This window comes from Crassostrea angulata, chromosome 8, assembly GCF_025612915.1.
Source record: "Crassostrea angulata isolate pt1a10 chromosome 8, ASM2561291v2, whole genome shotgun sequence".
NCBI classification, from domain to species: Eukaryota; Metazoa; Mollusca; class Bivalvia; order Ostreida; family Ostreidae; genus Magallana; species Magallana angulata.
The window spans coordinates 41474988-41547076 of record NC_069118.1 but is presented as its reverse complement, the minus strand read 5'-3'; the positions used below and the strand labels follow the sequence as shown (position 1 = coordinate 41547076).

The window sequence follows — 72089 nt, the reverse complement described above, 5'->3', positions numbered from 1 at the left end:
GTTTCTATCATATGCGTCAAAATCTTTGCATCCGAATTCTTAGAGTCAGCCAGGTATGGACCCAGTACGGAAACAATGTACCCCGATGTTGTGACCACTATCATGGGTTTAACAAACGGCCTATGTTTATGAGTACTGTATGATCTTCTTGAGAATGTAAAATTGCCACTTTTCTGCAGGTAAATATACGTCCCATCAAGTACTAGTATTACTGGATTTTCAGCTACATTGCAGAGTAGTTCTTTAGCTAATGGACGTGTGTGGTTTTCTTTAACGTCTTCCCTAGCAATGTGGGGAAATCCCAAATGATGGGGAACAAAGTTTGACATTAGAGCATGTTTTGCTGTCAGTACCGCACGCCTTACCTATGAAAGATAATACAGTAATATATGGTCGTTCTTTAACAAAATATCTTAGTTAACAATGGATATTTTATGTAAAAGAACTTACCTGCCATTTCTGCAAGCCAAAGAGGGTTCCGAGTAAGTGATTACTCATTCCACAACGCAGTTTTGTCAAAAGAATCGCAATACAAGTCCTTGCACTTCTGGTCTTCGATGCTCTGATGTCAACATCTTTCAGGTATGAGAGTAATTCTTCAAACTTGTCCTTCGTCAACCCAGTAAGGTTATAATAGTCTTCATTATCCATGCTATTTGGGTTGTCAAAGTTAAATCTAGTATTTTCATTCCGTATAGCAAAGTCTCTGGTTTGTTGAAGCAATTCCACAGTCGCTGTTCTGTTGATATTTGTGTCAGGGTTAGTTTGCTGCATCTTTTGTAGAGCATCGACAGTAAACTCATTGTCTGCAATATGTTTTGGGCAACACCGCGAACCGGCAGGAACAAACATTTCTTTCCGTATGAAGGCTCTGACGCGGGCATACTGAGTCACAACAATGAGCTTTGGACCAGGTTTTTTGCATATAACACAGTTTGCATGACTCTTCGACGTACTAGGAATGCTTAGTGTAATAGAGGGTGGACTAGCACAGCCGGATGTTTTCATTCTCTTGCATGGTTCACTTGGACCTGAAGTATCAGATTTACTTTCTTGCGTTGCAAATGATTGAGTTTCACAGATATATCTGCATTTCCTGCAAAGAACATCTTCATTTGTTGTCTTCTGTAAAAACTTTTTTTCTATAATTGTAGCATGCTGACTTTTAATTTTGTATCTGTCATTTGGTGTTGTCCTTTTGTTACATAGAACACATGGATATGATTTTGGTCCTGTTCCTGGCATGCTGCATATATCAGACAAAAACACTTTAAATTTCAAAAGAAAACATTTTAAATAAATTATATATATATAATGCAGTAACCACAATAACTTAAAACCGATAACCACCACCACCACCAGAAAATATTGTTTCACCCCATCACATGTACACCGACCGTATGTACAGTTTAAATAAGTGCGTGCATGTGTAAGATATGAGATGTTTTGCCACCCTCCCCCCCCCCCTCCCACCCCTTTTCCCAGTAAACAATTTTAATCGGCTGCTTTACTTTTCATTTTTTTATCAAATTATTCATTCTCTCTCTCTCTCTCTCTCTCTCTCTCTCTCCCTCTCTCTCTCTCTCTCTCTCTCTCTCTCTCTCTCTCTCTCTCTCTCTCTCTCTCTCTCTCTCTCTCTCTCTCTCTCTCTCTCTCTCTCTTTTTACATTGTTGCTGTCTCTCTGAATTTTTTGAGCACTGACACATAAATATATAAGAAAGTCGTATATAAATATTAAAGATACATTAATATAAATACTAATGATATATTATTACGATCTTGAATTAACAAAAAAAAATGACGAAAATTGAAAAAAAAAACTGTAGGAAAGGAGCTTTAAAAAAAAGTCATATCTAAATATAGACACATTACGTAGGTGACTATATTTACTTGGTGGGCATGTTCCGTATGTAGACAAAACACACACATATTACGCGAATTTCTATCAAACACGGCAACCAACAAAAACAGTTCTGAAGATGGCCATATATTCTGTATTTTGATGTTAACGATTTCTACTGTCCGGCGTGTTTGAAATATCATTCTTTGGAGCTACATGAAAAAATCCGATCCCGGGGTCTTCAATTGAGTTGTAATTATGATTATCCCATGTTTCTTTAGTATCTAAATAAACGCCTAATCTGGATTAAAAGGTGGAATAAATGTATCTGTACATATTTTCATTAACCTATTGCTTCATCGCCGATTCATACCGGCATACCCGCTTACTAGTATTTCATAAAAAGAGGGAAAAATCAATTTTCTACATTGATGCGCAAATTGTTTTAAAATCCCTTGTTCAAAAGAAAATGTTAATTATTCAAGTTTATAACGGAGAGATCACACAGTAAGTACTTTTGAAAAAGAATTAAGCACGCATGCAAATTTTTACATTAACAAGCGTTTAAATAACTTTTATCTGCCAATTTAAATTTATCTTTATACAGTACATTATCATGCGATTAAAGATATATGTACTAAAAAAATCAAACTTTTCGGGATTCGAACCCAATCGAAAAATCCAGACACGGATAGAATCTATTCTAACTGCAATACCACTTGACTTATCTAGATATGGCTTTAAAAAGGGGGGGGGGGGATTCAACACAGCGTTCTTAGATTACAAAGATATATTTACATCTACCAAGTATTATTCCCCCTATATCTTACGAAAACTTATAGTTAATGCATAGCTATATAGAAACAGCCAGACTGAAATATACATGCCCCGTTTATCGATTGGTCAGTCTAAAGTTATAAAATTTGCTCTTAGTTTGTAAACTCTACAAAATCGGGTCACTTGTTTTGTAATTTTTGTATGTGTCTTAATTAATTAGTCAAAAACTTCATTATTACACTTATGCTAATTCATCATAAAGAATACCTGCATTATATCAATGTAGATAAATAAATAAAAATGCGCATTACAGAGAAGATTTTAGAGTTACCTCTCTTGTCCCTTTTGTAAACAAAAGGGGAAATAATTTTAACTCAAATCCCTGTTGTAAACACTGGAGTTACTGTGCAAAGTGAATTGTTTCCAATGGTCAATTAAGGTAATGATGAATGATTTAATGTATTTTATTGTATGCTATTATAGATAATCAAATGTGAGATGGCACTTTGATGACACTGGTTTAATTTTGGACTTTAAGTTTTATGATGATTAAATTTAATCCAATTTTCCTCTGTTAGTTCATAACACTTTTCATTTTCATGAAAATTATATAGTATTATGCCAATAAAAGTTTACATCAAAGTGAATAAGGGTATATGCAGTGTAAGTGGATTAGTATTACCATAGAAGTATGTTGCTTAGAATATTATGCAACAGAAACAAAGCATCTTGCTTAGCTCAGAAAATTAAGCACATTCTGTAGAAAATTCTTAAAATTTTAATTCATACGACTCCAGCACATTGCACGGACATGACATCGCTAACCACTCAGCTATCGAGTCACTTACTACACACTGTATAAATATAATTTTACAGTCAATTATGATAACCAATGAAATTAAGTTTATTTCACTCTATATAGGCCTACCTAAATTCTCTTAACATATCTGTGAACAAATAATAAAGTTACGGTCAATGTTTAGTTTAACTTATTTTGAATATCACTGTTCCCCGTACGTGACTCTCACATCCAATGACGTCATATGATACATATTATGTACAATTGTCAGACTTATCAGACGACAAAAAATGTTACTATAAAGAAATCTTAGCAGCATGAACAAAAGAATAGCTATATTAAGGGCTTTATATGTATTTATGTAATTATTAATTAAATAGTTACCTAAAGTGCAGCTTGCAGACAATCCATCATCTGTTGTCACGGACGCATTTGTATATAGCAAAACAAACCAATCTGGTGTTATTGAAAAACCCGTAAAAGAAATTAAATTTTCAAGAGCAACGAGGTTCTTGTTGTAATGGAATGTATTTTGATAAATTCAAATTTTACAAATTATTTGTATATTTATTAATTTTTAAAACTATAAGGACGATAAAACTCTCGAAATAAGAACAACATACGCGTTATAGTGTATTCCGGAATAATCAAAACTTGATTTTTAACGATGGCCGCAGCAAACGCGATTGACGGGATGGTTATAAATCAAAACATTATAGTTGAATGAATAACATATATAAGTTTCATGAATCGCGTTCGATGCGACCATAGTAAAAACTGTGATCAAATTCCGAAAAACTGCGATATTTAGAAAAAATATTGGTACATGGTAAGGTTTTGGAATCTACGTAGTATATGTGTGACGTTTTGGCGCCATTTTAATACCGTATTTTGATAGACCCAAAGGTGTAGAAAATAAACGAGCACTATAGAGCTGCTGATGTCGGCGTTTATTTTTTTCATATTTACTAGGCCGATATAGGTAACAACCGTACTTTGTTCTTTCGATTATAGAATTACACGTACATTAAATATTTATTCATACGTATTAATTAATGAAGAAAAATTTAAAAAATGAAAAAAAACATACTTTTTTGGTTTTGGTAGGTATTATATTCAATTGCCCTTCCATATGTTAATATCAGACAGATCAATAGAAATTAGGATGATTTAATGACAAAATAAAAGGGAAAAAAAGCCAATAACGATAATTGAGTTACATTCTACATTCTCTAAACAAACATTCCTTAACTTAATTTAGACACTTAGTAAACTTTTACATTATTTCGGAAAGAGAAAATAAAATTATAAGAAATAGTCAAATGTTTTTGGAGGTAAAGATAAATTTAGATCAAAGAACTAGGTACAATTTCAGACATATTTTGCCCTGTTTTAGAGTGATATTTAAAAATATCAAAAAAATGTAACATTTATTTACACAATAATACCCATGAATGAAGAAGCTATTAATAGTTACGTGATTAGACTTTCACAATGTTTATTGTGACGTCATTAACAGTGCATTTTCCCGTAATTTTCATAAAACTGAGTAAAAGGCACAAGCTCCCTAGTGGTTTTTTGAATAGAAAAATATGTCTGCAGCTGTCGCCAACGATGTCGTTGCTGGCGAAAATGCCAAAATGTCCATGTCATAATTTTTGTTTTTGGGAAACAAGTTTTTAACCTGGTACTTTATATACACATATGTTCAAGATGGTATATGTGTATTGTTATGAGATATAACAACTTATGAATTTTAGGGCAAATATTGAAAGAAACTGTACCTTCTTCTTTAGAAGTTTGATAACACCAATAAGGTTGCTTTGAACTTCAAAAATATAAAATGTTTACTTCAACTAGCTTTCATAAAGTAAGGTATCTAAGTTATACCACATGGTGCGAATACATAAGTATGTTTTGAGATAAACTAGGTAAGATTCCCTCAGATCACAGGAGTCAGCATAATCATGATAATATTGAGATACCATCTCACAGATCAATATAATATTTTGTGATAGCTTTCGCTTTAGATTAAGAAAATAGACAAATGTTAGCCTTACCAAACGTTTGCACTCATTTCTCTATATCCCTTTCGATAATAGCTGACGAACAGATGTCCATTTGAAAAATCAGATGATACTGTTTATATCATATTACAAAAGTCTTAGTTTTATAAATCAAAGTAAAACGTGTATTCAACATATTGCAAACATGATGAAGTATTACATACATTGGAAGTTTTTTTTTTTTAAAAATGCACATCATGTGGAGCAAATAACAGCAGAAAAAGATGGATTTTGTGAAATTTAATATGCTTGTAAACATGCTGTAACATTGTGTCAGAAAAACGATATGCATTTGGTTATGTATAATTTTAGCTTTTTGCATTAAGCTGCTCAATGAATTTTGATCGCAGGAATAATATAAATTGAATTGAAAGTGACCATAATAAGAGCGAAGTGAAAGAATCTAATTTCTATAGATTCGGACCACTCGTCAACGATGACAAAATAAAACAATCTTACTGAAGGTCAGGAAAATCAAAACAATTAAAATAATACAAAATGGGCATTGGATGTGTTTGAAAAATGGTGCGAGCAGAGGACCTCTACTTATAAATGCTACAACCATGAAACATTGGATCCGCCTATATCAACATCGGAGGAATTGCTGGAACCGTCTTCAACAACGCACGAGTTACTGGAACGCAGGAATCCCTCGGGTGCAGAAACTGGCCCGTGTCTTCAGTAGGTGATAATAATTCTGCAGAAGACGCGAAAAGGTTTTGCCCAGAAAGCTAAGACATTATCAAGGATTTATTCAATACTACGTTTTTGAGAACTTTCAGTTTTCATTTTCGTTTCGTTTCGTTTTATGTCCATGATGCCTTTTACCAAAATTATAAATTCTTTGTTCCTTGGTCTGGGTTAGGTAAATCAAATATGACCTTACATGAGAGTCTTCAATCTTAAGAAAGTATTCTCTTCTCTCAATAAACCATGTGAAAACTGATTGCATATCTTGCACGTAAATAAAACTTTCTATCTATAGCTGTTATGGCTGGGTTTTTTTTTGTTAATTGATCTTTTTTCGCTTTTATAAAAATCATCTTTCATCTCTCACAATCCAAACAATTGTGTAACGTCTATAACTTGTTAATCTTTCCAGGATATATAGTTTACGGAATCTTGATTTTCAGGGCTTGTTTTTTTTTTTTTAAGATTGAAAAGACTGAACTAATATGTACACATCAATCAATAACAATTTTCATAAAGATAAAATATTTACGTATTTAACAATTAATGTTTTATATTTACAGAGAATTGATCTTAAGATTCATGTGAGGTCACATTGATGACGTTTTCTTTTAAAAGTGTTTTGAGTGGTCACTGAACGAAACAATGAAACAATAAAATCAAGTTTCTACTTTTTTAGATGCTGTATACCTTTTCAGTGTTAATAAATGCAAAACAGTACTCTAGTAAAGTCAATCACTAAAATGGCATATGCGGTTTCTCTTGAGACTTGTACGCGACGTTTTTAGTCGCCTGAGCTCGAGAGTCTTCATCACTGCGCTTGAATGGCCGACGCAAGCTGTCCTTGCACAACGTCACACCAAATCCGGGACGATCTGGAAGGTCTATGAAACCATTTGCAGGCAAGGGTTCGTCGGGAAACAATCCGCCAAAGTACGGAACTATTTTGTCTGCTTTTGGACTCAGGTTGATAAATTCTGCCAGTGGACAATTCCGGAAGGCGTATTGAAGGTGATAGGAATAAATGCTGGATCCGTGTGGAATTACTAAGACGTCGTGAGCGGAAGCCATGGCAACAATTCTGCGCGCCTCTGTAACGCCACCCAGCCATGTAATGTCTGGTTGGAGTATATCCACGCATTTAGAATTGAGGAGCAACTGGTAACCATAGCGACTGTATTCATGTTCAGCCGTGGTTAGTAAAACCGTTGAACTTCTCAATGCTTCGCGCACTTCTTTGTAGCCATCGTAGTTATCTGGAGGCAAAAACTCCTCAATCCATTTTAGTCCCAGAGGTTCTAATGCTTTTGCCAATTTGATAGTATATGGGACAGTTAGTGCCATGTAGCAATCTAGCATCAACGGAAAATCAGGACCCACCGTCTCGCGCCATTGTTTGAATATTTCCACATTTTTCTTTAGACCTTCATCCCCATTGGCAGGCCCAAAGGCACAAGGGAGTTTTGAACCAACAAATCCTAATTGTTTAGCAATGTCTGGACGAGAGGTAGTGCAATACACTGGCAGACGTTGCTTGGTTTTCCCGCCAAGTAATGCATACACCGGCTCATTTCTCAACTTTCCCAGCAGATCCCACAAGGCTAGATCGATGGCACTGATGCACTGAATTGGCAGCCCCTTGCGTCCGTAGTTGAGAGTCGCTCGGAACATCTGGTCCCACATGAGTTCCACATCGCGAGGATCTTGTCCTTCCACGAATCTGCTGAGGTGTTTCTCCACGATGTAACAGCCTGGTACTCCGCCAATGGTCACGCCGACTCCACACGTCCCGTTTTCTGCTTCCACCTCTACAACCAATGTACCGAGAGCGTTGATGCCCCAGGACTTCCGAGTGGAGGCGTACTGCTCGTACCCAGACATCGGGTTGGCGATTGGGGTGGGGTATCCATTGATCCAATGAGTGTCTTCCACATTGGTACAGTCTGCTCCATGGTCCTCGGCCTTTGACTCAGAGACATACGCTCGTACACACTTGATTCTAGGAAATATTTTAGTTCTTCTATCTGCCGCGGCCATCGTATGGGTTTATTCTATGTTGGTTCGTTATCGTTTCTGGCTGTGACTACATTTAGGGACAATTATTTATCTCATGATATTTTGTACAATTGCACGGAGACCCAACTTCAAGGTTATGCATAAAGATAAGAGCATATAAATGCTCTCAAATGTTTACCAGTACATCTATAACAGAATGTCCCAAATTTGCAATGTTATTATGATGGTTTAATTTTCGTATCTGTAAAATTATTAATGATAAATCGTTGTCAGTATTAGTTTTCTATCTGATGTGATGATAATTCTTTTATTGTATATGCTGATAGAAAGCGTGACATTTTTCAACGAATTGATAATGTTTTTAAAAAAACATATTCGATTGCAAACAATGCAATTCTAAAAATTAGTGGTAGCTTTAAAATTTTATGTAAGCTTGAATCATTGTTGCGCATATTCAAATTTCACATTATGTATGCAACTAACCTTACATCCATCCAATAAAATCAAACTATTTGTAATAGAACTTTGATTTTATTAAAAAAATGTTTTCATTGATGGGTTTGAAATACCTTTATATCATATTTAGATTAATGGAATTTTTTCTTTCGATTTCATATTGAGTCGATTTATTGTCCTATCATATACTTAATTTTATTCTATTTTTTATATATAATTTTTCAAAGAGGTACATGTATATTCCTTTTTTACATTTTGAAAGAGTTTGTCGAATCTCCGATTTTATTTTTGGCGCAAATGGTGTTGCCTTACTTTGCGTGCACATTGAGCATGAATGCTGTTTATCTATCATTTTGCTGATCCCGGTCCTACCGGTATATCAACCACAGTAAATTACCAATGAAGCGTTGTCATTTATATCAGTTTCAACAAAAAACTCCATTTTCTGAAGAGCGTGCATGACGTTGCCTTATCAGGAACTATAAATGTAAAGTGTATTGTTTGCGAATATGCAGTGACATAACTGAAGTAAAACGTCCTACGGTTTTGAAATTTGTTTGTCTGGAATTTAATCTGCTTTCATTTTACATTATTTTACATTATTAACTAATGCAGTGTTCCTTTGCTTTTTTCAAAACAAGTATTTCCAAATTTTTGTATTTATTTTCTTCTTAGAGTAGTCTGTCTCTTTTCATAATCATTGTTGATCACAAACATCTCGATAGATCAAAGCATGCGGAAAAATAACGAGCTAATTTATTATTATTTATACAGAAGTTATAGTAAAGGGAAGATTTGTTTTGACTGTATCGCAAGTATTTATTTGATCATTAACGAAGTAAAGAAATTGATATTATAATAGTTTTATGTTGACTTGTTATGTGCTTCTCGATAAATGTTAAATATAGTTAAATATACTGAGGGATATAGCATCGATACTTTCTTTGTGATATATACGAGAAATTTTCTCGGTCTTCAAATGTTAGCCGCGATCCCTTGATTGATACACGTAGTTACTAGTGTTTAAGATATAGAAATAATAAATGTAGTTACTGTCAATATTTTCAATATTTTATATCCATCCTTGTATGTGACGTATTTTTCTAAATAGAAGTGTAATTTTAGCTAGTTTTCCATGAATGATCTTGTTATCAATAATAAGAAATATATTTATTTCGACAATGTTTGGTCAAACTTTGAAATGACGTATAATCCCAAACACCTAATTATTAGGGGTTTAGGCCTACGTAGTTTGAAGAATTTTACAATTAAGATGAGTTGCTAGCTCCGGTTGAAAAAAATAGGGATTATAGAATATGAATGGAGGTGATGATTTTGTTTTTGAGAGGGTTTAATTACAGTACCCGCAACGTTATTTTTTACAATCCTATTCTATCGTATCGTGTATCAATCCTATCGTATCGTGCGTGTATACTGTTCTATCGTGCGTTAATTCTATACTATCGTGCGTGTATACTGTTCTATCGTGCGTTAATCCTATCCTATCGTGCGTTAATCCTATCATGTTTATCGTTTAAAGCTGAACACCGCTCGTAAATAGGCACCGTCACACAGATACCTGCTATATAAACCCTTCGATTTCGTTACACCCGATTGCACACCTGAACCTCGTGGCCGACATGTAGTATTCCTTTCGTGGTTTTTAAATTTTATGCATTTTTTCCTTATCTTATGTTCATTTTCTGTTCGTAAATAATGCATTGACCAATTTACTTGATGTTAGTATTCTCCTGGCTTCAAAAAGTGCGTAAAATTTGATAATTTCATCGCGACCGGGTAACACGGCGAGGCAAAATGTACGACCACACAGGTGAGACCTCTACAGCGAAGTACTTTGAACTGTTTAGAGGTCTGTCCCTTATATAAGGGTTGCAGGGACAGCAGTGATTAAAGAGAAATTTGGCGGACAGTGCCTATTTACGAGCGGTGTTCAGCTTTCATTTCAAAAATTCTTCCGTTTATCCTATCATCTTAATCGTTTCGTGCTTTTTCATAAGCAAGTTAATTTATTACTAAGTTGCAACTCGTTCGGTGCGCCGTATAGGAATATTTATCGAACAAGAATTGTAAAATCCTATCCAACATTCCGTCAAGATACTAATTTTTAAATTTTTTAGATCAAAATTAACCAATATTATATGTAAATCATATCTGTTAACATTGAAAATGAAAATCGAAGTTCTTAGGAACAAGGTAACATATTTACCGGTATCGGGTTCGTTCGCCCTATCCACCTGTTCGCCTTAGTCCGTTCGCTCTAGGTCCGTTCGCTCTAATTATCGTTCGCCCAAATTATCGTTCGCCCTAAACCTCGTTCGCCCCTTGTTTATTAATAAACCACATTATAAGTTATTTCATTTACCTTAATAACTAAAACTCATTAACTTTTATTTATTCGTATGTTCTATGTTTTTCCTTCATCAAAAAAGACGTATACATTACATACATTGTCATAGCATAGGAAAACTACACCTGTATATCGAATATATTAAATCGTACGCAGAGTGTATACCTGCGTAAACATTAACTTTTATGCAATTTAATTTTGTTGCATCATATTTTACAGAAACAAAACTATTTATGATATAATTTATATTTAATCAAAACCCGAGTTGTAATTTGAACCCGTTATTTTTCGTGTGATATTTGATTTCAGGCTGAAATGTTCTCGGCGATCAGCTAGGGTGTGTGGTAATGAAAACAATGTGCGGAATGTGTATATGTGTAAATATTCATTTAACTTGTCTGTAATTATTTGTTTTTAATGCATCATTTTCTTATACAGAAAGAAATGTTCTTATGATAGATTTTATATTTACTTTATACAAGAGTTGGATTTACGAGGGTCAATCAAAAAATACGAAGACTTTTGTCATAGCTATGTTACTTAACGTCATATCATTACTAAATTTAGTAGACATAATTTAGCAATAGTTTCAAACAATTTGCAAGAAAAAAGTTCATAAATTTGTTTATTTCTAAGAATTATTTAGAATCTAATCCTGCAAAAATGAGGTCACGGCGCACGGTCAAAATTTGTCTTATGTCAACAATAAACCATATAATGTTGAAAGTAATATCTCTATAAATTGGGCTTAAAGCCACATAATATGGAAACTTCAAATTTGATATAGTCATGGTATTATATGTACCAAATAATGACAGGATATATTGTTTTGTCGAACAAATATTAGTAATTAAAGACAGATAGTCCTCTTTAGAATTGACTAAAAACATCGACGTCGCCGGACGTCACGGCGCAACGAAAAGTACAAACAAAATGGATTTAACTCAGGAAAAAACCGATACAAGCTGTGAAAATGCTCAATGGTGCATAAAAAGGGTCAACAATAATTTGCAAGTTTGTGTTTAACTGTAATAAATTTTGTGGGGGTGGTGGTCATTGCATTCTGAATATAAAACAGTCCGAAAAAGAGTAGAATATCTGTAAATATTTGGTCAAAAAAGAAGTCACGTCAACCGACGTTCAGGGTTATCCTTACTGTAAACTAAGAGATACACGGTTAGAAAATGAAAACTTCGAAGAACTAACTTATGATTCTAGAACACATGTGTGCAAATAAGATGTCAAGTGGTTCAGTGTCATTTTAAATTGTAAGGAGCAAGGCACAAGATACTAAGCATGATATAAAGATGGGGTACTAGTATATCTATAAACTGACTGAGTGTGCGTGTTTAATCTTGACGTCATGTTTTGAACGTTACCGTGCGCCGTGGTAACAAAACATGTTGTTTTTAAAAAGGGGTAACAAAAATACCGTTTCATCTAATGGACTAAAACTTCGCATATCAATAACGTAAGTGTTGGTGCACAGATTAATCTGTCAAGTATGACTTTCATGAAAAATATATGATAGACAGCCACATTGTCTTCGTATTTTTTGATTGACCCTCGTATATAATTTAACCCGCTATTTTCCGAGCGATTTAATCTCGGGCTGAAATATTCGCGGCGATCGGCTAAGGTGTTCGGTAATGAAACCAATTTTAACAATACATAAAATTTATTGATCATTAAAGCTAATAATTTTAGTTTAAAAAAAACTAACTGGTCATTTTTATACATTCTATAGATGATGCAGCGATGATTTACAACTCGGCAATTGTTACTAAAAAGAAATTCCACGTAAATCTTCTCTCTAAAATTCTGTCATTATCAGTTTGTTCGTAAATATCGTTTAAAGCGATCATACGTTTATCATGAACATCGTTTATCCTTTCCTATCGTGTATCAATCCTATCATATCGTGCGTGTAGACTGTTCTATCGTGCGTTAATCCTATCCTTTCTTGCGTGTATACTGTTCTTTCGTGCGTTAACCCTATCATATCGTGCGTGAATCCTATCCTATCGTTTATCTTGTAAAAATAACGTTGCGGGTACTGTAATAATAATGTGCCTGATGTACTTTCGCAAGAAAACGTTCCACAATGAAGAAAGATTCTTGAATTACGATATAAGTTCGTTTTGTTTCGTTTTCTTGTGATATTCCTGGAATTATTATTGATGATGGTGGTTCTTTTATCTTCAAATATTCCTTGGTCCAATGTAGCATGTTTGGGTTACTGGGTGTTCTGAATCTCATTATGGGGATGTGTAGTAATAAAGGTACATTGCAACTATAGATTCATTTACCAAAAAATAATATGACAGAAGTCCTAGATGAAAAACATATTCGCGTATTCATAAATTTGTGTCAGATTTAAACTGACCACTATGTTTGACCGGTAGTTTGTTAGATAAATCAAAAGGATGTATATGATGGAGATTTTTTACTGTCAAATAATCATGACAATTTTATTTGAATGTTTACAACTGAATTTTTCACTCTTTTTGAAATTTTCTTAAAGGTTATTTGTATAAACGACACTCGCAAGTTTAAACTGAAAATTTGAATTAAATGATAAAAATATGTTACATTAAAGCGAAATATATCATTAACAATTTGATTTCAGAACCTAGCAGCACAAATAATTAAAGTTTAAACAAAGCAAAAACACAAATAGAGTTGAGGCGACAAAAAAATACAATCAAAATAAAATTTGATTCAGAAACCATCAACTTTAAAAATTTACTACTTAAAAAACCTGAATATCCTATTTGCAAAAATGAAATGTATTCAAAGAGTTGTCCTAAAGATTGTTCGTTTTGCAATATAATACATTAGGAAACAAAATGTTTAGTTCCATTCGAATCTCGAATTCAAATAAAAAAGACAATAGTTTTACAAAGCAGCCATTCAATATTTGTATTTTAAAAATAATATTACTAAAACTATCAAATAACGCTGATGTTAAATATTTAGGGTTAAAATGCAAAAAGGGACAGGACTGCAGTATTTTTGGTCAGTGACAGGCCGTCCACCGTGTCTAAAGTTGACTAAAACGTTGTTTGGTTTGAACACAATAGTGTAGGTAATTCAAATCGCGTAACACTTCAATATACATTATTTAAAAAGTTAAATGTACTATTTCATGTTCCAATTTTGTTTATTTAAATAAAAAAAAAACGTTCATCTTTTGTTCTTTGGAAAGGTGTAAGCTTCTTTATACATGTATCAGAAGAAGTTCGGTTATCATATTATCCAGCTATGCATTCAAAACCAAAGGAAAAAATCTAATTCATGTTTTATTTTACATTAAAATGCAAGGTATTTTTGCTCAATCCAAAAACAAAGTTGCTGCTTGGTGGTCTTCTTTTCCTAAGCCATACCTGGGTCATAAATCAAAAGAAAATTTATACACATTTTATTTATTTTCTACATTAACAAAATTTTTAATTTTTATTTATATTAAATATTTATTAAATATTTATTTTCTACATTAACAATATTTTTTTTATTTATATTAAATTTCGTATATTGCAGTGAACCTTTGCAATTCAAGTAAATTTTTACCTTGTTATTTTCGTCAGCAATCCGACGATGAAGTGTTCTGAATTGTTCATTTTCAATACCGAGTCGTTCGTCTTCATTTGTGTACGCTTTTAATAATAGAGAACGCTATAGATATCATACTCAACACCATCAACATCAATCGTTTTACACCTAGGCAATTGATTGAAATTGGTATCAGGTTGAAGAATTCATAGATGATAGAAATGTCAGTGAAGATGAGCTCCTAATGAAGGAAATGATAATCACTGGAAACAAATTAAAAGTTGGGGAATAGGGAATAGGATATCTTGAAATTTTAAAACCAGGTAAAATTTCTAACCTGTGAATAACTTGGGGATGGTCTGTTTGCGGTGCATTGTGATTGTTAAAATTAGATTAGAATGTTCCAGCTCTGGTTAATTTTCTTAGGGATAAAAACGCTTACAAAATAAAAAAAAAAAAACTATATTACTATTTTCACTTTTTGCGCTAGCCCCCCCCCCCCACCCCCACTAGGATCCGACGCCCATGGGTTAGGGGTTTCTAGACAGAATAGAGGTAATTTAACATTAAGAACAAGAGTCCTACGGTCAAATTGTAAAACATCATAGTTTAATAGGAATAATAGAAATATGACCTGATCTACAAAGCTGATTATTTGTAATGAAATCAAACACAATTTGTTTTTCAACATTCTTAAGAACCCAAATCAAGGTTATCGTTTTAATGTGTATATAACTATATTATAAAACAAATGAAAAGCTGTCAATGTGACAGCAAACTGTGTTTTTTTTAATGTGAACTGTATCCATAATCCATGTCCTGAATTGATAAACACAATCTACCGTATTCAGGAAATTGGAGTATCAAGTTCAACAGCCAGTATTTTTTCATAAATTAACAAAATTCAAAATCAAGTAATATGCACACCTCTGATATATGTACAATTGATCTGCAAGAAAACAATTTCCTATCTTTGAAACTGTAGAAGGAGTTATCCGTACAATAGGGTACCCTATATGCAATATTTTTGCCAAAAAATGACTAAGTTCGGCAGCTGATATTTTTTTCATGAATTATTAGAAATCAAAATCCTAGCAATATGCCCATTTCTGCTATATGTTAATTGATCTGCAAAACTACAATCTTCTATCCTCAAAACTGTAAAAGGAGTTATCCGTATAATAGGCATACCCTTTTGGTAGCCGCCCGCCCGCCATTTCCTTAACCGGATTTTCCGTTGGTAAACCCGGTTAATAAATGTGCAATTTTTAACCAAAAAACATGTAGCTCAAATTACAACAATGTATCCTCACTTACAAAACATCATCTTGTAATGACGACTTACGATTTTGTGTTAACGACCTCATGTTTCTTTGTTCAGTTAATTTGGATATTTTTTAAGATATGTATTTTTGGAGGTTTTTTGTTTTGTTAATATTTAATATTATGTTATTTAAAAAAAAGATATAAACATAATACCTCTTTGGTTTTGATTGTTGTTAGATTCCACCGTTATTCCACATGTTATCAGACAGATAAATAGATAAAAGGTGATCTAATAACAAAATAAAAGATAAAAGAAGAAATAAAGGGTGATAAACGAATCACAAACATTCTCTAAACAGAGTTGAAGAGAGATAGGTATTTTGTCATATACATTGATGAACTTTATTCCTCTAGTTTTGAGTTTTTAACTTAATAAAAACACTAATTCATCCTTTTCTCAACAATGATAACACTATTTTGGAAAGGTTAAAAGTGATGAGAAATTAAACAGAGGGTATTGAAGATACATATTAATTTAAACAGAAAATATGGCGTCATTCTGAGCACAGTCTGGATCTTAGTTTACATCAAACTCTTATATAAACAGTTATTGCAGATTTTGAGATTTGTCCCGATGTCTTTCTGAAAACTAAATTTGGCTCATGTTTTCTTCATTAAATCTTTAAAGTACGAGAACTAATCATCAATTTCGCAAAAAAATAAGAAAACAAAGCTTTTTTATGATATGATAGACAAATATTTCGTTTAAATTGATCGTTTAATTTTATCATTAAAACAAACTGGTTAAAAAATAGTAACACATAGTAACTTAGTCATATCGACCAAAACTTTGGTGACCCCAATCCGATTGCTTTGAATATTAACAACATAAAATGTATGCCTCACTATCGTTTACATAGTTAGGAATCTTAACACATTTTGCGATAACATAGGTATGTATTAAAATTATTTCGAGAGGATCGAGAATGCCCATCATCATTTATTATAATATATTGCTAAACAAATGCAACTTACCAAACTTTTGAAACTCATGATGCTTATTTCCCTTTTGATATGAAAATTCACATGATACTGTATTAAATATAATAGAAAAGTTTCTGTTTTGTATCTCGAATTTCAATTTGTATGCACCATATATCATATCTAAAGAAGTATTACGTAAAGTAAAATGTCATTTTGAGAACTTGAGAACTTGCACAAGATTTGGAGGATGCTCATTCATGAACTCGATACATGAATTTTGCGAAATTTTATATCCTAATAAAAATTTTGGAACTTCATGTACGAAAAATGATATGCATCTCTTAAGAATGTCAAGGTTTGAACAGTTTTGAAATACAAACTGTGCATGTCACGATATACATAGCTATATCTAAGTTTTTGTTTTATGGCGCGACCTTTAGTGTGAACGTAACCGGAAGTAAACATATCTATTGACCTGTCCAACCCGAACACAATCCTTTACACTTTGAGATAATTTGGTCAGTGAAATTTGTTAACAATTATTTGTTTGTCAACATAAGTTTTATTTTTTTCACCTGGTTATAAATTTTCTTTAGAATTTGTTCATTTTAAATTTGTATTTTTAAATATATGTTGAAGGTATATGTCCGATTTTTTTAAAATCCGTAATTGCCCATTCCCATTAAATATTTAACCATAAGCAAGTCTACGTAGAATTTAAACTGTTCATTTTTTTTCATTATAACATGATTAAGCGGTAATTCTAAAAAAGTTTTTTTTTTTTCATTTTGATCTAACTATTTGATCAGTATTACAGTACATTATCCCCTTTCTTAAGCGCTATAAAAATAAGATAAAAACTAATCAGGTAAGGAATGCACTTTATACAGAGAGAACAAGTGTTCATTACACGTACTAATCATTAGTGTTGTTTGATCCACATCTACATATATAGGGGAAAATTATAGCAAGTTCACCTTGACGACATATTAAGTAAACTTTCTTTTGTATCAATTGGTTTTTTTTCTCAGCAGAATGCAATGTAATTGAGGCGTGTAATTTCTATCTTCTTGACTCTTACAAACGCTTATGAGATACGCAGAACAAGTCTTTAATCCTCACTTGACTGTACTATAAATTTTACGAGTAATGTTGGGATGCTGCCCGAAACAGCTCTTGATGAATATGTTGATATAACTCGTTTTTTTTCCTGTAAACTGGTTCTTAAGGTCACAGGAATAACACATTTTTGAGAAATGGCTGACGTCTGATCGAAACAACATTTCGTTTTATTAAAAGGAATTTATAGACGGTAACATGAAACTTACTTCATAGCCTAGGAGATAAAGTATCGTTGTCTCTACATCCTGATTTTAAATCCAGTAAGGGCTACTTACTAAATAGAATTATTTAAATATTCATTATTTTTTATCCCAATCTGTAATGTTTTCGCTTGTTTGACATATGTACAATTTATTTATCATTTTATCTTTCATAAAAAATGTTATTGTAAAATGGAATGACTTTTTCCAGGTGTGTTATTCCATCTTAACGTTTGCTTAATTTGCATGCTTTTAAGTTAGGCATAAAGCGGAATTCCCTTTTAACCAGGCGAATTCGTGCATATCTGTATACAGTAAAAGTTAAAATGTAATAAATGCCCTGGCTACATAAGAAGACAAATATCAATCATATTTACTTTAAATGATTTTTATAATTAAAATGAGCATGGTAATTACAAAAATTGTCCACAGATTTCTTTGGCGTCACAGTCTGGAAGAAAGGACGTAAATGTATCAAATCTACGTTGTTGCATAGGACACAATTTTTACTGGATTATACATTATCTTTTTTTAATCTTGTGTTTAAATCAAACAGGCATTGTCCTGGACTACACCACATTCTTGTAGAATTGACCTATGTTTTATAAGATTTTCACCCGTTTTACAACAGAATGATGTTTAAATTATACTGAAGATCGTGACAAGGTTTGTAGTCAGAGATAAGGTTGTGCTCCGCGCCCCGCATTTGGTATCTTAGTTTACTGAAATGAAGCATGATTAGCCAACTGTTTGCTATTTATTAGGTTATCATAACACAGTCGATAATTATTGAAATATATTTCTAAACCATATCATTCATGTCCTGATTTATGGTACTGTAATCAAGTCTAAGTACATGTACAAAGTACAAAGTTACTAGAAGATTTGATAATATTCCAATTTTTTTCCCTTCAAATTCGGTTGACATATTATCAAGACTTTTATTCAGCAGATTGCCATTTACATGTACTTTAAGAAGGTAAGAATAATATATTTGTCAACTGCCAATAAACTTGGATCACTTTTTAGGCTGTTACATGAACACTCAAGTAATATAGAAATGAAAAAAAAATTGTCACGAGTATTCTTGTTTTTATTTTTTTATTACTGCAATGAATTTTATATGCTTATAAGAAACTTTTCTTATTAAAACTTGACACTGCATTCGTCATTCTGCTCTTTAAAAAAAAAAACACGTACACAAGTAGTCATAAGAAATTCTATATACAAAGAATACCTGTTAAAATACAATATATCATCAAAAGAAATGCGACGTCGAGCGAGGCGAGGTCAGCTGGGTTTTTTTTTTTGTTTTTGTTTTTTTTTTTTTTAGTTTTTTTTTTTGTTGGAAATGTGACAATTTTTAACCTTTCACTAACTTATCTACAAAATGTTTCTTTTTATTTGAAATATTGATTTCATTCACATTATACTAAACCCAAAAATAATGTTTTAACATGTAGAAAAAAAGTCCAACTATACATGTAAAGCCAGAGGATTTTGATGTGCATTGAATCTACTCACACACATAGGAGGCAACCATGCTAAGATATGGGTCTATGGTTTGATACAGCTTTTTACCGATAGATGGGGCAACACTCAATCCATACTTAACAGCCTGTTTTGAAATCAAACTTTCAACAAAGCTGTTTTTCGTTATTATGTAACCCTTTGCGTTGATTAAAGCGATGTAAACTTTATCAGCAATAGATCCAGGAACTATTCCCGAAGATGTAATGCCAAGCATTGGTAAAATTACCACTTTGAAGAACATAAACCCAGCAATTAGAATCCCGCCCTTGACCACATAGTGACATACTGACGTCTCTGCAACTTTCAACTCTGTTCCATCTGAGTGAGCTACAAGAAGAAGTGCATGTTCACATGAAAGAACCCAATCAAACGCGTATATATGAATAAATTAAGTTGTCAATGTTGAGCTGTAATTTTCAAGCAAGATGTGTACGTAAATATACAAATCAATTTGCTTTAATTTTAAAAAAAAGTATGAGATTACTTTAATTACATAAACAACAATTTACAATTAAATGAAAGCCATAGGTCGATTAGGATCGATGATTTAGGAATGGTGAAACGTGTTCTTTCCCTAATTTAATATGGTATTATATCATACCTTTTAGAACTGGTATTGAACAAATCAGGATCATGTGAATGAATGTTATAGCTCTGAGATGCATCCTCCTGTTTAAAAGAATATTTTACTTAACGAAGATCGATTAACTAATTAAACCATACCACCTTTTTTGCTCAAGTCAAAAAAAAAATATATACACAAATTAATATAAATCCAGTTAAAAGTTATTTACTTCAATAATTGACAACTGTGGTATGCATTTGTTCCTTTAAACGATTTTTGTTTTCAAAGTACAGTCATATCAAATTGGTAAGAGTTTAACATTCACTTGGCTTCATTCTTTCTACAAGGTTCAATCAATTAAACTAGAATGATTTATTTTTAGATATGTGGGAAAATGCATGATCTAGCTGTTAGGTGTCTCTATAAATAGATAAGGGGAATTGGTTCTATATTTTTAGTCCTTTGAATTGTGATAAACAGACGGCAGACACGGTGCTTTTTAAAAACAAAGCAAACATTACATGGTAGCTTATATCTAATTGTCTATAAACATGAATTAAATGGAAAATATTTATCAATGACTTGGGCTGTCAAATTCTCCTTAAGAGATAAAAGGGTCGCAATATAAGTATGCGAAGTCAATATTTTCCTCTTTTTTTACGCACTGTCAAACAAGACTTAATGACACTATGCAATAATAAATCAGTTGATAAGTCGTTCAACAGAGTGCACATTATTTTACAAAATTAGTTTACGTTAAGATAAATAAAATGGAATATTCATAAAACCTCCTTTAACCCCCCCCCCCCCAAAAAAAAATACATTACGAAGTCTACTCTAATAGGTTAATTTTCTTTGTTTTTTTTTTTTTTTTTAATTCTTACCAGTCTTTTATTACTTTAAAAATAAAACATAAAAAAAAAACATCTGCTGTAGTTCTTAAAAAATATAACTTATTACTGGTAATAACTAAATGAATAAATAAATGAATGCACTATAATAGAAAATAATTACGACTTAACATCGCTAAAATATCTGAACAAACTCTAATTATATAGACGTTAAATAACAAAATGAATTTTTACAACAATCAAAAGGTGAAACCTACCTTAAGTTATTTTGTTTTCTTCTTGTTGCCTTTTAAACTGCAGTATGTGAATAAAATGCATAAAGCCTAATAGATTGTTATATCTTTTTATTTAACTCTATTGATTGATGATTAATTTTAACACACGTAATACAACGAGTTCTAAAGCGATAATAATGAGCTTAAATCGTTTTAATAAGTTTAGCATAAGTAATAGAACGAATTTAAAAGCAGTACTAACGAACAGATACTAATCGTTTGATTGTTCTGTGCAATTGTTTTAATTAGGCATATAAAAATATTTAAAAAAAACAACCAACATACCTCTGTTAGATACCAATAGCGAACAGATATGTAGGTCATGGGTTCGGAGCATGTCTTAATCTTTAAAAAGTAGGAAACGTGACTATATTTTATTGGCTGTTTATTTTAGTGAATTAAACTAAATATAACACATTGGTATTTCCTTAAACAATAAAATGGATTCAGGGAATCGAAAGTGTAAAACTTCGTATACTGGTTCTTTAGAATGCATCATAGTGATAGTGTAACACCGTGTAACTTCGAGAGTTCTTTTTTTTTAAATGTGATATTTTCAAGTTCGACATATCGTACACATAATTATCCTTTACATTACAAATCTAAAAGAGTTTTTATATAGTGTGTTGTCACGTTGAGTTTCTTAAAGGATATATGTTTTACATCATTTTTTAAACAAGTAGATATAAATGCATCTACCATTATCATGTTCTATCATTAAGATTTCATGCGATTTGGAGCGAACTTATTTGTTTAACCCGTCCTTCTGTCAGCCAGTCTGTCAATCTTAGTGAGTTTTTTTTTTTTGTCATTGCATTTCCTTTGAAACAACTAAACAATAATCTTAAAACACTTTGTAGGAAATTTTTGTTCCTTTATGTTTTAAGAGTTAAGTGGAAATTGTTCCACTTTTATCTTAGAAACAGCCTTGAAACTACTTAGTAACAAAATATTAATGTTATTAAACTCTTAAGTTTACCTGCAAATAATCTGTGAATAGCATTTTTGAATAAACATTTGATTCCATAATCGTATAAAGATTTGCATCGGTTGAACTAGAATTATATGCTATGATGAATGCACACAATATATATAAACAGTATAGCAGCTTAACTCCACTAAAACCGTTGAAAAAGGCCCATTACTTTTATAGTAAATACACAAAAACTATATTGAAGAGAATATTTACAAGAAATTTAAATTGGTTTGTTAAATTTTATTTTGTTAGTTTTAATAGAGAAGCTTTGCAATAATTCAATAAAAAAACTGAAACATGAAAACAGTTTGTCAGCAAAATTCTTTGATACAATTTATCTAGAGGCAGTCATGATTACAAGGTAATTGTATAGCTCTTAAACCCTAAATGTAGAAGCGTAAAGTATGTATATAGCTTGCTGACTTTTGCTTCATTTTATGTAATGGCCTTTCGAATATTAAATGCCGCTACAATTTGACATAGGAAACAACTATTGTCCTATTTGGTTGTTCTTTATATATTTAACTTTATGTCTTATATGCGTTAGAAATAATATATTCAAATTGCGTAATTTAATGGTTTTACAAAAGCTTGATTTGCTTCCAAGACAAATTCTTGCAAACAATTGCGTTTCCTTAAGATTGTACCTTATTAATGGGCGTTTCGTATTAATTTGTTGGGTATCATTACGTGGCAAATGGTTCCTGCTAGGCCTCATGTTTCTTAACTCCAGATCGTTTTTTTTTTTTGTTTTTTTTTTTTGGGGGGGGGACACTTTGTCCGTTCTGTTCTGGAGCGCCTTACCACGAACTGATATAATTATGTTAAATCTAAGTGTGTTGCGTTGCGCGTATGATATGCTCTATTTAAGTTAATCTAACAAAGAAGATACTTATTTTTACGACTTTATGTATATCATTCCTAACAAAGGATTATGCTACTGTAATTTTTTTTTTGTTTAACATATCTTGTTATTACGACTTTTATATATTATGCATGTGTGTAAGAAAAATATTCAAGAAAAACAGCATAGAGGAGGAGGAGGAAATACTTTTATAACATTGACAAAAAGTTAATCCTCTAGAACTTTTCTTGCAAATGAGTGAATGATTAAGATTTTAACTATTTCACACATGGTCAGACAATTTAGGATATCTGAAAAAATGAAAGATTTTCAGAGGCCTTTCCACTCAAAACATTTCACATTTTGAGAATTCAACTGATATCTACAATGTATATAGCTGTCAGTGTATACTTTTAAGAACATACATATATAAACCCCATTTTTATCACTCTAATAAGGAATAAGGAATCATTATTTTGAATGTTATTAAATCCAATAAAGCTCAAAGGACTTTATTATAGATTTGATCCCGCCCGTTCGTATTTGATCAACTCAAAATATTCAAAAAATGATTCCTTATGACTTATAACATAATACTTTTCAGTAATAGTGTACGATTATTAGTAAATGATATAAAATAGTTCTTGATGAAATGTATTGAAACATACATAAGGTAAGCGTTTCGTAGTGTTTTCACAGACGAATACACTATATAGTAAATGTAAATGTCATTAGATGTTATTTGATCAACTCAAAATATTCAAAAAATGATTCCTTATGACTTATAACATAATACTTTTCAGTAATCGTGTACGATTATTAGTAAATGATATAAAATAGTTCTTGATGAAATGTATTGAAACATACATAAGGTAAGCGTTTCGTAGTGTTTTCACAGACGAATACACTATATAGTAAATGTAAATGTCATTAGTAAATTCCTTATTGTACAAACAAACTAATTGTCGTACGTGTATTATATGGACTGACTTGTCTATTAAGTTGTTTGCGCACATGGTTTAACACCTCTTTTTCACGATTCCATTGCTTGAAGAATTTCCAAATAACAATTTCCCTTTTATACCAATCCATATCTCACATTCCTTTTGTTTCTTTTGTCTCTGATTACGTTATCGAAAAAACAAAATGCCGACCAGGCTTTTGCGTCAAAATCATTTACACGTACGTACATAAAGTTTTTGAACACGATATAAGTGGGTTTTATATGCGTTTGAGTTATAATTCTAATATTGTATTTTTTTAAGAAAGTTTTAAATTCTAAAAACTTGATAAAAAAAACACAAACAATTCTTTCTTTAAAACTATTAATTTCATACCGCTAGGGCAAATATTGCGTTTACAGTTGTTGTCATTTTCCCTTTCTTTAGATTTCGATTGATAGTGAAATCGCAATAAATCAAGAAAAAAATGTTTGCTTTCGCTCGAATTGATTCACGACAGTGTTCTACACCCAGGTATTTTATAAATACGAACCAAAATTATCCAATTATCCGTTATTGGAGTCGTTAAAATTTTGATATGGCTTATGATTAACTTGATAACACGTTATGTCAGGGTTCAATGATAATCGGGTACGATCATCTAAAACGAAGGGGAACTCAAGGTACGCTAACTGAACAGGGCCCCCATATCATAATTTGTCCCGTTTTTAAATACAAATACTGTCATTTCATTATTGTGAGAAACTGTCGACTCAAAGACTTGCTCCTAATAACGGGTCATGTGTTTCATTACTTTTAAAAAGGGAGGGGGCACATAATCAACCACATTTAAAGAGTTGGTTTATTGAAGAATTATTCTGAATAAGAAGGAGTCACTTCAGAGCTTAACAACACTTATTATTGAAGTCATGCAGTGGACAGAGGGATCTATACTCTCCGTTTTTCTTTTTATTTTGTTCGGTAAGTTCAACACTTTTTTATTTAAATATTGAAGTTTGATTTGGTAAAAAGCTGTTTGTCATGTTTGAATAACCATTTCTGTTTTATACTTTATGCTACAATAATAGTTACTGTATTGAAATCGAACATGTATTCTGAAGTTGTGTAAATAGTATCATCAGGGGTTTTTGTTAATAATATATCGCTTAAAAGAATACATGTAACAAGCCAACATTAACGTACCCTCCCCCTCCCCCGGAATATTTTATTTTCAAAAAAATCTAAAATAATGTATAACTTTATAGGTTATGGTAGAGAATGGTAGAGAATGTAAATGTTAAATCATGAAACTATACTATTCTTATACTCTCAATATCAATCAGCTAAATAATATTAGTGTGTATACATACCTTTAAATATTTATTTGCTGGCATTTTTCCATAAAAGGAGAACAGATAAGAAAAGTACCAAAGCCAGTATACATGAATGCCATCACGAGGTGTTCTAAATTGAACTTCATCTTTTGTAGTATTTGACCAGGCAGCTGCATCTGATATGGACGGCTGTGACACCGGCGTCCAGTGGAAAGGTACCTCTCTCTCTCTCTCTCTCTCTCTCTCTCTCTCTCTCTCTTCCATATAGGCCTACCTGTTAAACCGTGCTGATGTACATAGTACGAGTCTACAAGTCTATCGACCTTTATTGTAAACTATAAAAGGACTTAAAAATGCTATATAGAAGAATAATTTCTGTTCAAAGTTTTATATTCTGGCAAATATAGTATAATACTTTGTATCGTTTTATTCACACACCTGTAATCAATATCTTCATTTTTGCTCTGTCTGCCATTAATGAAACTCACGATTTCAGTTCACAAATAATTAAATTACTTTGAATTAATATCATAAATGTTCTACAACAAGTTAAATACACTATTGTACAAGTAATTGAAAATACAGATTTTTTTTTTATTCAATAGGAAATTGGATACTTATGACCAGTCTGATGCTGGTGTCACTACTCATTAGAAGAACTCTTACATAAGACAGGAAACCGTCCATTGAACAGGTCATCACCAATATTCAAGTGAAGATGGTCCAAAAGAAGCAGTTATTATCTACCAAAAAATATCTATTAGTTTCCTTAAATAAATTATGCAGTCTTTTTATTTGTTTCTCCATTATTAGTTTTCGAAGTTATCGGGTTTTTTTCTTCAAAATTTACCAAGCTTGAGATAATTCTTTGAGAAGCAATATTATTTTGACTGTAACTCGTAAATTACCTATTGTCAATTTATCATACCGGTGTATATCTATCCAATCATAAATCAAGAAGAAGGCCATTTAGAGTTTTTCTGAAAGTTATTTTAATAAGGACAATCTATACAGGTACCAAAACTGTACGTTAATAATACGATTTTCAATAAGTATTATTACACACCGATATTATTCACTCAAACATGATATTTCTTGGGGTGACCACACCTTCCCGTCGCGAGATGTCACTTCTTTCTCTCCGACCACCCGGATGAAACAGTTTGGGCGGGACTGAGACAAAAACAAACAAAAGAAAAGCGATACTGTTTAAGATTAGTCTCATAAATAAAAGTTCGCAATGCTAGTATATCGATTAAATTACAGCAGATTCTTCAAAACATTAACAGGAAGCACTTTCTTTTTAATAATAAAAATGCATATTTTCATATAAGCACTAAAACTATAATATATACATGTATTAAGACGGTAACATTAAGCTTGATAACATTAATCGTGAATCAAGATATATGAAATTGTTATATACGAAACAAACGTTTTTGACATAAAAGAGTATAATTACGTCTCAAATGGGACTTTCAATGTGTATCTGATCTTAGTTAGGCTAGAAAAATATACGTAAATAAAAATCGCTGATAATTAGAGGCTGTCAAAATATTTGTAATAGAATAACCGTATCAATGTTATTCATCAATTTGTACACAGTGACAAAGAAAACACACAAAGCGTGCAGATACTGATCAACAGTCGGTGATTTCTAAGCGTGCGTGTTCTTTTGACATCGGAAGGGTGCAAGTGAGGCGGAATAATGGTCTGCGCATGCTCAGATGGTGCCATTAAGTGAAATTGTTATCCCAAAATTTAAAGACCCCTGTCAAGCAAAAATCAAATCATTTTATTGAAATGAATACGCCTGTCTACTAAATAAATGATAAATTTATAAGCATTTAAAAGTGCAATATTTATCTGAATAACTAAATAACTCAAATTGGAAGTAAAAAGAAATACAAAGCTTATTGCCCTGTCAACATGACATGTAATTATCTAGCAACCATTTAAAGGAAAGAAATAAACTTCAATTATCCTTTTACGTAATAATCCATGATCAAACGATTTCAAAAACCTTCACAAAGATACATGATTTTGCATTTCAAAACCAATTCTAATAATTTCTACCAATTGACCCCCAATTGCAAAAAACAAAAACAAATATTATCAAAAGCATACACTAGTTTCATAGATTTCACAAAAGTGTAATGGAAAAAAAAAATTCATATCAAGCCAAATCAATTGCTAATCAAAATCTTTATAAAAAGTGTCTTGTATATTCAGTTTTAATTATATATTTACCATCGTCTGTCATGGTTGAATGGTTAAATTCCGTCACAGACACATGCTTGCTTGTTTTCCGAACCGGAACTTCGTTGTTCTTCGAATCTAAACGGTATTAGAACCGCTTTAACAAGAGCTTGGATTTATGTGGGATGTTACTAATTAGTTTGCTTATCAAATCAAGCTGTCATAATATATTATATTGACCTCCTCTTCTAATTCGCTAACAGATACTCATTAATGTTCATAGACTGTCAAAACCGGAAAGTTGTTTGCCAAGATTTGCTCTACTTTGTGAAATTGACGCTGTTTCGCGAAATGTACATCCCTGTGTCAAGTCGGGCGATTGTCATTGCGTTCAATGTATTCATATCTATTAGCCCATGACTGGGCAGTTAACCCTGAGAAGACCAGCCTTTTATCAAATCGGAGTTTGCCATGTACTGTACAAAGTCCAAGCTCTTGTTAAAACGCTATTTATAAAGCTAAATATTACTCTTACAAATACAAGCACAAACAAATAAATACATGTAGAAGACATATAAGAATTGTTAGCTGTTTCTAATTAAGGAATACAGATGCGTTTGGGGTAGGATCAAATCTAATAAAGCCCAATGGCCTTTATGGTAAAGTTCATCCAGCCCGACCGTTACTTGTCACTTCATAATACTCCAAAAAGGATTGATTCCTAATTACCTACCTTTGTATAGCGTTGATTTTCACAAATTATTCAATTGGATATTAAATAATTGACATTTTCTACGGTACTTTTATTTCGTGTATTTATGCAATCCCCAATTGCAACCCACAATACAAATTGTACATTTGTTGCGTCATTGATTTGACAAAATTACAAATTTGATTCGTTGCATTATCACAGACAAAGACACTGGAAAATTTAAGTATAATGTAAATAAAAAAAACCATCTTCAAAACGTCTAATTATTTAAAGGCATCAATAATATTTTTTCCGATCTTGACAATATTATTTATTGATAATATAAAATTGATATTTTAAAGTATATTGTGTAGCAATAATAAATAGTTGCGAACTCTATAAGTTATTGAGAAAGTTGAATGTCCTGAAAATTTGTTACTTTTTCTCGGATTGTAGACTTGGTGTTGGAGGGACTCTCGATAGGTCGGAATGACTGGCAATGCTTCCGGAGGGATATCCTAAAACATAATTTAAGGTCAAACAAACACGCAGTCTTTTTCATACATTATATACCAATGATTCCAAAACTCCATATTCTTCAAAAATAAAATATTATAAATAACACACATAAATACATAGACGGAGTAAACAGAATAAAAAAAATCCCTTTTCAGAATATTGTTAAAATCACGCACATTTTAGACAAACGTATTATTGTAACTCACATTAATTATAAATGATTCCTGTGTTGAATGTTTCTTTTCAGGCCGAACTTTGGCTGTAGCTAAGGATAGATCACAAATAAAATCAGTTTCATACCACTTCGAAAAAAAAATTGCAATCGTATTAAGCCAAATTTCACAACATTGTACATTTGAATTCAATGTAAAATGAAATGTCACATAATAATATTACATTTAGTAGCTTCTTCATTTTCTTCCTTTAACCTAGAGAAAGAAAAAATTCAGAATATATCAAATAAGATAGTTTTTTTCTATATCAAAATCATTGAACTGATTAAATCACATATCATTAACTATATGGACTAGATTTTATATCAATATAATTGATTTTAAGAGAGTTGGATGGTTGTGCCCATGTTTAGACTATATCAATATACTAAAGAAGAAGAGTTTTGTCACAGTGTTGAATATAGGAAATAATTCAAAATCAAAAGCTATAATACACTAAATATTTCTTCATCAAATTAATACACAGTCAAAATTCGCAATCTCGAACTAGATGGGGTTGGTTTAAAACTTCGAGATATCCGAGTATTCGAGATATCCATGGTAAAATACTTTAAGTTTAGGTGTTTGGGACTTAAAAATCACTTCCACATATCCATTGTATTCGAGATATTGGTGTTTGTGATACCGAAGTTCAACTGTATGTAGTTTAAAAATTACAAAAATCGCATTTGAAAATTTAAGGTAGATCTGAAGCCTACCACCCAACCTTCTTAAAAAACACAATTTTATCAAAGCAGATATTTCATACTTGTATTTCCGTCCCCTGTACGAGCAGACGCAATAAATCACAGTGAACAACACAGCAATAAGGATGGTCAATCCAATAGTCGTCAATACAGCGATCCCTTCGGTAGTTTCCGGCCAAGACTCGGTGTCCGAGATGACAAACTCAGTCGATGGGTCGACTGACGTCACAGGAAACGTCGCAAAAGTGGGCGTGGTTAGCACGGAGGAGGGCGTGCCGTCGGGAGACTCGCGCAGCACGTTGAGGATGTTATCTTGAGACATGAAAGGTTTGTTTCCATCGATACCAGACTGAGTGTCAGCGGACACGCTATTGACGACATACATAGTGGACTGTGAACTAATGAAGGAGAAAATGGTTCAAAATACTGTATTCACCTGACATGGACGCAAACATTTGTTGAAAACCCCCCATTTTTCCAAATTAAATCGTACTTTTCCCAATATCCGATAATTTGAAGTATTGATCCAAAATTCTAATTAGAAAAATGGATTGATACTTTTTAAATTCAAGTTGAATTAAAATGAAAATGATATAACGTGATAACAAGTACTACTTTGTAAACATACGTTGACGCCAACAGACGACGTCTTGCTGTGGTCGTGGTTTCTGTAATTCTCCAAATACCGACCCTTGTATTGGCGGGAAACAAGTTTTGAAGAGATGCAAGAAGCAGATGCCTGTGAATAAATTCATAAATGTCTATGATTTTTCTCGATACAAGTACAAATATCCATTGGATATAATTGTTACAGTTACCGAAAATGCCATGCAGTTACTAACATTTGTAAATCATGTGCCTAAAAACGATATAAAGTGTATAAGATTATGGTGGCTTACTTCTGTGATTCCACGGTTGCTTTTGAAATACTGTGGGTAAGCACGACCATATGTTCTGTTGGTGTCATTGTATCCACTCGGAACAGAGCGGACGTCGCCGTTACGTTGTTCCCGGATGTTTGGATTCTAACGGCCATTGAAAAGAAATACCGCGTGCCATCAAACAATTTACTGTGGTCTTTGACGTATAAATCTCCCGAGGTGGACCCGACATTAAACAGCGTAGTTCCTCCAATCAAACTGTACCTTACAGAATCACTTGGTCCAATCGTGAACCCGAAATCGGCTACTTTTACTTTCACTATCACATCACCATTCTTTGCCGTTGTTGGACATTCCAGGGAATAAAAAGGAGACTGTCCGTTAGTTGAAGTCGAACGGGGATTATCGTAAACATCAACTACATCAATCACAACATTAACACTTCCTGTTAAAGACGGAGTGCCTTGGTCTTTTGCATAAACGATAAAAGCTATTCTTGGAGAGGATTCGTAGTCCGGAGAAATCGACAGTGTCAGATGACCTGACGAAGTAATACTTAATGCGGTCAAGGCCGCTGTATCAGAGGGGTCTATCTCATACGTTACTTGTCCATTCAAGTCACTATCAGCGTCCGTAGCAGGAACTTGGCCAATAGTCAACCCAACAGGTGAATTTTCAACAACAGCAGCGAATGTGATAGTTGAAGACTGAAATGTTGGCGTGTTGTCATTAAGATCATTAACCTTCACGTTAACGTTTTTGTTGTATACAAGACCAGTGTTTACAGTATCCTGAATTTGTACGGTGAGAAAATAGTTGATCCGTTCCTCGTGATCTATAGCACGAGCTACCTTCACGACGCCGTTGTTCGCGCCAATTTTGAAGTTGTTATTGAAGTTTCCAGATATAATCGTATATTCGATCGTTGTGCCCGGGTTATGTATTGGGTCAGGTATCACTGTGCCTACAGACGTATCTATAGCCACGTTTTCGTCAATACTATAAGAGAAGTCGCTTGAGGTCGGCGAGTATGGAGGATCTATCCTAACACTCAGTGTGGTGGTAGAGGTTTTCTTCGGAACTCCTTTATCTATTGCATGAATAACCAAGGAATACGTATCCGGAGATGAAACTAATGACGTCACTGTCGATACCCGTCCACTGTCTTTGTTTAAGAAGAAAGTGTTTGTGACGTCACCACCAGCTATGAAATATTCAATGACAGCATTATCCATTATATCGGTGTCGTTACCAGTAATCGTAGTTAGATATGTTCCTACTGAGCTAGCTCGCCCAAGAGTAATAGAATAGGGCTCTCCAATGAAATACGGAGAGTTATCGTTGGCGTCCATGACTTCTATACTTAAGGTCAGGCTCCCCGTTTTTGCTGGACTTCCCGCATCAACAGCTATGATGATAAGACTGTACAATCCTACAGCTTCACGATCAAGCAAGTTTCGAAGAAGGATTTTTCCATTATTAGGATCTACGGAAAACCGAAGGTCGCCATTTCCAGAAAGAATGGAATACGTCAATCGAGCATTTGCTCCAGCGTCGGCGTCGGTCGCGTGCACGGAATACAGAGCACTGCTTATGTTCAACATTTCGTTCACTTTAACGATAACAGTTGTTGGACTGAATATAGGAGAGTTGTCATTAATATCCGTTATAATGATGTCTACTTCAACGGTACTAGCAAGAGATGGAGTCCCGCCATCCACAGCTTGGACGATTAGAGCATACGAGCTTCTTAGTGGGGCGTTAAGCACAGAATTCACTTTCAAGACCGCAGTCGACGAATCTATGATGAAATCAGAACTGAATTCACCAGAAACAATGGAGAAACTAATAGCCGAATTGGTTCCCGTGTCCTTATCTGATGCTGTCAATGTTCCAACAACGGAATTTATTGGACTATCCTCTGGTATTGTGAAGGAATATTTGGAAACAGAGAAGATAGGTTTGTTGTCATTTATATCACTAAGCGTAACTGTAACTGTGACGAAATCACGAAGCGTGCTCTGTTGAATGTTTACTGCTGTTATCGTAATGTCGTAACTTGCTGTGGTGTCCCTGTCAAGATTTCCAATAACACTCAATTGTCCGGTATATTCATTTACAGCAAATTTTCCATCGGAGTTGCCAGCAGTTATTGCATAGGAAAGGTCCTTGTTTTCAAGTGCGCCGCTGATTGTCGCGTCTGAATCAAACACCGATGTACCAATCTGTGTATTTTCCGCTATGGTGATAGACTGTGTATTTGATGCGAAACGTGGCTGTGCATAAACAGGAGTAATATCAATATCAACGGTTGCAGTTGAAGACCTTCGCGGACTGCCATTATCTTTGCTTTCAATCAGGATGACGTATTTATTTGTCGCTTCGTAATCCAAGACAGAGTTCACCTCGATTACATCAGAAGTGATTCGGAAAGCGTTCCCCGTGTTCCCCGCCACAATGGACAAAGTCAGGTCCTTGTTTACTCCGGAATCAGCATCAGTGCACGTTACACGTGTAACAGATCCTCCAATTGGATAATTCTCAATAACTTGGCCCGTGTAAACATTCTGTGAGAAAACTGGATCGTTGTCATTGACGTCCGTGATTGTCAAAGCGAGAACGGCGTTGGTGACGTCACCTTGTCCGTTGCTCGCAGTAATCGTTAACGAGTAGGAAGGCGTTGTCTCTCGATCCAGCAGCTTAGTGAGATAGATGTTTCCAGACTGACGATCAACAGTGAACGAGTTATCGTTTCCTACAGTGATGGCATACGTTATTGCAGACCCTACATCGAGATCTTGAGCAGTGACGGTGAATATGAGAGTGCCCAATGCAGTGTTTTCCGCAAGAGTGTGCGAATACGCACCACCTGTTGTCAAGAACTCCGTTTGGTATTCGTTAACATTCGTCACTTGCAATAGAACTATTGTGGTCCCTGTTAGGGGTGGTGTTCCGGCGTCAGTGGCTACTACCGTTAGCATGTAAATTTTGGTAGTTTCAGCATCCAATGTAGCACTAAGTTTTAATTGACCACTTGTGTCTATCTCGAATTTGCTCTCAGCGTTACCGCTAGCTATGGAGTAAGACATCGCGCTGTTTGGTCCTGCTGAATCAATGTCTGTTGCAGCCAAATCTTGAATCAATGTCCCTACACCAATGTTCTCTGCAATGGACGTTTCGTAAAACGTGGAACCAAATGTTGGTGGGTTGTCGTTGCTATCAACAACGGTCACGGTAATTGCGTTATCGGCAGTCTTCGATAGATTTATATCAGTGATTCTGATACCTAAGGTATAAGATGCAGTAACCTCTCTATCCAAAGCCGAGTAAATAAATACATTGCCGGTGTAAGAATTGATTTTGAATTTATTTTCTGTATTGCCGCTAACTATCGAAAACGATTTAAATCCAGATGCGGTGCTTCCCAAAACGTCGAAAACAGAGGAACCCAGAGGAGACGACTCATCAATTAACGCAGTACCAGGCATGTTCGTAAATACCGGGTCTGATTGTAACAGTACATTAAGAAATATGGTCGTTGAAAGAGGAACAACAGCAGAATCTGACGCAATGATAGTGAGTTGATAGTTAACGTCACTCGGTAATTTATTGAATACAACCCGGCCATCTGGCTCAATCCGAAAATCCATGTTTGTATTTCCCGCGTTTATCGTGTAGACAATGTTGCCATGCGGGCCGGGCGAATCCTGATCGGTACATATCACCGTATAGACGTCTAAGCCAATAGTAAACGGTGGACTTGCAACAACCTCGGCACTTATCGAACAATCTGGGGGATATTCGTTGACATCATCGACGGTGATCGTCATGGTACCTGTTCCGGTTTTACTTTCGACACTCGCCTGGTCCACAGCTAAAATCACCACTTCATACGTAGCTTGCGCTTCGCGGTCAAGGGGATGAATTGGGAACAGTTCGTGCGTGGAACTTTTGATTGCAAACGTATCTGTGTGTGTCATCAAAGAGTAAACAATCGACCCGTCATCACCCGCGTCCGAATCTGAGGCAGCGGGAAAGAGCACTGCCGTACCTATGAAAACAGAATTTTAATATTACTTCTGATTTTTGCAGATTATTAGTTTGTTATGCTCAGTCAGGATGTAATACCTCAGAATACTTCAGAATACATCAGAACAGTGATTCAGAAACGATTTAAAGATCCATAAATTGATTTTCCATGGAATCGCATATAACCATTCAGTTGGTATTCTTATCTATAAGAGATTCCACTGCATTTAATTATGTTTTACAATATATCATCAAATCTTAATTTTTATCTATAAGTGGTATCAATACAATGTGTACCTGCTGCGGCGTTTTCTTGCACTGTGCCAGTCAAAGATCCAGGAAAGGTCGGCGTGAACTCGTTTATTCCGGTTACTGTGACGTAAACATTCACCGTTGAAGAGAGCGGAGTAGGTGTGCCGCCATCTTCTGCCTTGACCACAATCGTACAAAGACTAGCAGACTCGTAATCAAACGCAGATGTAGCAGAAATCAAACCGGAAGCAGCATCTATGGCCAGAGAACATCCGGTTCCTGTGTTTCCACCTGATCAAAAATGTTAAATGTATAGCGATTCTATTTATTTTTCCAAAAGTTCTTTTTTTTTCAACTGGATAGTAAAACATGAAACATTTCGTACTTGTGATGGAATAAGATATCTGTCTGTTCGTTCCAAGATCCGGATCTTGTGCAGTCACAGTCAGAATTCCAAGGTTTACACCTGTGTTTTCTGGAACTGTTACTTGGTATGAACTCTAAAAACAACATGAAAAGCTGACAATGACCATGGAGAACATATCTCTTGTTTATAAAACGAGAACTTAGTCCATGATTATATATATTGAAAAAGATGAGAAGAAAACTTTAAGAATGTTTAAAAGATTACATCAAGTGTATGTTGTTCTCAGTAAATATAAATAAGGGTCGTTATAAAGCAAGGACATAAATAATAATGTTAAATTGTATTTAAAAAAAATAATGACATAACGTATGCAGAAAGTCAATTAATGAAATGACTCTCGTCCTAACCATCGATCGGACTTTAAAATTTTCTTCAACAGCAACAAAAGGATGTGATAAAATAAACTGAATAAATATAAGCCATTCATTGCGGACAGTGAGCGGGAAATATATTCAGATATTTTTTCTTCACCCTTCCTCTCTGTACCTGAGAGAATGTTGGTTTGTTGTCGTTGGTATCCAGGACGGCAACCGTCACGGTTCCCAGGATCTTTGCCGCCTCCTGATTGAACGAAAACGCGGAAACACTTATGATATAACTGTCCAACATCTCACGGTCCAGTTCCCCTTTCGCAAGATAGATTCGACCTACAATTTTATGAATATAATATACATGTCAATCCAAATAAAGACACTATTATATCAATCTAAGTATTTCTTCATATTAGTAAACGACTTCTTGCGTAATTTTTACAATTAAAATACAAATGTCGGAAATGAGAATGTTGCAAACTTACGATCTCCGGGCTTGATGTAACAGAGCGATATTCCACTTATATACATACACGGTGAACATGTATCTTGTTAATTAGTTTAAAAACGAAACACATCACCTGTCTTTGGTTCGATTCCAAATACTGAAGTCGTGTCTTCTATACTATATGTAATATCAGCATCGAAGGTGCCTGCCAAGTCTGCGTCGGTAGCACTTATAAGCTGCACCAACGTTCCTACACCTGAATTCTCGGAAATAGCTGTGATAAAAAAATTGAACAATTAATAATAAATGAAATTATTATACTATGATGTTAAATATTAAAATTTGGTTGGTTTAGACGCAGTTTATACTTTGTCCCATTACCCTCAGCGTTAGCAACACACTTAGCATCGGGTAACATAACGAATTGTTACATGCACGTAAATTATGCACCTACGGTTCGCTGTACATTAAGAAGTCAGTTAAGTTTTCTTTAAAAGGAAGACCTTCAGAAAAATGATGTAAATAATGCTGTTTGGGAGGGTATTAGTTGAAATTGACACCCTAAAAACCACTTTTAACCACAGCAAAGCATGTTAATCCTACTAATTAAAACTAAATATCTTAGATTTATAATGACATCTTACATGTACTGTATGTTCCACTGTTAGGGGCTTCCCATACAGGAACATTGTCATCTACACCAGTGACGTACACAGCCACCGTTAATGTAGTTGTCTGCGCGGGTGCGGGTCCAGCATCAACGACTTCTATTTTTAGACTGTACTGTGTAGCCTCTGTGTCGGCGTCAATTTGATTTTTCAATTTAAGGAGTTGTCCAGTCATTTTGAACTTGTCTAAAGCGTTGCCTTCAATAAATTCAATCAAAATTTGACCATATCAACATTCAATACTCGCTATTATATCAAAGATGTTGTAGGAATGAAGTGGTTATACATGTATTTTTTTATTTACCGTCGGTGATAGTGTAGGTCAGTGCCCCGGTATCTCCGTCACTACAAATAATATCCTGGAGTTGACTATCAACAGCACTGTTCTCTGGTAAAGTAACGGCAAAATACACTGCCGAACAAACCTATATAAAACGTAAAATGAGTTATCTTTGCCTTTTTTAGACCTACATGTTATGCTAAAGTATTTTTTCAGTGCAAATATGATAGCATAAAATGGAATCCCCACTGGGTGTTTTAAAAACATTAACCTTCTCAATGTTAACGTTAATATTTGACTTACTGGTTTGTTGTCATTTGTATTCAATACGTTGATAGTTAGCGTAGCAGTCGACATTTTCTGAGGGGTGATTCCCTCATCCGCCACTTGGACTGTAACTGTGTGAGTCTGTGCCGTTTCAAAATCTAATGGTTCCTTGAGATACACAGCAGCCGTGACTGGGTTCATAGCAAATTTTGCTGAGTCTCCTGAAGCTAAATGATTTAAGCAATTTGAATAAGAACAAGGTTGTGCACAATAAAACGAATTCTATATAGTCTGATCCCTCCAATGTATCTTCGGCCTCAAGTAATGCTCTTTAACATGGCAAGGTGACTTATTTTGGTGAAATATGACCTTACGTCAATTGTTTAAGTTATTAATTTCATTTCAAAACTTTGCAAAACTATACAAACTGCCCTGCAAAAGAATGGCATTGCAGTTAAGGGCGAAATGTAAATTCTGTCGGACTAGTTTGTTATTTACATGTACTTTACATCTGAGTAAAGTTCTTTCAAGAACAGTGTTTTTTCATGTATCAGTAAATATAGTAGATTCCTTATTAAAATGACGACTAGCCTTGTATGGTACTGACGGTGCCCTGCAGGTTCGTGGAGTCAATTTTATCCGTCTCCTGGACAGTAAACTGATAGATGAGCGTCCCCACCGCCGTACTCTCACTGACGTCAACTGAAGCTGTCGTCTGATGAAACGCTGGCGTCATCTCATTCACTGACGTAATGGCGATATCGATGGTGACGTCAGTCGACAACTGAGGAGTGCCCCCATCTATCGCACGTACTACCAACTTTTAAAGTATATTGATCTCAAAATAATTAAATTCTTAATAAATCATGTATACATGTTTGACTTAAATGCAGGTTAGTAAGATAATTCAAAAGAACGAAAAATCATTGATGGTCGCTTTTGTCTCTTGCTTTTGAAAATATGCATCTAGTAAAATAAAAAAAAAATAATCATTAATCTTACATGTATGATTTGAAATAGTTTAAGTTTAACAAAAGATATCATGATATTTAATTTACTTGAAAGGCTGAATTTGAGGTTGTATCAAAATCAATTATTCTGTCCGTCACTAGTCTGACGTCACAGTTTCCGCCATTGTTCTGAACATCAAACGCCCCCGCTGCATTCCCCGACACTATCGAGTAGGTCAGGGTCCCGCTGGCCCCACTGTCGGCGTCCGTACACGTCAAAGTGGTCAGGACTGAGGGGGGAGTCTGGTCCTCCGGAATACTCACATAAACGTAGCTCTTGGAACACGTCTGTAGGAGAGACTCTTCTTTTAACAAACTCATTAAAACAACTTTAATTTCATCGTTTTTTCTTTTCTTTAAAAGATACATATCGCCTTTATTGCTTGTATTAATATGCAGTAGAAATCACTAATAGCATAATTTTTCATAACACTGCTTCAACGTCACAGCGAGCTTAGTTATATATATACATGTATTACTGTTGAAATTACTTTAGGAATATTTGGGGAATTTAATATAATTAACATCTATATGAAAGGGATTTATAATGTGATGAAGTGAATATCTCATGCTTTGCAATAGTACTAGAATATAATTTTATCTAGTGCAATTTCTTTGAAAAAAAAATTAGCTTAAGAACAATCATTTTTATATCTATCAACAGTCAATGAATGTGTGTTAATGGAAAGCATTCAATCTTGACATTTCACCTTACGAATATGTTATTTGATTTTTTCCAAAAAAAAAAGAAAAAGAAAAAATGCGTGAGCACTGACCGGTGGGTTATCATTGACGTCCTCTACGGTAACCATGACAGTAGAGGTCGCCTGTTTCTGTGGCAACAGCCCCTGATCCGTGACGACCACCGTCAGATTGTGGACCTGCGTCACTTCATAGTCCAAGCTCTTCCTCAAGTAAAGGCCCGCCAGGTCTCCGATGAAGAACTTATCGGACCCTGTTCCTCCTGAAAGAATAAATATTATTTTCGGTGAAAGTCAAGAATTTGTGATACCATCATCCTGAGGTAGAGTCAGTAGCACCATTTTCTCCATTTTGTTAAACAAAAAGGGGTTTGAGAAGGGGGACAACGTTTTTTAACTGCTTTATGTGTTGTAGTGTTGTACATGTACCTTAATCCTCGTCAGAAAATTTGAAAACCTAATATATTTAACGACGGGAACCCCCCCCCCCCCCCCAACACACACACACACATACACTCTTGGTCTTGTTAATGTCTGTCAGTGGTTTCTCTATACAAGAAAAAAGAAGAAAACTCGTAAAAGTTACCTGTGATAACCAGTTTGTATTTCTGCAGTTCATCTGCTCCATTCACCAGCAAAATATCGTCATCTGATACCGCTATACCAAGCATCATCGTGTTCAGCGCGTGATTCTCGGGCACCGTGACCGTATATGGAACTCCCGTAAATACGGGGACATTGTCGTTAGCTGATTGAATCTCAATGTTAACTGTGACGTCACTGGTCAGAGAAGGGGTTCTCCATCGGCTACTCGAATTATCAGCTAGGAGAGCAAAAATAATTGTAAGTTTTGAATGTCCCGCCAAAATTATACTGAACGTTGCCAAATCTGATCGGTAGATATATTTAGTTACCGAGTAGGATCGAGTTCCAAAATCGAAATCGGGTTGGGTAACTGTCTTTAAGTCACATGAAGTACCGAGACCGAAAGCACCTTCGTCATTTCCCGAAATGATGGAGCATGTAAGAGTTCCGTCTGCCCCGGTGTCTACGTCAACGCATGCTAAATTTAAAACCGTGGCGGCAGGAGCCGTCGTTTCCGGAATGGTCACTAATCTTATGTCTGGTGTGCAGTCTGGTGCAGTATTTGCATCTATCACAAATATTCATAGCGTATATGTAAAGAAGAGAGAAAGAGATACTTTTAAACTTCAAAAGAAATATAATTTGAAATATTTTCAAAATGCATGTGCCTGTTATTACACTAAGATGTCAGTTTAATATTATTTCTTAGAGTTTTTTTTTATTATTATTCATAATTCATTATATCATTTATCTATGAAAATCTTCCATTAAACAAAAATGTCAATAAATCTATAAAATTATTCTCTTGAAAAGAGCAAAATACTCAAGACATTATTTCTCTATCATAAAAAAAACCCGTTTGCATATACATTTTATAAAGCTATTTTCCAAAGTCTAGGTTCACATGTAAATTTTTCACCACATCAATCTTTATATTTTGAAAAAGAGTTATTCTTTTTTTTAATTATTCATACTTACAAACAGTAAAAACTAGTAGTCCTTCCAGAAACAAGTAACCTAACACGCCCATGTTGAGAACTCGTTTGATTGATGATAGTAACTACCCGTTATGAAGGTGACTTCAACATATCAAACTCTTTGTCAGTATAAACTCGTCATTTTGGCCAATATACATTTTTCAAAAAAGTTTTCAAAATATTCTTTAATCTTTACAAATAATTCTACCTAGAATTAATCCTACTTCACAATGCAATATCCGTTGAATATCAAATATTAAAAGAAATAAAAACGGATTTTTCCTTCTCTGTGTGTTTCTACAGGCAACACGTCGAATAGAAAATGTATGTTTCAATTCATCAATCGTATTTGAATGATAAACCCCTGTATATAAAAAGAAATAATTCGTCTAATTTGATTTGAGCTGAACTTTTCTGTTATTTACAGGTAAACGACTGCCGGAGTTATCGTCCGTGATTTCAATCATACACACACTGCATTTGAATAGACAGGTAAAACCCCAGGTACAAAATGAGGGGGATTATCTCCATCAGTTCTTAACTCGTCCCCCTTAATTCTCTTTTATGATCGGGCATCAAATAATGCTATTTTAAAGTTTGTATTTGTATTGAACCCTATTCAAGAGGCTCAGACTTCATGTTTTCATCACCGGCTTGGGAGCAGTTTGGGTGGGTTTTTTTTTTTTTTTTTTTTTTTGACTGTCCGCTGGTTTGTTATAACTTTCCAGTGACAGACAACGCATTTTCGGAAAACTTCACACCTCCAACAAAGTGACGCACAATGGCACAGTTGTATTTCAAGTTTGAGCTTCGTATTTTATCACATTTTCTTTTTTCAATTTATTTAATTTCTAAAAACCAAATAAATGGTATGAATAGAAAACAAAGCGACTATAGGCTGTGTCTATACAAACCATATAATCATGTAAACATTGTATGTTTTACATGAGGTCAGCATATGCATCATCTTCATCCTGTTTTTTAATGCATGAGCTTCATACATGTAGTTAAAAGCACCATAAAGAACGTCCACCGTTAAACGATGTATTCATATCCAAGAGTTTTGTTACAGGTTCATCAGAAAACTTTCTTGAGCGAATGATTTAGTTTTCTTAATTAGTTCCTGCGTTTTGTAAGATTTTAATTTGTGTTCTGCCTCTCGTATTTCAGACTTGTCGGTACGCTATAGTTATTTGTCAGTCTGATTATTGGTTAATGTGTACGTTGTATTTGTTAAATTCAATCAATTCAATGTGTTTCCTTAATACAAGTATCAATTCTATATTGTAATTTTTTTTCAGCTGGTATTGCTACTTCTATATTAAAGTACAAAATTAATCATTCGAAATTGTACAGTTATAAAACATAAACTTGCAAGATTTTAACAGAAAAATTATTGATTTTTTTAAACGCATTATTTCTACTGCGATTTTAACAAAATTGATATACTTATCTTGATAAACCTAGTATGATAAACTTACTATATCTTGATAAACTTTACAAACTGTGACAGGCAATCTAACAGTTTAAGAACTGCGGTTATTTTGCAACACTTAGAAACAGACCGTTAAATTTTGATAACGATTTTGCATATAAAATCCTCGAATTCTTTTTTGCTGAAGTTATATCTAAAATTCAGCTTAAAAGAAGATGAGGGTTGACGTTTTGTTGTTCTTAGTTTTTGCTTGTTGTGTGAGGCCTTCGTCCTCGTGCTCCTGCTTTCCTACGCATGTGCAGACCAGCATCTGTCAGGCTGATTATGGTGAGTATGTTTCTCTGTTTACATAGTCTTGGTATACTGCATAAAGGGTTATTTTCGCCCGGCCGTGTTATTTTCGCCCTTCTAAACTTGCAAACGGGTTCCGTCCCGTCTTGAATTCGCCCCGTTGTAATTGTGTTAAAACATGTATAATTTGCAAGAATGAAGTTCGCTCAGTTTTAAATTCGCCGGTGACAACGAGAGCGAAAGGAGCAAAAATAAAAAGGTGGCGAATATATAAAACGGGGCAAATATAAAAAATGGGGGCGAATTCATGTATTTCCCTGTGTACAGTATAATGATACAAATTGCGTGTTAGGCTGTATTAACTGTAATGACTTAGAATCATTTTAACAAGACCTTGGACTTTCGATAGGACGTAACTATCTATTTCTTGCGTCAAAACAAGTCTAAATGACGCTGGTTTCACGTGAAATATACACAGATTGCGTAGTCTTAGCTCAAAAGCCCGAAAAATCTTGTTGATTTCACAGAGCCTTGGCCAAGCGGCCAGCGATGAAATAGACAGGCCTACGTCACATTGCTGTTTGACACAACTACTCAAAGTTCAAGCTCTTGTTAAAATGGTTCTATAAAGAAAAACTTCTCTTTCGAAAAGCTGTTCTTTTTTCTTTTTCTTTTTAATTTTATTTTATTTTTACATTATAACAGTGTCTCTATGGCGCATCCACAACTTAAAGACATTTAGAAGGATTGTCTATTAATCTAACTTTCGTGTTTTTTTTTAAAATGATATTGATTTTTTTTATTGACGTCGTATTGGAATAATTTTGTCAAAATATAATTTCAAATTGGTTCTCCTATGCAAGAGTCTAGGGGTAAATTTTAGGGTTTGGTCGTGTTTTTACGTTTTAAAAATTTAATGTGATGACTTTTGATATAGCTATAAAGGCAACGATTTTGTCTGTGCAAGACAGTGGGGATTTCACTTTGAGATACAATGTCACCGTCCAGATGAATTTCAAGGTATGCATTTTTTTAATGTAACCGTTGTCCAAGATTACTATATGTCTCACATCAATGTCTAAAACTTTTCGTTTTTTATATGTGTGTAATTGGGCAAAACCTGTAAATAAGACAAGTAGACTTCGTCATGAGTGTATTGATTAATTCCACTTATTCTCATTACATGAATTAGACTGGACAGCCAACTCCAAGTTCAGTCATCTCGATTTTTTCGGCGAATAACAGTGCCCTGTGTGGCGTCTACTTTAGTGTGGGGGAAACATATCTCATAGTGGGTGAGTACTATATAGTACACAACACCTGAGGCACTAGTAACTGAATATCAAAATTGATTTATCCAAAAACTTTTTTAAAAAAATGAAATAAATGATGATTGTTTAAACCTTTGTAAATGTACATTTATCTCGAGGTTGTATTGTCAAGCTGTAAATTTTGTATTTCCTGCGAACCGGAAAATTTTAAAATTTACAATATGACAGTTAATTCAAAATTTACAACATGACAGTTAATTCAAAATTTACAACATGACAGTTACTAGTAATTCAAAATTTACAATTTGACAGTTAATTCAAAATTTTCAATATGACAGTTAATTCAAAATTTTCAATATGACAGTTAATTCAAAATTTACAACATGACAGTTACTAGTGATTCAAAATTCACAATTTGACAGTTAATTCAAAATTTTCAATATGACAGTTAATTCAAAATTTACAATATGACAGTATATCTTGTTTTATTGTAGGCAACATTGTAAATGGTGAATATCGGACCAACTTGTGTTTTTGGAATATTATCTTTTCGGATCTGTCAGACTTTCAAATGTTTGCACTGAAGAGAAGAATCTATGTGAATAACTGTGAATGCGAGGTAATGAAATTTTATTCATATTTTCCTGAAATTAAATTCATAAGGAATGTCAACTTTGATATTGTTGGTTTATGTATTTATATAGGACATATTTGATACGGGTAAAATAATTTGAACTTCATAGTAATAAAAAACACATTATAACAGTTTACAAAATAATTTTTATTGAGTTGCGATTTCTAAAAATTAAGAAAAATAAGCGCAAGTATCTTTGGGGCCAAATTGACTTTGACAGGGCAAAATTTCCCCTGCAATCAATAAGTCTATTGTTTGCTTGCATATAGCATCCGCTATTTTGTCATATTAGATTGTTACTATTACTATTACTGTTATTGTTACTATGTTATTATCATATTATGTCATTATTACTATGTTATTGTTACTACATGTATGTTACTATTTTAAAAAAGTTTTACTTTCTTCAACAGATTTATCAGTGTTTTGGTTTGGATTGCCAGAGCGAGGCAGATTGTATCGTTCCTCCAGAACAAACCTACTGTTACTATAGCAACAAGGCCTGTACAAAACGAGGTGCCAAGTGCTCGTGGACCGACCACGGCTGCTGAGCGCCATATTGTCACGATGTAAATGGCGCATCTACTGACAACTCGTAGCATTAAAAATGTACTGATTCCGTCTATTTTATTCGCCTTTTTGATCCAAAAAGTACAAAATTATTTAATAATTATTTCAATTTTATTACATATTTTTTTTTATTACATGTTGTAATTATTTTAAGGAATTTGATAACTTGCCGTTTTAGCTAGAGAAGATTGCATTTATTACAAAATAATCGTAATACTTACTTTTTATTCTTTGATATCAAATTTAGTGTAGAAAGTACGGATATGGGAAATCATTTGTTAATGTTTCTATATGACCTTTGAAACAGCATCATAATTAATAAGTGTAGTTGGAAATAAACATAAATTTACTATTAAAAAACATTCTAAGACATGAATTAACATCTTTTCGTATGTGCATTGGAAACAAACCGTGTACATACTTGTACTCTAAAAACAATTGCGACTTACAAATTTGTGTTAATAATTGATAATTCAAGTAAAATTGAAGATACATCATTTGACCAGTCTGCCTTTTGATTATTGCGATGATTTTTACCTAAAACACGTGGATTGTGTTATACAACTAAGTTTTTATGATAAAGTTATTATCTTTATTCTCACCTGAATAAAATATTCATTATATAGCAAGGTTGAATTTTAATGGAGATCGTTTACGTGATTTATCATATGATGGGATTTTAAGATTTACAAATCAGCTTTTGATATGTCAACTTAAAACATCGTACAAATTAAAGTTGAATAAAAACACTATATATTGATTCTCAATCATGATATATAAGATGTAATATTAGTAGCAACTCCTGTGATAAAAACGTAAAATATATGTAAAGAGAAATATAATTCTGAATATTTTAAAAACTTTAGTCAATTATTACTTAGAAGAAGTAGAAAAAAAAACATATTCTTATCAACAAACCTGTCCAGGAGAATCTTCGTGAGCCCTGAATGTGTATGTTTTGTTTACAGTAAATGCACATGCGTAATAGTATAGAAGAAGGAACCCATTAACACGTTGCGATGTATATATTTATGGGTTATAACTAATCATTAATTTCAATGAAATAATTGGATTCATTTTATGGAGAAATTTGTAATTTTCTAAACGTTATACATTTATAAGTAGTACAAAAATACCGAACCCGATCGGATTTTTTTCAAGTCAGTTTTTTTTTGATAAAACGCGCCGTGTTGTATTTGTATTGAATCCTATTCAAGAGGCTCAGACATCGAGTTTTCATCACCGGCTTGGGAGCAGTTTGGGTGGGTTTTTTTTTTTTACTGTCCGCTGGTTTGTAGTAATGTTCCAGTGACAGACAAAGCGTTTTCGGAAAACTTCACACCTCCAACAAAGTGACGCACAATGGCACAGTTGTATTTCAAGTTTGAGCTTCGTATTTTATCACATTTTTTTTTTCAATTTAATTAATTTCTCAAAACCAAATAAATGGTAAAAGATGTAGTCAGTACAGTACAGTAAACTCGTCTCCAGTTTTATTATTATTACGTGAATTACAAACTAGTTCATGGTGTTGTAAATCCCATTACGTAGTGAATACTGAAGGATGAATAAAAATGTACATTGTACGAGTTACTTCTTCTGCGAACCTAGCCGCACGTCTGTATTCAGGTTGCACAACACTATTAATTTTTACTATATATTCTTACCAAAATTACGCAACTTTAGATACGGGTAGCAAGTTTATATCAAACTTCTGGGAAAATTCCTCTTTACAACTTTTAAAACAATTGTTCCTAACCAATTTAGTAGCAAAAAACACACAGCCATCCACAAAGGCACGAGAGTTTGTTTACATCAAAGTTACACATGTGCTTGAAAATCATGTCCGAGCCCTTTCACCCCCCTGCCTAAACAACTGGCATCAAAAATTCAAGTGACCTCGTATTTTTACATAGGTGGGAAAATCAGGCATTTTACATGTTGTTTTTTATCTCATAAAAAAGTACAGTCCCTGTCGCTGGCGGAAAACTCCTAAAAACGAAGGGGAATTCGGGAATTATTTTCACTCAGCCATGTTTTGACGTGAACCTTCGAAAAAATAGTGTTGTGATACCTGCAAGTAATCTATTATTTTACACTCGCAAAAATAAAATCTGAAAACACAAAAACATTTATTGTGGAACACATGTGGAAAGTTTTACTGAATTCTGTAGCTATATCAAAAAGTTATGAGCGATTATTAAAACCATGGTGCTCGCGGTGGCCTCTGATTTATGAAAATATGTTAAAAGTTATACTGTATGTAATTTCACGGCGTGTTAATTTTGAATGAATTTCTTGGTTCTAATTTGTGCAAATATGCATGTCTATTCACAAGACAATGCAAACTTGTTTATATCATGACGACCCGAGAATATATACATGTACAAGTTTAGGGGACCCTGCCTTTAGGGGGAGGGGTTGAAAAACTGCCGTTATATTATTCAATTTTTAAGAATTGGCGTGCATTTTCATATAAATTAGCATTGTCAGGTCCTAATAAAACTAATGCGGGTGCTGAATCATAGCTAAATTCATATTTCACTTTAATATTGGCGTTTTAGGGGCATAATTTTATAGATTCTGTATACCATACAAGCGTCTAAATAACTCATTTTACACAAAATTCGTATTACATAGAAGCTTTTTTAATTTACGACGATAAAACCAACTTTCTGGATAAGCTGCTGTATATTTTTGGGGCAGTTTGGACGGTCCGATACACTATAATCGGGTCGCTGTTTGATGTTCTACGAAATTTCAGAGGAAATCTGGGCTAATTTTGTATGCGCCATTGACAGCAAAATAAGAGAGGTGCCGGCCACAAAGGCTCATTGTTGGTGATTTCTAATCTACACACATCGATAGAACGCCAAAAAACTCCACTTTATGACTTAAAACACATCATAACAATTTTCCTTCAGGTTGCACAACACTATTAATTTTTACTATATATTCTTACCAAAATTACGCAACTTTAGATACGGGTAGCAAGTTTATATCAAACTTCTGGGAAAATTCCTCTTTACAACTTTTAAAACAATTGTTCCTAACCAATTTAGTAGCAAAAAACACACAGCCATCCACAAAGGCACGAGAGTTTGTTTACATCAAAGTTACACATGTGCTTGAAAATCATGTCCGAGCCCTTTCACCCCCCTGCCTAAACAACTGGCATCAAAAATTCAAGTGACCTCGTATTTTTACATAGGTGGGAAAATCAGGCATTTTACATGTTGTTTTTTATCTCATAAAAAAGTACAGTCCCTGTCGCTGGCGGAAAACTCCTAAAAACGAAGGGGAATTCGGGAATTATTTTCACTCAGCCATGTTTTGACGTGAACCTTCGAAAAAATAGTGTTGTGATACCTGCAGCTCCCGGTCTGAAAAAATTCGGACGGAGATCGTCCATCCGATTTTTTTTCAGACCGGGAGCTACAAACCTGCAGCTTCTGCGAACAACGAGGCGCACACACAGCAAGTTGTGCCTCACGTGAATTTCACGCGAGAAAAAGAATGTGCCTGTTTTATTGTTGGTCATATTCTAATTATATGAATATAAATAGAAAAAAGCCATTATAGGCTGTGTCTATATAAACCATGTAATTATGTAATCATTGTATATTTTACATGAGGTCAGCATATACCTCATCTCCATCCTGTTTTTTAATGCATGACTTTGATACATGTAGTTAAAAGCACCATAAAGAAAGTCCACCGTTAAGCAATCTATTCATATCCAAGAGTTTTTGTAATAGGTTCATCAGAGAACTTTTTCTTGAATGGATGATTTAATTTTCTTTTAGTTCCTGCGTTTTGTAAGATTTTAATTTGTGTTCTGCCTCTCGTATCTCAGACTTGTCGGTAAGCTATAGTTATTTGTCAGTCTGATTATTGGTTAATGTGTACGTTGTATTTGTTAGAACAATTTTAACAAGGCCTTGGACTTTCAGTAGGACATAACAATCTATTTCTTGCGTCAAAACAAGTTAAAAATAACTCTGGGTTCAAGTGAAATATACACCAATTGCGTAGTCTTAGCTCTAAAACCAGACATATCTTGTGGATTTCAAAGAGCCATTGCTGCATAGCTAGCAATGAAATAGACATGCCTACGTCACATTGCTGTTTGATACAACTACCCCAAGTCCAAGCTCCTGGTAAAATGGTTCTAAATTCAATCAATACAATGTGTTGCCTTAATACAAGTATCAATTCTATATTGTAATTTTTTTCAGCTTTTACTGCTACTTCTAGATTAAAGTACAAAACTAATCGTTCTAAATTGTACAGTTATAAAACATACAGAAAAAAGATTTTTTTTTTTCATTATAATTTCAACTTCGGTTTTACGAATCAATATGTATGCCGCATGCGCGGATCCAGAAAATTTTTCCAGGGGGGGGGGGGGGTCCGAAGGATAATTGTGTTTGCCAGGGGGGGTCCGAGGCATATTTTCGCGATAATTTTACTATGTAAATTTAATAAATTTTCATTTTCCAGGGGGGGGGGGGGTCGGGACCCCCCCCGACCCCCCCTCTAGATCCGCGCATGATGCCGCTCGTGACTTGAATGAGAGAGAGAGAGAGAGAGAGAGAGAGAGAGAGAGAGAATTGAGTAAATTATAAGTGGTGCCGATGAAGGAATAATAATAAGGTTTAAACTTGCAAACAAGTTAATTAAGGTCTGTTTATAAAAATCACATGTATATCCTATATTGGTTTAACTTTAAAGCGTTTTAAAGAACGATTGTGAAAATTTCTTTGGCCGCGCGCCGTCGACAACATGTACATGGATAAGAATGACGTAGCTAACTAACTAAACTAAATTTCCTTGCATGGAGTCCGAGAATACGGACCTTAAATATTTTGAAATGCGAACGAATGATCACTTATGAACATGATGAATTTAGATGCAGTGTAAAGGAAATGCAACGCAGGCGGATGCTTAGTGGAAAAGTAAAACAATGGCGGACAAGTTCGTCCTAAAGTAAAGAATGTTTCAAACTGAGTAACCATGAAGACATTTTTTATGCAAAGTAAATTTACAACCTATGTATAATTCCAGGAAGATTCGGAAAACTTTGATTTGAATATTAACGGTAACACTACTGGCACTGTACCAGTTATCGGCTATAATTTTACGCTTTCTTTTCGTGTTTCCTAATTTCTTGATATATATGAATAAAACTTGACATACTTTGAATGGTGAACTCGTAATTTATCAATTTGTTAGATTATATCATCATTTAGAACCCAAACATATTGTTTTTGTGCTATTTAGCACGCTCCGAATTTGCCGAATTTTTACGATTTACTGTACCAGTTATCGGCTTCGTGATAATAACCCAGTAAAATTCCTTTACATGTTGATTTCATATTCTGCAAAGTGAAAATTGAATTATGTCCTTTGCAGGGTCAACCTATAGGTCGTGGGGGTTACTTTACATAAACAAAACTCATAAAATTATCCGTTTATCAGCATACGGTAATACATAAAAACGTATGCTGTTCAATACATAATTGTGCAATCAGGCGTTCAACTGCCCCATGAATCCTTCAGGATTTAGTGAATTCCTATTGTTGAGAAATTTAATATGTATTGATATTATATTTCAAATCAAAGAAGGGATATAATAATGTATCACAAAGAGGTCATATTCTATTTTTAACTTATTACGTCACTTCCCCACAGCTGAAAGTGCAACGATGTAAATCAGTGGTAAACAATGATCGTTAAAGCTCATGTTTAAAACATACTCAAGGAGTTTTCAAGCAAACTTACTTTTCTTTATTCGAAACAGACGACTGAATTAAAAAATCTCGGATAGTCGCATGCTATAAACCCGAACTCTCAGTTTAGCCGATAATTGGTCTTAGCCGATAACTGGTACAGTACCAGTATTCGTACAGTCTTCGATGTTTGACATTACCCCATCCTATCACTGATCCATAAATAGACATCGTTGTTCCCTGGTTAAAGAATTTCAAAACACTTCAAAGTTTCATAAATTTATAAGATATACTAGACCGTGTTTTGTCACTTTATAGGGTAACTATCGTGATAGATAGTTCGCTCATCTGCGTCATACATGTAACTCTCTCTCTCTCTCTCTCTCTCTCTCTCTCTCTCTCTCTCTCTCTCTCTCTCTCTCTCTCTCTCTCTCAAGTCACGAGCGTTAATGTCCCCGCCTTCTACGATCTGATTGGACAAAGGTCAGTCAAGACATTACGTAACAACTTTTCTGGAGTAAATGCCAATTCAACGCTTCAATGTAGTTTGCTGTAACAAAATTGATATACTTAATATCTTGATAAACCCATGATAAACTTGTTATATAATATCTTGATAAACTTTACAAACCGTGACAAGCAATCTTTCGTTTCGAACATAACAGTTTAAGAACTGCGATTATTTTGGAACACTTGGAAACAGACCGTTAAATTTTGATAACGATTTTGCATATAAATCCTCGAATTCTTTTTGGCTGAAGTTTTATCTAAAATTCAGCTGAAGAGAAGATGAGGGTTGAAGTTTTGTTGTTTTTAGTTTTTGCTTGTTGTGTGAGGCCTTCGTCCTCGTGCTCCTGCATCCCTACCCATGTCCAGACGAGCATCTGTCAGGCTAATTATGGTGAGTATGTCTGTCTGTTTACATAGCATTGGTATACTGTATACAGTGTTATTTTCGCCCCGTGTTACTTTCGCCCTTTGAAACTTAATTGCAAACGGATTCCGTCCCGTCTTGAATTCGCCCCATTGTAATTGTGTTAAAACATGTATAATTTGCAAGAATGAAATTCGCTCAGTTTTAAATTCGCCTGTGACAACGAGAACGAAAGGAGCAAAAATAATCAAAGTACTGAAGCACTGTCGGGAGTTGATTTTATTGATAATTATCAATTTTAAAATCAACAATATGTTATGCAAATTTTTATAATGTGAATTCTCGAACTTTTCCGACAAGAATTTCGAGAAAACCCCATATGAATCATGTTGTGTAAAATTTAAAGATAGAATTAATTCCATCAAACTGTGTATCAGTAATCGAAATGTTTCTAAAAATTGTACACGTCTGGATCCAAGCAATATTGAACTCTAATCTCGACTACCAAGAGAGACTCTCTGCTTGTCGGAGATTTACGGAGACAGCCGAGTGTCTGGTTGAACGAGACTATATTGAACTCGTAGGTAGGAATTCATTTAACTACAAAAAACAATTGAATTATTCGTACTATATAAAATCTGACTATTTTTAAAGTATTTATAGATACTTTTCTTTTGAAAAACAATGGTACAGCATACATTACATCGAATTTATCTACTAATTTCAAGATCTACGTCTTGTCAGCGGTGATGATTTGTGCTTAGGTCCAAACACTGTTTCAGTTTCGGTTTGCCAGAGTAACTGCATAGGAGAGTTGATTAAAATCAACTCCCAAAAAGGGGGCGAATATATAAAAAGGGGGCGAATATATAAAACGGGGGCGAATTCATGTATTTCCCTGTATACAGTATAATGAAACAAACTGTGTGTTAGGCTGTAATAACTGTAATGACTTATAAAGAAAAACTTCTCTTCGAAAAGCTATAGCTGTTCTTTTTTTTTCTTTTTCTTTTTTATTTTATTTTTACATTATAACAGTGTCTCTATGGTGCATCCACAACTAAAATACATTTAGAAGGATTGTCTGTTGATTTTTTTTATTGACGTCATATTGAAATAACTTTGTCAAATTAGAATGTCAAATTGGTTCTCCTATACACGAGTTTGATGGTATAATTTCAGGGTTTGGTGGTGTTTATACGTTTTAAAATGTGATGACTTTTAATATAGCTATAAAGGCGACGATTCTGTCCGTCCAGGATAATGGGGCTTTCACTTTAAGATACAATGTAACCGTCGAGATGAGTTTCAAGGTATGCATTTTTTTTAATATAACCGCTGTTCAAGTATACTATGTGTCTCATATCGCTGTCTAAAACTTTTCGCATTTTTTTGATATGTGTGTAATAGGGCAAAACCTGTAAATTTTAAGACAAATGGACTTCTCCATGTGTATCTTGATTAATTCCACTTATTCTCATTATATGTATTAGACCGGACAGCCAGCTCCAAGTTCAGTCATCTCGATTTTTACGGCGAATTACAGTTCCCTGTGTGGCGTCTTCTTTAGTGTGGGGGAAACATATCTCATAGTGGGTAAGTACTATATATTATAGTACATTACATTTGAGTTACTAGTAACTGAATATCAAAATTGATTGATCCAAAAACTTTTTTTTTTTAAATGAAATAAATGGTGATTGTTTAAAGCTTTGTAAATGTACATGTATCTTGAGGTTGTATTGTCAAGCTGTAAATTTTGTATTTCCTGCGAACCGGAAAATTTAAAAAGTTTACAACATGACAGATAATTCAAAATTTACAACATGACAGTTAATTCAAAATTTACAACATGACAGTTAATTCAAAATTTACAACATGACAGTTAATTCAAAATTTACAAGATGACAGTTAATTCAAAATTTACAATGTGACATGCAGTATATCTTTGTTCATTGTAGGCAACATTGTATATGGTGAATATTGGACCAACTTGTGTCTTTGGAGTATTTTTTGGGGAGGTCTGTCGGACTTTCAAATATTTGCACTGACGAGAAGAATCTATGTGAATAACTGTGAATGCAGGGTAATGACATTTTATTCATATTTTCCAGAAATGAAATTTATAAAGAATGTCAGCTTTGATATTGTTAGTTTTCTTTTAATTTAATATTTGATAAGGGTAAAATAATTTGAACATCATAGTAGATGTAATAAGAAAAACATTATTACAGTAAACAAAATAATTTTTATTGAGGTGCGATTTCTAAAAATGGAGAAAAATAAGCGCTAGAATCTTTGGGGCCAAATTGACTTTGACAGGGCAAAATTTTCCCTGCAATCAATAAGTCTATCGTTTGCTTGCATATAGCATCCGCTATTTTGTCATAAAGATTGCTATATTACCGTTTTTAAAAAGTTTTACTTTCTTCAACAGATTAATCCGTGTTTTGGTTTGGAGTGCCAGAGCGAGCCAGACTGTATCGTTCCTCCAGAACAAACCTTCTATTACGATAGTAACAAGGCCTGTACAAAACGAGGAGCCAAGTGTTCGTGGACCGACAACGGGCGCTGAGCGCCATATTGTCACGATGTAAATGGCGTATATATACTGCCAACTCGTAGCATTGAAAATTTGCCATTTTATTTCCCTTTTTTCATCCAAAAAGTACAAAATTATTTCATAATGATTTCAATTTTATTACATGTATTTTTTTTTCATTACTTGTTGTAATTATTTTAAGGAATTTGATAACTTGCCGTTTTAGCTAGAGAAGATTGCATCTATTACAAAATAATCATAAGACTTACTTTTTATTATTTAATATCAAATTCAGTATAGAAAGTACAATTATGGGAAATCATGATCATTTGTTAATGTTTCTATAACTTTTGAAACAGCACCATAATTAATAAGTGTAGTTGGAAATGAATATCAATATACAATTCAATTGTAATTAATAGAATTTACATTATATGTTGTATGTGAATTAGAAACAAATAGTGTACATAGAAAGCATTGTGACATATATAATAAATTGTGATAATAATTGATATTTCAAGTCAAATTGAAGATGCATCATTTGACCTGTCTGCATTTTGATTATTGCGATGAATTTTACCTCAAACACGTGCACATGGATTGTGTTATACAACTAAGAAGAAAACCATTGTTATTGACTAGAACATTACGCATAATTAAGTATTGGTTTAAAGTTTTACGCTCCAAAAATTGTCTTATGAAATCAATTTATGATTATGATCTGAAAAACATGTTATCAAGCTGGATTATTTTTGTCAAGAACACCCTAATGTCAAATGGTTTCGGTGATGTGTGGTATTACCCTGAGTCAGTAAATGAAAACATGTTTTATGTATATTTTGAGCAAAGATTGTCAGATTGTTTTTACCAAAATTTAAGGGTAGAAATTGAAAATGCTCACCCTTTACGTCTATATAAATATCTAAACTTGCCTGTACACCAGGCAGAGTATCTAAATCACATACTATATGATAAACATAGGAAAGCCTTAAGTAGACTTAGATTGTCTTCACATCGTCTACGAATCGAATCTGGTAGATATGATAAAAAATGTCCTATTAATGAAAGGAAATGTATATATTGTAATTCAAACGATGTCGAAGATGAATACCATTTTGTTCTGGTGTGTGATTTTTACACGGAGTTAAGGAAATTATATATTAAGAAATTCTTCTATGTACGACCAAGTATGGCAAAATTTATTGATTTACTCAATTCTGATTCTATATTTATGTTAAAAAACTGGGTAAATATGTGTACGAATCTTTTAATAAGAGGGACAACTTTACCATCAGACGTGAATAAGCGTAAATTAAGTTTATATATAACTACTGCTTTGTTGGTCTTTTTGATATTTTTTCATCCACTTTATACCTTATATATATATATATATATATATATATATATATATATATATATATATATATATATATATATATATATATATATATATATATATATATATATAACCTGTCTCCCACCTGTACCCACAATTATTGTAAAGTACTGTTAAATTGTATGCTATGGCAATGTATGTAATGCATACGCCAATAAACTACTACTACTAAAAAATTATCTTATTCTCACCTGAATAAAATATTCATTATACAGCAAGCTTTTGATGGAGATCGTTTGCGTGATTTATCATATGAGGGGATTATAAGATTTACAAATCAGCTTTTGATATATCAACTTAAAACATTGTATAAATTAAAGTAAAATAAAAACACTATACATTGATTCTCATGACATGTAAGATGTAATATTAGTAGCAAATCCTGTGATAAAAACGTAAAATACATGCTTAGAGAATTATGATTCTGGAATTTTAAAAATTTTGGTCTATTATTACTTAGAGGTAGTAGAAAAGACATATTTTTTTTTATCAACGAACTTGTCCAGGATAATCTTCGCGAGCCCTGTATGTTTTGTTTTTAAATAGCAAATGCACATGCGTAATAGTATAGAAGAAGGAACCCATTAACACGTTGCGATGTATATATTTATGGGTTATAATTACATGTAATTATTAATTTCAATGAAATAATTGGATTCATTTTATGGAGAAATTTGTAATTTTCTAAACGTTATACATTTATAAGTAGTACAAAATACCGAACCCGATCGGATTTTTTTCAAGTCAGTTTTTTTTTAATAAAACGCGCCGTGTTGACTCATTAAATAAATTAATTACAGGTATACATAAGAAGGTATCCTGAGTTTTAACTTCGACTACTTGAACAATAAAAAGAAAGTAAATAATACAAAGTGTGTTGGTGAGGGGGGGGGGGGGGGGGGGTGCTGGCCTGTGTGTGTGTGTGTGTGTCTAGAAGAGGGGAGGGGGTGCTGGCTTGTGTGGTGAGGGGGGGGGGGGGTTACTGTCCCCTTAGCTGCCACCTTCACCTCTTTATACTAAACGCTTGTCCGAATCCATTAACATCCTGTTCTAATTCTTGAACTGGTTATTCAAGTTGTAGGTCAGTTCACTAAATTTTAATCAATGAATAAATGTGTACCCGGTATGCCTCGATGTTCCACTGCAAGAGAGTATTCATGTATGTGCATGGTTTAGCATTTAATTTATTGTAATTCCATTGTACATTAACTTACATAAAAATACGCTATGTAAGCCTGTTCTAGATCATGACACGTCCTGAAGAAACCGCTAACCTCGATCATAAATAACAATACTTTAAAAAGACATTCATATAAAACATGTATTTGATTTCTACTTAAATAAAGATATCTGAAATCAGACGAAACTATATATTTTCAATTTGTGTTATAAAACACGAACCTGGTCTTAAGAAAGTGACTTATGGCAGAGTTTGGCCTTTTATTCATACCGTTAGCCTAAGGTACTTTATTAACTATCCTGATTTTAGTCCTAAAACGACCAACTTTCACGTTCAAAGGGATACAACTCTCACCTCCACCTGTCACCCGGGGCTTTAACTGACCTACTTTTTTTTCAAAAGTACATTCACATTAGACAAAGATGACTGGCATGTGATCTGTCCTGATTACGTAACTTTCGCTAAAATAAAACCAATTAATTCTTCATTCACTCAGGACCAGTTCACTGGTATTTGAGGTTCAAAATCAGCATATACAAATGTACACAAACACAGTCAAGGATCACACGTACAGTAGGAGTAATAATGACGAAAAAAGGTTAAAATTACAATACAATAGGTTGTTAAAGTTGGTTTCTGGAAGAACAGACTTTGGAAATTTTCTTAATAAATATTGACAAGTTTTTTAGTTTTTCTACATTAAAAGTATTCATGAGCTCGTTAAATTTTATAATATTTAGGTTTTCATAATATCTCTTGGGCAAAAACAATTTTCTATCGTTTACAAAATGTGTACATTCTAAAATATAATGAAATTCATCCCCAGTACTATTAGAGTCACACATTGTACATTTTCTTAATTTTTTTTTCAATATTATGCCATCTACCTGCATGGGGAATCGATGATTACATGTTCGTAATTTTGTAAACGTGTTCCGTAGATCTGCAGGTAATAGCAACAAGTACTTTTCTAAATTGAGATTTGTTTTGAAAATTCTATAATTAATACATTTTGGTGAGTTGTCTACTATACTTCTCCAATCTTGTATCAATTGATTTTGTAATATTTCTATACTTCTCCAATCTTGTATAAATTGATTTTGTAATATTTCTTTAACTATTCACTTAAGCCAGTTATAACTACATATTGTTTGATTTTCCCATATATAAGACAACCCGCACGAGTTGAGTATATCATGTACACATTTTATCCATGGATGTATAAAAGATACATTTTTGTAACATCCATAAAAATAATAATAGATTACATTAGTGGGCTTACAAACGTGGGCTGTCAAAACTTTTGCCCAGTACATTATCATTTTAATTTAAACAAAGAGTGACAATGGATACCTTCCAGTTTCTCCGTACATCATACAATTTGGAGTACTAAATTTTAGATTAAGAATAAATTTCAAAAATTTTAAATGTACCTTTTCGATAATCTCTAAGTTTTCGTAACCCCACACTTCATGAATGTTTATTTCTCTCAAACCATATCAATGGTACATGAGGTACAAAAAACAAAAATATTTACAAATGTACAAATGCAGGGTCAAGTTAGGAAGAGTACAGCGTTAAATGAAACGGGCTAATATTTTTTTTAACAAATATGGACAATTTTTTTAATGAATCAATGTCATTGGTATTCATAAGGTTCTCAAATTTATAAGTATTAAAATTTGTGGAATATTTTTCTTCAATTAACTTGTTGCGGAGTAAAGAAAATGCCTGGCATTCCATAACATAGTGGTATTTGTCACCCAATGTGTTTTTATTACATAATGAACAAATTCTATGATATTTTTCTATGCTATTCAATCTTCCAGCTTCAATAGGTAATTTATGATTACAGGTTCTAACTTTTGTAAATATGAATCTTAAATCATTTGAAAGTTTTTTAAGATAAGTTTCCTGTCCAAAGCTTTTCTTAAAGATTCTGTAATTCAAACATTTGGGTGCATTTTCTACATTCATGAACCAATCTTGTAAAAAACTGATTTATGAGCGTCTCTTTAACAAATGATTTTATCCAGTTGATACTAGAAAAACTTTAAAGATTAATCCAGACATAGGAAAGACCACATGAGTTAAGAATATCTCTAACATATTTCAACCATGGGTGCATAAAACCCTCAGAAAAACATCTATCAAAATAGCGATACAATATATGCGTAAGCCTACAATCATACTATATGTGCCAGTTAAAGTTTGGCCCAATAAGTTATTATTCGTACCTTTATAAAGATAATCAAAGGGTATCGTCCAGTTTCCCATAAACCATACAATTTGGGGTACTGGACTTAATATGCAGAACAAATTTCAAAATTTTTAAATGAACTTTCTTTAAAATATGTGTGTTTTCGTAGCCCCACACGTCACAACCATAAAATAAGATTGGGCTTATAACACTATTAAACAGATCAAATTGACAGTTGATTGGTAAATCATAATATCTTATTTTTCTAAATACTACATACAAAGCTTTTGAGGTTTGCTCAGTTAAATTTTTTTTCGTACTTTTAAAAGACCCACTACGAGACGTAATAACACCAAGATATTTAAACTCATTCTCAATTTCAAGAGGTACATCTCTGTATAAATAATTCTTTTTGTAACACGACCTTTGAAAAATATTAATACTTTAGTCTTTTCAATGTTTACCTGGAGTTTCCACAGATCAAAATATTCAGAAAAAAAGTTCAGTGATATTTGTTAATCATATAGGTTCTCAGAGAATATAACCGTGTCGTCAGCGTAAAAAAGGATAAAAAGTTTTAACGTGGTATGCATGTTATCATCTTAGTTTCCAATTTCGCACGAGTATTGTAAAATTGGGTTAATGACCTTGTCAAATAGGTCTAAATGCCAAGTAATTGGTAGGTTAAAATAACGTATTATTTAAACCCAAGCAACAATTAAAAAAAATATATACGGTTATGTATTTACATGTAGTATACAAGTGAGAATAGTACACATATGATGTATTTTTATTTAAAAAAACAAAACAAAACATTTCGGTATTGTATCCTTGCTGGAAGGTTGAGTGAGCAGGTTTCTATTGGCGTTTTCTCAATGAATTGCAGTATACTTGTGTGATTGTAATTGGTAATTAGAGAGCTCTATTTCACTCTTTCATTTTTTTTTATTTATGCATTGTGTCATTTTCTAACTTTGTGATAAAATAAGGTTTGTAAACACAAGAAACATTTTAACAAGACCCATTCATTCATTCATTCATTCATTCATTTATTTCAATCTCAACACCACTGCGCAATGGTACACAGAGATTATAATGATACAATATGTGGTATTTCTTAATAATTAAAAATGCATGCGTAAGCGAGAGAGAAAAAACATATACAACTCTGACTCGTTAATACAAATGTGAAGTATGGGGGTTCTAACCTGGGGAGCATTTTTCATTTATTTTTATTTAGCATTTTTTATTTTTATATTTATATTTGATAAACATTGATTGCGTTCTTGCTGCAACGAGTTACGGCTAATTTGTAGTGAAATTCATCTCCTATTTCGCTCTTATTGCAATGGCACAGAATCTTTCATGTCTAGGAATATTTGCCCAACGTCCACTTTCAATAGGTAGATGGTGATTACATGTTCGAAATCTACAAAAAGTAATTGAATCTTTTTTTGATAATGTATTGACATAATGTTCAAATTTTAACTCTTCCCTTTAAATTCAATAATTTAGAGCTTTTGGGGATGTTTGCTGAATAGATTGCCAATTTTGTTTGAATTGGTCTATCAACGTGAGTTTTATTTTTGCTTTTAGCCATTGTGAGTTATGTATAGTTTGATTAATCCATATATTAGATAAACCGCAGTTATTTAGGATATGTTTGATGTTTTCATACCAAGGGATTTTCCCCCCAATTTCGTGATTCATACAAATTCCTAGATCATATATAATTAACTTTACAATTTTTGTATCTTTTCCGGTAAGTATTCTTGACCAATAAGAAATAATGCGTGTTTTAATTTGAATTTCAAGTGGAAATCGACCAAGTTCAAGTGGGTATCGACCAAGTTCACCATATATCATGAAATCTGGAGTTGATTGTTTTAAATGGAGTAGAAGTTTACAAAATTTGAGATGAATTCTTTCTTTAATTGCAATATTTGGAAAGCCCCAGACTTCACCTTCAATATTACAGTATAGGTTGGACAATTTTGTCAAATAAATCTAGTTGAGACTGTACTGGTAGGTTATGAAATCTCCCCTTTTTTAACACTTCATATAATGCTTTTATTATAATAGCTTTTTCGGCTAATTTCTGTATTGCAATTTTAAAAGATCCTGTTCTGCTAAATACTATTTACTACTAGACCCGGACTTTCGGTATGACGTAACCATTTATTTCTTGAGTCAAAACAAGTTCAAAATAACGTTGGTTTTAAGCGAAATATGCACCGATTGCGTAGTCTTAGCGCAAAAGCCAGATCCAAATCCTGTTGATGTCAATGAGGTTTGGCTTAATTAGTGGTCAGCAATTAAATAGACATGTCAACGTCAAATTTCTGTTTGACACAACTATACCCAAAGTCCAAGCTCTTGTCTAAATGGTTCTGAATGTATATTATTAATATTAATTCATAAAAGTATGTTAAGCGGCGTATTGGGTCACATGCTTTGAGTAGTGGTACATGTCAGGCACGTAGCATCGTTTTTGAAAGACTCTTCCAAAAAATCTTGACAAAAAAAAATAAAAATGAAAAAGGTTACTTTGCAAAATCCTGAAAATCCTAATCCGGGGGCGGGGGGGGGGGGGGTATTCCTTTAACTTCCATTTCACCGTTTATTTCCTTATTTTCAATTCAATGTTTTACATGGTCCCATATATAAAAGGGGAACTATATGTTAATTCAAATTTTGGTATGTTAATTTCAGAAAAATATTTGCTGCCCCAAAAAGGGGGGGGGGTCGCCCCCCGTAGACTTGATGAGTAAGTAGAAAATGTATATACGTCGTATGTACGTAGGACAAGTATGACCCTCAACCCTTGTTTCATCTCGTCATCAAAGAAAAATTGGACTTGTCGTTTTATGTATAATTTTCATACAGATCTCTGAAATCAAAACCTTAAACGAAGTATTCATTCAGAAATAATTTACACAGATGTGTCGTACATGTTCAACAATTAAAAAACGCAGATAATGTCATACGAAACCTAAGTTCTTTCATAAACATCCGCAGGTGTATTTGTGTATTTAAAGTTTTAACCTAAAAATGGAGAACGAAATGGACAAAACACGAGCATGATAAACAACAACACTCCTCTCTCTCTCTCTCTCTCTCTCTCTCTCTCTCTCTCTCTCTCTCTCTCTCAGAGTAAATAGCATAATTATATAATCATATACATGTTTGCACATGAAACAATAGAAAATTTTGCATTTAAGAATGCGTTATTAACTGTAGGCTTTGTGTCTCATTCATTAGGATCTAAAGTCTTATGTGTAAGCCAAAATTATAGTAAGTAACGAAAACATGATGTGTATGTACATGTGATCTTTTTTTTTTTTTGAACGTTGGTCCATAAAATGTTACATTAACGGATATGTTATCACATCATGTCCGCCGCTCTAAATTGGTCACAACAGGTTAAAACAGCTGACTACATGCACCAGTTGTATCATGTAGGTGCACAACAATGCTCATTGTTCGAGTCGACTAACTACGTGTTAATTTTTTTTTTACTTTCAACACTAATACCCTAATCTTCATAATTGATTAAAAGATAACAGGAGTGTCGAATTAGCTGCAGAATTTTCACAGATATAATCTTTATTGTGGTTTTTGTTTGTGGGGTGGGAGGTCGAAGGTCGAGGGATCAGTTTTGTTTTTCTCTGGAAGAAGATGCCAGTATTGTTTCTCTGACCGCCTGCATGTAATATACATTGCATCGCTAGTTAAGAGGACACGGCGCATGCACGTGTACATGTATATTCGAAGTAACTTGATATAATATAAACAAACGGATAGATATGTATAGTTGTATTGATCAAAAGCCACATTTTCTCTCTTCTACACATCGTTAACATGTACTAGTATGCCGATCACTCATATTATCATCGTAATGCATGAGAAATCTAGTTAAATTACACCTGCATGTGCGGATCTGGAGGAGGGGGTTCGGACTATTAAATTTACATAGTAATATTACCGAAAATATGCCTTGGATCCTAGCTGGCAAACTGATCGAAATATTCCTCGGACACCCCCCCCCCCCCAAAAAAAAAAAATCTGTTCTGGATCCGCGCGAAGTTTTTGATTAAAAATCGAGGACATATGTGTAATAATCTGGCACGCTCTGTGGATATTTATATAATTATATAACACATATTCGTGCAGTATATTCATAAAATAGGTTTTTTTTTATTACGGCCAGAAAGTTTTAATTATAATTTTAAGATACATAATTGTTTCTCAACTCGGACAAAACGGGTATATATTTCCCCTGAAAGTTGACATGTCAATATAAATTTAAGATGTAGGACTATATTGTATCGTTATGTTAATTTAACCACTCTGTGTTGCCTGCTACGTCTAATTACTAATTGATTGCCATTTTTAAACGCAGGTCATGTCCCCCACCCCACCCCCACCCACCAACCCATCTGGGGTGCTTAATTAATTAGATAAATTCATGTATAAATCATGTCTTAATGTTTACCACACGTCTTGGATTGATATAGGTGCATTGTATGTTCAATATATATATCTGCGTCATTTTAACACAAGTCTAGATAATGCATCCAATATAGATCTAATTACTCACTTGATATTTTTAGTTGAAATTATTAAATTTGTTTTATAATGATAATTATATATCACTAATTTTATACAGATCGTGCAGGCCTGCACTCAATGTAATTACTAATCGATCTGTATCAACAAAAACGTAATGTTCAGTCTAATTTAATTCACAAAAAATGCCCACTAAATTTCAGGAATATTTACATATGCATACTAACTAGTAATAAAAGATAGGCTACATGTATGAAATGTTGATAGTACGTGATGACTTTAACATTCAAGCTAGAAAAAGGCAAAATGAAAGAAATTTAGATATATGCTACAGTGGCGTAGCTGCCGTTAGGCACTTAAGGTTTCACAAGCGGTATTCATATATAACAGAGAGCGAGATGAAAGGTCTAATATTAATTAAATTGGATATCAATTTGCTGTGTGCTTTTTAATTTTTATTTTAATTAAATGTGACATTTTAACACTTTTAAGTTTTGGTCATAAAATCGTGCTTCCTTTCACGAGCGGTATCCATATATAACAGAGAGCGATATGAAAGGTCTAATTTTAATTAGATTGATTAATATCTTTCTTTTTCCTATTTCAAAACTCTTGATTGTTTGAGGTCACAAATGGCAAATATGTGATGTCGATGATGCTATTTATTGCACAGTCAAATAGTGAAAAACAATGTCGGACAAAAAACCAAAAGGAATATTTCTGTTTTCTTATTAAAATTTTAAATAACCATTGCAACTCTTTTTAAATCATGACATTCAATTAATTACAAAGTCTTAATGTTTTCCCTTTAATAGTAAACTAAACTATAGAGACAGGTACATGTAATAGCTTTAGAATATAATTTAGAATAGAAGATAGATGGATAAGGCGTGTAAAATACCTATGCACAGACGGAAAAGATGCTGAAAAATTGAACGATAATTTTACGATAAAACTTCTTCTTAAAAAACTCAAAATTTTATGTACGAAAAGTGCCTAAATTTTTTCCTTGGTGTTCTATAAAACACGAAATCCGTTTTCCGTCGGGGGGCTTCGCCCCCCTGAACCTCCCACCAAGGCGCTGCCCTGGACCCTCTGGGGGCCTTGAGCGGCCCCCAGTCCCCTCGCCTTATTAATGGTGCCTATACTTCGTTCTTGCTCTAGCTACGCCACTGTGCTAAGTAAAACTTATATCCGTTATAATTTTAATCGTGAATTTCTGTTTCACGCTCTAGTTGGATCCGCCACTAGTGAAAACAAAAGGAAGGCATGTGATTGTTGGACAGGTGCCAAATCCTAAATATGTTAATAACAAACACCTCGCCTCAATATCTAAAGAATAAGGATAAATTGAGCCAAAATTACGGACAATGCACATAAACAAAGCAAAAACAAGTCGGAAAACGAATGTTTTCCCTATTATTTATCTGTGTTCATTCATGAATTTTTACGCGCCCTGTCTTTCGTCTAATTTATTTACATGCGCATGCGCTCTTAAATGTAGGTCACTATTCCAACTCAGAGTAGTGATGCAAACCGCACGGATAGTGTAAACATGTTTTTAATCATTTTGGAATTATTACTGATAGTGGATGACAATTCGACAGTAAAGTAAGTAGAAAATAAGTTTAATTCGAGGAATACGATGTAAAATACAGGTTTAGATTCCCGGTTTTTCGTAATTTAATGAAACCTTGTGTTGTTGTCATGTGTATGGGATTATGGCGAGAACAACAACAGTCGTGACCGAGTGATGACCTCGATGTGTTTTGTAATTATCATGTTTCGTTGTGTTTTCCCCTCTTGGAAACAGTTATATCTGTGTGAAATGGTTGATATGTGTTGTATGAATGCATTCTCTGTTTCCGCAGAAGTTTCCTGGGTAAATTCTGACTGGAGCAGGCGTTATGTTCATGTTCCCTACCTACGTAACCAAACGTGTCTATTTAAGGTCGCGAATGTTAAATGCATGTTTTGATGAAAAATGATCGTAAATATCTGTTAAAAATGTTAATTCCATCATTTAGTTATTGATGAAACCTCAAACACAAAAGGAAGCCCCAGATGCGACGTGGAAATATTCCGAGAAAAAATGTAAACAACGTGTTGACCGACTTTTTAGCCTCGAGCTAAACGCATGTAAACAAAGGGCGCGAGAGGTTGGTTTATTTGTATTTTCTTGCGAAATGTCACCATTCAGGCTTTGATAAATACTCGAAATAGTTTGAAATTGAGAAGGGTCCAAAGTTCATGATGATCACCGAGATAATCGCTGGAATTCTTTGTAGGTCAAATTGCCTTTAATACGGTATTATATAACCACGCGCTCAGTGCGTTGACAGTTGTGTGAACGCAGGGACGAACCAGTAGATTTTTTTTTTTTTTTTTTTTTTTTTGCTTTGCTTGATAGACACGTAGCAGTTATACTCATTGATAGGAATGAATTTGTTCCAAATCGGTCTGTTATAAGAGTAAATCTTTTCGCGTTCGACGGAAAGGCAGAAGAATGCGCAGTAATACGCTGCCAATCTCGGCACATTTCCAGAAAACGATCCAAATCATAATTAGGTCACATGTTTGGGCGGCAACACAGGCATGTGACGCATTTGTCTGGTACGCGTCTGGATTTCAAGAAGAATATACACTTTACCCAGCCAGATGAATATTCAGAATTTTTCTGATATATATTAAAATTTGTGAATTAATTAAATCTACATGTACTTGCACGAATTTACGATGCAAAATTGATTTTATTTTACTGGTGGAAAATTGTGCTACGATATTTTGTTATTTTTTTTTTTTATTGAATAAACTTAAAGATTTATTTATTATTTGCAAGCAGGGGAGCCGTTTATGAAAAAAAAAAATAAACAAGATAATATTTTTAAAAAAAAGTAATTAATGAAAAAAAATATAATTATATACATAGACGTAGATTCAGTTATGATTCATCGTCGTTATTATTGTTTTATTAAATAGTGTTCTAGTATTTTCTCTCCTTTTTTTTTTTTAGATAAATATACAAAAGACAAATAACCCCCTAGAGAGAAAAAAAAATGGACGACGAAGAAAAGCCGTCGGATATAGTCGTCATCGTTCGGTGTGTGATTGTCGTTGTCGCAGCTGTCGTCTGCTTGCTGGGAAACGCCATGGTATTGGGAACGCTCGTGTTCGTCAAGTATCCCAAGATTCCGGTGTTCGTCGTCATAGGGTGCTTAGCTCTAGCGGACACCTTGCGTGTACTGTCAGAAGTACCCTTTCACGTCATCAAATGGACGAACAATGGTGATATAATGACCACCACCTATTGTAAGGCTATCGTGTACCTTAGCGAAGTGGGTACGTTCGCTGCAGCGTTCAGTGTTGCGTTGCTGAGCATCGCACGGCTACTGTTGCTCACCGATAGGGGACAGTCGAGGAAGTTCGTCAATCGAACATATGCTGCCTGCATTACAATCTGGATAGTGACTCTCCTTACAAATATTCCAAGTATAATTTCATCGACAAAAGACGAATTCTCGCACGAGTGCGTAGATGAAAACTCAGATATAGGAGTTAGTAATGAAGTGCGTCTCTGGCTGCAAGTGACTTTCTCATTATTTTTCCAGCTCATTTTGATTCTCGCTATCTACCTCCTGACCTATTTTCTGTCCAAAAAGTACTTTTCTGAAAGCTACTCTCGGAAAGAGAGGCGCCTGTCCATGATGATCAACATTATCATTGTGACGTTTGCCGTATTCAAGATACCGTACATCGTCGTGAAATTGTACGAATTTTACACAAGCAGGAAAGTGAAGGAGCTGATGAGGAAGTTCACGTTCGGTGAAATGACTGCAGATGAATTTCATGAGAACTCAGACATCATTAACTTCGTGAAAGTGGATGAAATTAGCCGAATCACTGAATGTGTGGGGCTTATAGACTTGGCAATTCGGCCATTTGTGTACTACAAACTCTCCTATTACTTTAGTAATAGCTTTGATAAAGTCATTAACTGTAATAAGCATAACCGTAGTGATAACAGCATTAGGGTGGTCGCGCGCAGGCGCCGTAACGACACCGAGAATACCACGTGCACAACAATCACCATAGATACTGTGCGAACCCCGCTCAATGATGACGTCAGTGAAGGCGGAAGCTCGGACAACGGCAGTATTATCGGAAGTCAACTAGAGGGCAGCATTACTGAGTACCGCCTAGTTGGCAGCGCTTTAAACGACGAATATTTCGATGGCAGCTTCTGTGAAAATCTTTACGACATGGACACGTGTACGCAAAAGCGGAAGTTCGGTGGAAGCTTTTGCGACAATGACGTCAGAGTGCACGAGACCGATTTTCTGTGCGACGATGCAAGACGAGTTTCAAGTGCTTTAGTGCTGTCCACACAGAGACAAGAAGGTTCGGAGAGCAGCCAATCGTCGAGTAGTACGTCACAGCCTCTTTGTCATTCGTCAGAGCGAGCTGTTTTTGAGATTTGAACACATTAAATATACCTCACGATGTACGTAGATGCGGCGAGCGTGACAGGCTTAATGGTAGTGACATGCTGACAGTCTCTCACAGTGTTTGTCACGGACAATAGTTGATGGGTCAGTGCTTTCGTCACTTGGGGTTTTGACAATGATGATTCACTCGTGCGTGCGCAGGGAACTATCCTTGATTGTGGTAGCAAGAAGATATCCATGCCAAAATGTAGCTTTAGTATGCAGCGTAAATTAGAACTCTTGACGTATTACTATCTTGAATATATATGAATTCCTACTTTAACTATAATTATTTTTGGCTTTTTTTTTAATGTTTCTTTTTTAATTTTAGAAGTTTGATACCAGATATGGTAGTTACTACCAAACAAAGCTTAATTAAAATATTCAGAAGAATATTCCTTTTACAATATTAAAAAAAAATCGAATTAGAAACTTAAACATGCCAAATAAATTTAGATCACGCACTTTTTTTCGGAAAGCATTGACACGTTTCTTTTTTCATTTATGAAAGTGAAAGAAGTAAGGAAACATGCATGAGCATTAGAAAATATATTAGGAGGAACAGACGAAGTAGGACTTGTACGACAGGTGATTAATGATATAATTATGATGTTTGTTTACGGGTATTTCTACAAACAGTACATGTATATAGCTGTTCATAGTGGCATGAAAACGGAAGCTGTAGATAGATAAAGACTATGCTGTACCTATATCCTTAAGATATTTGATTGCATTTATTTTAGAAAGAAATCGCTATATTCATATTGTATTATAATTTATTATTTGATATTACATAATCATGTACATGTATGTTAAATGTAATATGTGTGTGTAGGAGAGAGAGAAAGAGAGAGAGAGAGAGAGAGATTTTCCAAAGCTGTTTAGAAAATGTTAAAAGGTAATTGAGAAATTTTATGGAACCCTGTTCGAAATATTAGATGAAACGTGCGACTTTAAGTTTTTGAAGTTTGAAATACCATTCATTGCATGAAACCTGTACTAGTGCTAAGTGTCCGGTCATACCACATTTTTAGTTTTTATTTCTTATTTTTTTTCAAATCGTGACCGGGGCTAAAAAAAAAAAGCGACACAATCCTTATCATATCAAATGATTTTTTTAAAAATCCTTTAAATATTGAAATTGTTAAAAAAAAAAAAACCATTTATTGTGGTGGGTAGTTTTTTTTTCGATTGAGGAAGACTGTTATTCTGTAAAAAAGATTTTTGTTCACGATAAAAGTGAAGTCGACGCTTTGCTTCCATTTTAATGTTTAATGCTTGAAGTCGCGCGTCCCTTTTTTTTTTTTTGTTCCTTTAGAAATTTGATCTCGACGTGTGGTCGAGAATACTTGGAAATCTTAAGTCAAAAATAAATATACTGATGATTAGGTAACTTCATGATATGGCCTTGATGGGTACCGCGTTATTTCATTTGTAAATACGTTTTCATTCTCCAATCCCGTATTTCCGGTCGTAGGATTGTAATCCCTCGAACAAAAGGACCCAAGTTGTTTACGACGGTTTGTACGTAAATTCATGCGTACCTATCAAGAAATTCAGGTTGCATTTAATCTTAATCCTATTCGTGTTTTCCCCTTTATACAAGTACGTGTATATATACTTGTTCAGTGAATTAAGTCGCAAAGAATTGTGAAATTGTCAAGTATATATTATGTCCAGTTTGGCCATGTAATCTAGTGCTCATTACCCGCCATTTTTAGTAAATATACATGTATATTATATATCATAATTATAAAGGCTTTATTCATAATAACACAAAATGATGTCAGATTGTTGCAATGTATGCTGAGACAAAGTTGAATGAAGTTTTTGTATACCGTATAAACGTGTTTGTAATTTTGTTTGTTTGTTTGTTTTTTGCTCATCATTATGTTCATTGTTATGAATAAATTATTTGTTACGTTGAAATTTGAGCCGTATATCGATGTGTTTGTTGTTTTATTTTTATCTATTTCTTTGAACTCATTTTTACCTGTTCTTACCTGCACACAAAGTCACCCAGTGACACAGATAATGCGAACGTAAATTAGGTCAACGTGGTCAGATTAAGGAATTCTTTGGACTTTTTACCCGAGCTTGGAGGGGGTTTATCTAAAAACATGATGCAACGCATGTGTTATTGAAATACTGGTTAAGAAGTCCCAACAAAAGGTGTATATATAGATAGACCTACTGACACATATATATTTAACACGGACCAGGTATGAGGAAACATTCCGGGTTGATAACCCCCCTTCCCACCCAATTCGCAACGTTTTTGTTTATACACACAGAGACGATGGACCTTTTTAGTCACGAGGTTTGGTTCAAAAGTCCAGAGACCCTTGTAAGCTAAAGGCATCTAATTCATGAAGGAAAACAAAACAAAATCACGTGATATAGATTTACATATACATGTATTTGATTATACATCATGTGGTTTGTGGAATAATACTCAGTACATCACGTGGCGCCGTACGGGATATTTATGTTTGAGGAGGAATATTCCAGTTCATACATGTATATTAGGACAAATCAATTTCTTTTCATTGGAAATCTGTACGCCGTAATCCTACTTTTTTGGTCTAGTTATCTTACAGTCGCGTACTAGTATCTCGCCTTTAAAGGGGCATGGTCACGATTTTGGTCAAAAATTATTTTTCCAATTTTAATATTCACTATGCTTCAGTAAGACATTTTTAGAAGGCAACCGAAATTTGAGTGCCATTTGTTAAGTTATAAGCGAGTTGCAGAGCTTGAAAATATCCGCTATGTAAACAAAGCGTGTGTTTACATTTTGAACGTTGAAGTAAAAATTTCAGTTTTAAACCTTAATCGAATGTGTTAAACGTTAGGAACTGTTTATCTATGCTTAAGATAAATAAAAAGATAGACAAATCAGCCGGAAAAAGATTTTTAACTGGTATATTGAAGCTATGTAAACAGAAACAGGGCACGAGCCTTGCTTACATGACAATTAAGTGTAAGCCCTGTATCTTGTTAATAACTCTACGAGTGACTCTCAAATATTTGAGCATTATAAATGCATTTCTAAAGCATTGTTAGTAATGAAAACATAAAAATAGATTTGACCAAAATCGTGACCATGCCCCTTTAACGTATTTCATTCATATATTATTTTCTCAGTGAAACCACTTGCCCATACGCATATTGATCCTTATGCACTAGTATCAGCTCCAAATCAGAAACAAAATTTATTTTGATTGATGAAAACATGTCTTTTTTAAGCAAACACAAAACACTTCAACTGCATAATCTTTATTTATATATATATATATACATAATTTCCCGCATTTTCCGCTCAGATGGCAAACATATCATTTTTTAGTTTCCTGAACAATGTAATTATTTTTTTTTTCTAATAAGTAGCATCAATTCTTTATTCCTGGGGTTTTTTTTTGCGTATTCAGAAGTAATTTACAGATCTAGAATTCGTCAGAATTTGTGTTTCCAAATAGGTACATGTAGGTGGATTTAAGGAGGCTGGGGGGTCAAAATATAATATAATATAAAACCATCAGATTTATTTGAAAATTTTATATGTGATTTCTGAAGCTATCAACTATTATTTGATAAAGAAAAATTTCATTTATTTTAATAGAAAATTTCATTATTTCCCATTATCTTTATATGGAGCTCTTCTTTTAAAGGAGATCAATATTGCCTAAAATGGCAGCCACCCCCCAGCCCCCTTAAACAGTATTCATTTCATTAAGAGTATGGAAAATCAGAAGGCAAACAATAAACCAAAGAAAAAAAAAAGGGGGGGGGGGGCAAAAAAAAAAGAAAGAAAAAAGAGTAAATTTGAAACTCGATTTTTTTTGCATAGCAAATAAACAGAAAAAATAAATAAAAACTCCAATATGCCTCCTGATGACTTCATCAAAATTTGATTTATGGATACATTTTTTCTGCACTTCTATATTGTGAATAATTAATAAAACTTTCTACAATGCAAAATTTGATCTGATTATGAGTATAGTTGGTGATTTAATGTAGCGTCAGATTTCTGACTGTATTTGCAGACAAAATTCAGTTGAACAAAATTTAGACAATAATTAACCAATGAGAATCGTACTCATGTTTTTATTCGCATGATTAAAAAGTTTGATACAAAAATAAAGTAAAAACAAAGTGGATTATGGTAGAAAAGATGCATAAGTGGAATTAAAGAAATACTACGGACTGCTTTATAACAAACTGAATTCGCTTTAAGAAATTCAACAAGTTTGTTATAACAGATCATATTCGTAATACCTATATATATATT

The 72089-nt window shown here is 33.7% G+C and overlaps 6 protein-coding genes and 1 long non-coding RNA gene across 7 annotated transcripts in view; 3 read left to right on the top strand and 4 right to left on the bottom strand.

Annotated features, from left to right (window-relative positions):
- LOC128158940 (uncharacterized) overlaps window positions 1-577 on the bottom strand; it is a 930-nt gene extending 353 nt beyond the window's left edge. The window contains exons 1-2 of the mRNA XM_052821932.1: window positions 451-577; window positions 1-365 (exon numbers count right to left, since the gene is read on the bottom strand). The exon at window positions 1-365 is cut by the window's left edge and continues 353 nt beyond it. Of these exons, the coding sequence (XP_052677892.1) occupies window positions 1-365; window positions 451-498 (413 nt within the window). The 5' untranslated portion in view covers window positions 499-577. The remainder of the gene's footprint in view (window positions 366-450) is intronic.
- A 6295-nt stretch (window positions 578-6872) lies between these two features.
- Window positions 6873-8235, bottom strand: LOC128158932 (L-rhamnonate dehydratase-like). Its single transcript, XM_052821923.1, has one exon. The coding sequence runs from the start codon at window positions 8208-8210 to the stop codon at window positions 6912-6914; it is 1299 nt and encodes a 432-aa protein (XP_052677883.1). The 5' UTR covers window positions 8211-8235; the 3' UTR covers window positions 6873-6911.
- An 11299-nt stretch (window positions 8236-19534) lies between these two features.
- Window positions 19535-21729, bottom strand: LOC128158945 (uncharacterized). The gene is made up of 4 exons (XR_008240069.1): window positions 21647-21729; window positions 21344-21380; window positions 20272-20339; window positions 19535-19997 (listed from the first exon to the last, which is right to left on the bottom strand). It is a non-coding gene; the product is annotated as an uncharacterized LOC128158945 (long non-coding RNA).
- Window positions 21730-26063: 4334 nt separating this feature from the next.
- On the bottom strand, window positions 26064-39409 carry LOC128160972 (protocadherin Fat 4-like). Its single transcript, XM_052824249.1, has 19 exons — window positions 39370-39409; window positions 39134-39321; window positions 38406-38645; window positions 37939-38167; window positions 37384-37574; window positions 37105-37225; window positions 36777-36998; window positions 36266-36406; window positions 35860-36020; window positions 35332-35446; window positions 34992-35237; window positions 30684-34716; window positions 30413-30523; window positions 29847-30182; window positions 29262-29293; window positions 29072-29130; window positions 28786-28864; window positions 27707-27793; window positions 26064-26629 (listed from the first exon to the last, which is right to left on the bottom strand). The coding sequence occupies exons 1-19, from the start codon at window positions 39407-39409 to the stop codon at window positions 26532-26534; spliced, it is 6729 nt and encodes a 2242-aa protein (XP_052680209.1). The 3' UTR covers window positions 26064-26531.
- A 2839-nt stretch (window positions 39410-42248) lies between these two features.
- LOC128158942 (metalloproteinase inhibitor 2-like) lies at window positions 42249-44851 on the top strand. Its single transcript, XM_052821935.1, has 5 exons — window positions 42249-42382; window positions 43284-43366; window positions 43539-43641; window positions 44112-44236; window positions 44665-44851. Exons 1-5 carry the CDS (start codon window positions 42271-42273, stop codon window positions 44800-44802), a joined length of 561 nt encoding a protein of 186 aa, XP_052677895.1. The 5' UTR covers window positions 42249-42270; the 3' UTR covers window positions 44803-44851.
- A 6322-nt stretch (window positions 44852-51173) lies between these two features.
- Window positions 51174-55349, top strand: LOC128158941 (metalloproteinase inhibitor 3-like). The gene is made up of 5 exons (XM_052821934.1): window positions 51174-51454; window positions 52658-52740; window positions 52921-53023; window positions 53389-53513; window positions 53865-55349. The coding sequence occupies exons 1-5, from the start codon at window positions 51343-51345 to the stop codon at window positions 54000-54002; spliced, it is 561 nt and encodes a 186-aa protein (XP_052677894.1). The 5' UTR covers window positions 51174-51342; the 3' UTR covers window positions 54003-55349.
- Window positions 55350-64820: 9471 nt separating this feature from the next.
- Window positions 64821-69738, top strand: LOC128158931 (C-X-C chemokine receptor type 2-like). The gene is made up of 2 exons (XM_052821922.1): window positions 64821-64925; window positions 66328-69738. The coding sequence occupies exon 2, from the start codon at window positions 66371-66373 to the stop codon at window positions 67790-67792; it is 1422 nt and encodes a 473-aa protein (XP_052677882.1). The 5' UTR covers window positions 64821-64925; window positions 66328-66370; the 3' UTR covers window positions 67793-69738.
- Window positions 69739-72089: the final 2351 nt, after the last annotated feature.

What these genes read in the sequence shown, in the direction of transcription:
- LOC128158932 (XM_052821923.1), bottom strand. Translation starts at nt 8,210, where the DNA reads ATGGCCGCGGCAGATAGAAGAACTAAAATATTTCCTAGAATCAAGTGT.
- LOC128160972 (XM_052824249.1), bottom strand. Translation starts at nt 39,409, where the DNA reads ATGGAGAAAATGGTGCTACTGACTCTACCTCAGGATGATG. An exon ending in CAGTGGAACATACAGTACAT is followed by an intron (nt 36,407 to 36,776) that starts GTAAGATGTCAT and finishes TTTTTATCACAG; the next exon opens with CTATTTCCGAGAATTCAGGT. An exon ending in AAATGAAGAAGCTACTAAAT is followed by an intron (nt 29,131 to 29,261) that starts GTAATATTATTA and finishes ATCTATCCTTAG; the next exon opens with CTACAGCCAAAGTTCGGCCT.
- LOC128158942 (XM_052821935.1), top strand. Translation starts at nt 42,271, where the DNA reads ATGAGGGTTGACGTTTTGTTGTTCTTAGTTTTTGCTTGTTGTGTGAGG. An exon ending in CATCTGTCAGGCTGATTATG is followed by an intron (nt 42,383 to 43,283) that starts GTGAGTATGTTT and finishes CTTTTGATATAG; the next exon opens with CTATAAAGGCAACGATTTTG. An exon ending in TGAATAACTGTGAATGCGAG is followed by an intron (nt 44,237 to 44,664) that starts GTAATGAAATTT and finishes TTTCTTCAACAG; the next exon opens with ATTTATCAGTGTTTTGGTTT.
- LOC128158941 (XM_052821934.1), top strand. Translation starts at nt 51,343, where the DNA reads ATGAGGGTTGAAGTTTTGTTGTTTTTAGTTTTTGCTTGTTGTGTGAGG. An exon ending in CATCTGTCAGGCTAATTATG is followed by an intron (nt 51,455 to 52,657) that starts GTGAGTATGTCT and finishes CTTTTAATATAG; the next exon opens with CTATAAAGGCGACGATTCTG. An exon ending in GGAAACATATCTCATAGTGG is followed by an intron (nt 53,024 to 53,388) that starts GTAAGTACTATA and finishes TGTTCATTGTAG; the next exon opens with GCAACATTGTATATGGTGAA.
- LOC128158931 (XM_052821922.1), top strand. Translation starts at nt 66,371, where the DNA reads ATGGACGACGAAGAAAAGCCGTCGGATATAGTCGTCATCGTTCGGTGT.